We start from the raw sequence: 72,089 nt of genomic DNA, 5'->3' as shown, positions 1-72,089 counted from the left end.
TTCGAGGGAAAAGTATTACGAAGGATATAAATGCGGTTTGAAACAGCAAAAACGGCTACCAACTTTTCTGAATTATGCTCAAACGAGCAGTACTTTTGATTTACGTGTTGCCCTCATACGAACACACGACGATGGAAGTACATCCCCATAAATATAAAGATCTCTTCACCAGAACATGTGCAAGCTGATTGAAGCGTCATCATTCTTCGTTGTGTTGTAGCTCCTCTGACACCAGATCTTTCAAAACTGCAAACACAGTGAATCTCAGTATTTGGGCTACACTCACTGGTGGTCGTGTTGGTTTAGAGATTCGCAAACGGTGCTTGCATTACTGCACCCATAGAAATTTGGACGTGCTCGAGTCTGACAGCCAGCGCGCGTTTCATGATCGCATTTAAGATGACCTAGATTTTTCATATAACGCCAACCTACCTATCACATCCCTTCCCCCCTACCCAACATGCGTCATTCGAAGAGCGGTAACGTGTTTCCTGTCCATTCGCCAGTCGGTCGGAACCATGTCTGAGCTCGTCCGTTCCAACCATGCTTTTATCCTGATACCACCCCGTGGATAAAGATTCGATGCAATTCAGTGGGAGACTTGTACATAGTCAGAATGGGAGCGCACCACTACTGCCAGTCTGCCACACACCAAAGAATCACCACATGAAGCTTCGACGGTGGATTGAGCTTCAGCCAACGTTCCGTGCCGATTGTCAGAACCCGTCTCGTCTGCAGCAGACCGAAATGTAATGTAGGTACCTACGAGTGAAGTTGTCAACTTCTTTATGTTACGCGAGACGACTTTCCATCATTTGTTTCCAATGGTGTTGAAGGTCTCCAGCTTGCACAGTCTGCAGAGATGTGAATTACTCCAATTGGACGGCAGCTTATTGTAGAATAATGATGCATTAATTACACCAAATTAGCGACGGATCTCGCAAGAAAAAACTCATCTCAGTTCAGATAATATCATGCCCATTTTCAGTTGAGCTAATCAAAAATCTATGAAGAGTAGCCTCAGTCTGGAACGAACAATATAATTTAGCATTTTGTAGATAAAAAAAATATCGTTAAACTAAATTTGTAGCTGATAAGAAAAAATTCATACAATTTAAAAATATTCGTAGGTTTACTTTGTACCGCAAAATGTTATTATTACGATTTACGAATGGTTCGTATTTGGTACGAAAACACATTCGTAGCACACTTTGCATCAGAACGCAGTTAAGGTATTGCCTGGCTTCGTCTTCGTCGAGATCAGGCAGCGAATATTAAAAAAAAACATACCTAATGGATCATTGAAAATATGAAGTGTACATTTAATCGTCCATATAGGGGAAGTTAACCTATAGTAGACGCTTTACCTCTAATGGACCCTGGGTACAATTTCGGCGTTTATTAGCTTTTAGTTCTTATTTCTGATGATGTATGACATAAAGCAGGAAGTACTAGACATAACATACATTTAAGATTATGAAAATTTAGCTACCTTTGATTAATAATGCCTTAAAGTCCACATTTTCAACAAGTAAGGGTCCATCCAAATTGCGCCACTTGTGGGTTCTCTCCATGCAAAATACACTGGAATTACTATAATGGACCTGATCGTTGCCCTATTGTGAACCACAAGGGTCCATAAAAGGAAAACGGACATTCCAATCTGTTTTGAACATGTCAAATATAGAGATTTGCAACATAAATTGATATTTTTTAAGCTTAAACGAAAGTTACTAAGTGCCATCGGTTGGGTATTTAGCTTTACAACTTTACTTAGCAGTTCATAGAAGAATTCATAGAAGAACACAACGCAAGCACTAAATCGTATAGTTATGGTGGTTTCATGGTTTACGGCATTGTCGGCTATTTTTACAGAAATATAATAAACAAGCGCAATTTCGTTTCCCGATCATGACTTCGCTATTTTCCAATAGGCGTCGGTATTATACTATTGCTATCGTGCGCTTTTTTGTACATTCGTATAACGCACGTACACTGAGAATATAATTTCGTATTATTTTTGAAAAAACATTCGTAAAACTATATTCGTAGCTGGTACAAATAATTTCATACCATTTAAAAACTTTCGTAGGCTTATTGTCTACCGCAAATGTTGTTATTACGAATGGTTCGAATTTTTTACGAGAGCACATTCGTAGCTGTCTTGCATCAAAACCCATTTGATGCACGGTTGTTGTCTGGCATCATTATCGACGAAAACGGGATGCGAAGATTGTACGAAGAGAAAATAGACTTGTGCAATTATGACCTTCTTGGTATGCAGTAGCTGTGGTTCTGTGGTTTGCGGCGTCATCGGTTGTTCGTTAAGAAGTATGACAAACGAGTTCAGTTCGATTCCCGATAAAATCAGCTTTTTTTCAGAGACAATAAAGATTTCGCTAATTTTCGATAGGCGTCGGTAATGTAGCATACTGACACCTATCGGAAAATAGTGAAATCTAGTATTATTTTTATCGACAGCCTTTTCGTGCATTCGTAAAATCTACGAACCATTTTGTAAAATGCAATAATTCGTACGAATATAGCTTTGTTACTATGTACAAAACATTCGATTGATTTTACGAATCTACTTCGTGGTAGAAAATAACGAAAGAATTCGTAAAGCAAACGCTCGTTTTCGTACTATAAACCAAGTTTTATTATCAGTGTAGCATTTTTTTAAATGCAAGATTCGAACGGATGTACCTTTGTTTACATTTATTTATTTATTTATTTATTTTTTTATTTATTTATTATACATATGGGTCATTCCATCTCAATCGTACACTTCTTCTTCTTCTTCTTCTTTTTCTTCTTCTTCTTCTTCTTTTTCTTCTTCTTCTTCAGCAGCATAAAGCCGGGGTGGCTCGTGGTGTTTCAAGCACTCGGCTCCATTCAACTCGGTCTTGGGCCACTCGTCGCCAATTTCCTAGTCGTCTCAGAAGTCGCAAATCGCTTTCGACCTGGTCGAGCCATCGAGCACGTCGGGCGCCGCTGTTCCTGGTGCCGGTGGGGTTGTTGAAGAGGACTATTTTCGTCGCACTCGTCGAATTTCGTCGCATTTTCGTCGGCCGGCTGATGCTGGATCTGGCGGTGTCGAATCGGGCGGTGGTGGCGTCTGGTGGTTCTGCAATCTGCTTGAGGTTGGGGAGGGAGGAACAAAACGGAACTATAATTTTCTGCCTTTAATTTTCCTTCACTTAAGCCAGTAATACCTGATTCTCTTAACTTTTACTCGTCCTTAACTTTTATCTTCGGTTTTTCCTTTAACTTTCTTCACTCGTATCTCTTCTTTGCCTTCGATACGCTATCTTTCCTTTTTCAATAACTACTTATAGAATTTTTCCTCTCTGTAGTCTTTGATGGTTTAGCAACGAATGGTATTACTTTTTAGGCTTCTATCGTTTCTAACCTAACTGCCCCTTCCTCCCTTTTCCAACCTCCTTTTGCACCCCTGACATCCCTCCTTCCAGTGCTCATTCCATCCAGGTGTTTCCGCTTTCCCAGATCCAGCAATATTTTGTGTTTAGTGTGTTAACAATTTTATTCCTTATTCTAATCCTAGCCTTAGATCGTAGATTATTAATTTTAGTGCCTAATTTAACCCTATCTCCTAATATACAAATATCATTTATTACAAATCATTCAAAAAACTACCAATGACGGGACCTTAGACTAATTATAGCAACATTAAATAGACGCAAATCATGCTGAATAGCAGTATACCCGTTCTCTCGCGTTGCTATTCCTGTGTGGTATATGGGGTAAAATGTGCAAACGGTAACAATTCTTATGTAAAATTTTCTGGCGAATATTTTAAGCATATTTATTTGAAAATAAAATTGGGGGTGTTTTGAGATATTCGCATTTTTCGTTTTAAATTGCAAAAAAAAGTATGATGGTGACAAATTAGACAAAAACTGATAACATCATTCGATTGCGCGGCCAAAAACCCATAGAAAAAGTATATTGGCATGTCTTCACACCAAACTGTTTCAGATAAATATCTCTGAATCAGAAAAATGACTTTTTAGAAAATCTGTAAAAAAGGAAGTAGCGCCACTGCTAGGGGGATTGATCAATCGGCGTAAAACTTCGGGAAAATGGTTGTGAGGTCGGAATGAAAAATTATGCCAACTTTGGTTGAAATTGCTGATGGTCGAATCCAAACCTTGTGTACGTTTGAGATGGAATGACCCATAGGTGACCCGACAAACTTCGTATTGCCACAAATTTAACTGTGTTGTACATAAATCGCGAATGTCGGATGACCTTTGTTACAATCTCGAATTTTGCAAGTTTCTGAGGAGTTCAACCTATAAAAATGGATTTCTGTCTGTCTGTCTGTCCGTATGTTCCTCATAGAATCGAAAACTACTGAACCGATCGGCGTGAAAATTTGCATATAGGGGTTTTTGGGGCCAGGGAAGGTTCTTATGATGGTTAGAGACCCCTCCTCCAATAAGAGAGGGGGTTACCATACAAATGAAACATAAATTTCTGCATAACTCGAGAACTAATCAAGCAAATGGAACAAAATTTTACATGTGGGTGTTTTTGGAGACAAGATTTTTTCTATGGTGAATTGAGACCCCTCCCCACTTTAGGAGGGGGGACTCTCATACAAATGAAATACAAATTTCCTCACAACTCCAGAACTAATCAAGCAAATGGAACCAAATTTAGCATGCGTATGTTTTTGTTGGCAAATTTTTTTTCTATGGTGAATTGAGACCCCACCCCTCTTTAGGAGGGGAACTATGACCCCTCTCCTTTTTAAGAGGGGGGGCTTCCATACAAATGAAATACAAATTTCCTCATAACTCGAGAACTAATGAATCAAATGGAACCATATTTGGCATGTGTGTGTTTTTGGAGGCATGATTTTTTTCTATGATGAATTAAAACCCCTCTCCCTTTTTAGGAGGGGGGGGCTCCCATACAAATGAAATACAAATTTCCTCATAACTCGAGAACTAATCAAGCAAATGGAACCAAATTTGGCATGTGGGGGGTTTCGGAGGCAGGAATTTTTTTTAATGATGGCCCCCTGTGGTAGGGGGATAAGGACTCTCATAAAAATAAAACAGAAATTTTTGCGTAACTCAAGAACTAATCGAACTCGAGAAGTTTTAGACTCTTTCATAAAACATTAGTCAATAACAAGACCACCAAAAACTATCAATAGTATCATCAGATAATTCAGCGCGAGACGGCCACAGGCCGCGAGTGTTGTCGGTGACCTGGCGTCGGAAGCGCGGCAACGGCCAACCTTGAAACCATTCCAAATGGCGGTTTTGAGTTTCCCAGCACATTCGAACTATAATATGATGAACTACATAGTTCCTCTTCATTTGGTCCAAATATGCAAACCTGGTCTTAATGGGTTACTGGCGTAGTTTAGTTTCCTTGAAAAAGGAACATAACGTTTTAAAAAACTTAATTTTACAGACTCCGCAAGTCACTGTCATTTTATTTTCATCCACTTGCCTTGATCGGATCGTTAAAAAACAAAAATCAAAATTTATAAAAAGTTTACAAAATTGAGATCCAAAATAAAAAATATTGATGAAAAAAATCGTCGGTTATGTCTCCATAAGGTATAAAGCATCTCCTTGGAATTCAAATAAAAGAGGACGCAAGGTTGTTTTTAAACATTCAGTTTTGGATATTCAAAAAAGTCATGAAATTATTGGAGAATTTTACTTGCAGATCCTTTGGTGGTTAACAAATTTCCTCTGAAATTTACGTTGTAGAGAGCAGAAAATTAACGCTACGGGAAAAGTCGTCGTTGAATAGTTGCTCAAAACAAACTGCGTTTGATGTTGTAGGGGTACCTATCAACTTCTTTTTTATCTGTTATAATGCATCACCAAGTTAAAGCTGTTTTCTTTCCGACGGATCTCAGGTTTCCTGGTGCGTCTCGTCATCGCTCTCAGCTCGTCCAGAAAGATCAAAAAATGGCGCTGCAGCTTGCTTGGTTGCCTAGCTAGGATGCACCGTTCTGCATTTGCGACCTGTCTCTTTCAGCCAATGTCAGCGGGGTGGTAAAATGATAACGGTATATAGTCTTTTTTCCTTTATCCCAAGCTCAAACGAATTGGCATCTTCCTCCCGTTGTTGGCACAGAGTCCATCCCGGCTGCATTTGTAGCGTCTCGTAAAGTTGTTATTCTTACGTGCCCAGAAAGTTTGAGAAGTATCACAGACTGCTTGCTCTGCTGTGTTCCCCAGTATCGGTACGGATCGACGGAGCGCTGGAAATGCACCAGCTGCATGTACCGTGCACTTGATGCATTATATACATAAATCGAAAAGGGGTCAAGGGGGACGTGTGTATGTACGCCAGGCATATCGTGCTTTATTGTTCTTCTTGTTTCATTCTGATTTCATCTCTTATTTTTCGTTGGTCCTTCGCCTTCATCGGAAGAGTCTGGCAATGCGTCGCTTCTGGCCCTGCCGGCCAACCCAGGGTTGCATTCATTTACTGCAGAAATCTCTAATATTCAAAACCTTTCTAAATTTATTCCTAGTACGTTCATGTTTTGATGATTTGCATAGCATAATCCATTAGCTCAAATTCGCACGTTGGTAATACACAGCAGAAAATTTCCACAAAATGAAACATTCTTGTTTAAGAACAACAAGTAATTTTGATTAAAATAGAAGTGCCAGCCGGCAAAATCCAATTAGACATACAAAGAATAAGCAACCAGCTTTCTTCCTCATTAGCTACACTAATTTTTCAACCCTAGTGAAACTTAAAATTTTCTCCTCAGTTGTTCCTGGCTGGCAGCCGAGCGTAGAGTTGCAGGCGGAAGAAGCATTTCTTTGCGCTTTTCCCTGATGCACCGTATACCCGCTTTCTGTTTTGCTATAAATTTTCCTCACTTCATAGCTGGTGTTCAGCTGCTGCACAAACTGCAGCTTCCTTGCAGCTCCGTTGCAATGTTGGCGCATGGTAAACGGCGAAGAATTTACGTGGATTTTTAAGGGAGCTTTAGCGTTCATGTTTTCCCATCATGGTACACGGTACAGTAGCATTAAGGGAAGAGAAAACCACGGCGAAGAATAAGAAAAAATTGTTTCCAGACAGCTAACTTCGCAGTGCAATGTCGACGTGGAAAATAAAGTTGGGGTTAGAAGGAGAGCATTAAATATGAGTGAAAATAGAAAACCATGAAATAGAATTATAAATATTGAATAGAAAGACCTGCTTGAATGTATGGGACGTGACGTGGTTTCGCTGTGTGGTACGTGTAATGATGTATAGGGATGGCGAAGGAACAACATGGCCCGGAAAGGAGCTCTGCTTAGCGTGTTTGACGTCTCAAGCTGAAAATTGTTAGTGCAGGGTAGGATAGGTGGACCGTTAAAGGGATAGTTGCATGTTCCTGCGTCGTCATCGGATGGATGATGGGTAACGTTGTTCGAAGTGTTTATGTGCAGGAAAAACGCCACTCACTATCGTGTGAATGTGATATTCGGAAATGTCTGAGGATCGATAAATCAGACCAATTCGAATGAATTCGTTGTGCTCGTCTAGTCTGGATAGATTTAGCTCTTATATTGTATATTGCTAATATTTTCTAATGCTGAAAATTGTAGTAAACACGAATAGAATTTGTAGCCACATTCAACATAGGTTATAACATATCAACTTACTGGCACTACTCGCATAACAGTTCCATTTTCTATGGAGTTTCTCTTCTAAATGGGACTGTTATGCGAATAGCGGCAGCATACGGTATAGTCATTTTATATCAAGTATTCCAGCTACAAAAATCTAATGTCTCGATTTTTTATGAAACTAAGTGAATTTCATGTAATCCTCTAATTCTACTACCATGTTATTGTCTAATGATGGTTACATATATCGATCACGACGTTATATTTTCTGCTGTCTACCATTTGTTGGGCTTAAATAACTAGATGGAAGATTATGAGGCATTAAGATGTTTAGCAATCGACTGTACTGATTACTGACTGACCGCAGTAACCGCGCCTGCATTGAATACCAAAACCGCACTGTTTTCTTTCAGAAAGTTGTACCCACTAACCGCCATGGAAAGCTGGATAGCATAATCATATATTTCATACGACCATTGCCTTCAAAGTGCGGCGAAGTTTTGTATTTTTCTATTTTTTGTTTCATGACTCACTTCTATGGATCAAACACACCTTCCCCCTTTATGTGAATGATGCAGCGAAACGTAGTTTTTGGCCATTTTTCAAAATCTTTTATATAAAAATGCATTTCTGTCTGTCTGTCTGTCTGTCTGTCTGTCTGTCTGTCTGTCTGTCTGTCTGTCTGTCTGTCTGTCTGTCTGTCTGTCTGTCTGTCTGTCTGTCTGTCTGTCTGTCTGTCTGTCTGTCTGTCTGTCTGTCTGTCTGTCTGTCTGTCTGTCTGTCTGTCTGTCTGTCTGTCTGTCTGTCTGTCTGTCTGTCTGTCTGTCTGTCTGTCTGTCTGTCTGTCTGTCTGTCTGTCTGTCTGTCTGTCTGTCTGTCTGTCTGTCTGTCTGTCTGTCTGTCTGTCTGTCTGTCTGTCTGTCTGTCTGTCTGTCTGTCTGTCTGTCTGTCTGTCTGTCTGTCTGTCTGTCTGTCTGTCTGTCTGTCTGTCTGTCTGTCTGTCTGTCTGTCTGTCTGTCTGTCTGTCTGTCTGTCTGTCTGTCTGTCTGTCTGTCTGTCTGTCTGTCTGTCTGTCTGTCTGTCTGTCTGTCTGTCTGTCTGTCTGTCTGTCTGTCTGTCTGTCTGTCTGTCTGTCTGTCTGTCTGTCTGTCTGTCTGTCTGTCTGTCTGTCTGTCTGTCTGTCTGTCTGTCTGTCTGTCTGTCTGTCTGTCTGTCTGTCTGTCTGTCTGTCTGTCTGTCTGTCTGTCTGTCTGTCTGTCTGTCTGTCTGTCTGTCTGTCTGTCTGTCTGTCTGTCTGTCTGTCTGTCTGTCTGTCTGTCTGTCTGTCTGTCTGTCTGTCTGTCTGTCTGTCTGTCTGTCTGTCTGTCTGTCTGTCTGTCTGTCTGTCTGTCTGTCTGTCTGTCTGTCTGTCTGTCTGTCTGTCTGTCTGTCTGTCTGTCTGTCTGTCTGTCTGTCTGTCTGTCTGTCTGTCTGTCTGTCTGTCTGTCTGTCTGTCTGTCTGTCTGTCTGTCTGTCTGTCTGTCTGTCTGTCTGTCTGTCTGTCTGTCTGTCTGTCTGTCTGTCTGTCTGTCTGTCTGTCTGTCTGTCTGTCTGTCTGTCTGTCTGTCTGTCTGTCTGTCTGTCTGTCTGTCTGTCTGTCTGTCTGTCTGTCTGTCTGTCTGTCTGTCTGTCTGTCTGTCTGTCTGTCTGTCTGTCTGTCTGTCTGTCTGTCTGTCTGTCTGTCTGTCTGTCTGTCTGTCTGTCTGTCTGTCTGTCTGTCTGTCTGTCTGTCTGTCTGTCTGTCTGTCTGTCTGTCTGTCTGTCTGTCTGTCTGTCTGTCTGTCTGTCTGTCTGTCTGTCTGTCTGTCTGTCTGTCTGTCTGTCTGTCTGTCTGTCTGTCTGTCTGTCTGTCTGTCTGTCTGTCTGTCTGTCTGTCTGTCTGTCTGTCTGTCTGTCTGTCTGTCTGTCTGTCTGTCTGTCTGTCTGTCTGTCTGTCTGTCTGTCTGTCTGTCTGTCTGTCTGTCTGTCTGTCTGTCTGTCTGTCTGTCTGTCTGTCTGTCTGTCTGTCTGTCTGTCTGTCTGTCTGTCTGTCTGTCTGTCTGTCTGTCTGTCTGTCTGTCTGTCTGTCTGTCTGTCTGTCTGTCTGTCTGTCTGTCTGTCTGTCTGTCTGTCTGTCTGTCTGTCTGTCTGTCTGTCTGTCTGTCTGTCTGTCTGTCTGTCTGTCTGTCTGTCTGTCTGTCTGTCTGTCTGTCTGTCTGTCTGTCTGTCTGTCTGTCTGTCTGTCTGTCTGTCTGTCTGTCTGTCTGTCTGTCTGTCTGTCTGTCTGTCTGTCTGTCTGTCTGTCTGTCTGTCTGTCTGTCTGTCTGTCTGTCTGTCTGTCTGTCTGTCTGTCTGTCTGTCTGTCTGTCTGTCTGTCTGTCTGTCTGTCTGTCTGTCTGTCTGTCTGTCTGTCTGTCTGTCTGTCTGTCTGTCTGTCTGTCTGTCTGTCTGTCTGTCTGTCTGTCTGTCTGTCTGTCTGTCTGTCTGTCTGTCTGTCTGTCTGTCTGTCTGTCTGTCTGTCTGTCTGTCTGTCTGTCTGTCTGTCTGTCTGTCTGTCTGTCTGTCTGTCTGTCTGTCTGTCTGTCTGTCTGTCTGTCTGTCTGTCTGTCTGTCTGTCTGTCTGTCTGTCTGTCTGTCTGTCTGTCTGTCTGTCTGTCTGTCTGTCTGTCTGTCTGTCTGTCTGTCTGTCTGTCTGTCTGTCTGTCTGTCTGTCTGTCTGTCTGTCTGTCTGTCTGTCTGTCTGTCTGTCTGTCTGTCTGTCTGTCTGTCTGTCTGTCTGTCTGTCTGTCTGTCTGTCTGTCTGTCTGTCTGTCTGTCTGTCTGTCTGTCTGTCTGTCTGTCTGTCTGTCTGTCTGTCTGTCTGTCTGTCTGTCTGTCTGTCTGTCTGTCTGTCTGTCTGTCTGTCTGTCTGTCTGTCTGTCTGTCTGTCTGTCTGTCTGTCTGTCTGTCTGTCTGTCTGTCTGTCTGTCTGTCTGTCTGTCTGTCTGTCTGTCTGTCTGTCTGTCTGTCTGTCTGTCTGTCTGTCTGTCTGTCTGTCTGTCTGTCTGTCTGTCTGTCTGTCTGTCTGTCTGTCTGTCTGTCTGTCTGTCTGTCTGTCTGTCTGTCTGTCTGTCTGTCTGTCTGTCTGTCTGTCTGTCTGTCTGTCTGTCTGTCTGTCTGTCTGTCTGTCTGTCTGTCTGTCTGTCTGTCTGTCTGTCTGTCTGTCTGTCTGTCTGTCTGTCTGTCTGTCTGTCTGTCTGTCTGTCTGTCTGTCTGTCTGTCTGTCTGTCTGTCTGTCTGTCTGTCTGTCTGTCTGTCTGTCTGTCTGTCTGTCTGTCTGTCTGTCTGTCTGTCTGTCTGTCTGTCTGTCTGTCTGTCTGTCTGTCTGTCTGTCTGTCTGTCTGTCTGTCTGTCTGTCTGTCTGTCTGTCTGTCTGTCTGTCTGTCTGTCTGTCTGTCTGTCTGTCTGTCTGTCTGTCTGTCTGTCTGTCTGTCTGTCTGTCTGTCTGTCTGTCTGTCTGTCTGTCTGTCTGTCTGTCTGTCTGTCTGTCTGTCTGTCTGTCTGTCTGTCTGTCTGTCTGTCTGTCTGTCTGTCTGTCTGTCTGTCTGTCTGTCTGTCTGTCTGTCTGTCTGTCTGTCTGTCTGTCTGTCTGTCTGTCTGTCTGTCTGTCTGTCTGTCTGTCTGTCTGTCTGTCTGTCTGTCTGTCTGTCTGTCTGTCTGTCTGTCTGTCTGTCTGTCTGTCTGTCTGTCTGTCTGTCTGTCTGTCTGTCTGTCTGTCTGTCTGTCTGTCTGTCTGTCTGTCTGTCTGTCTGTCTGTCTGTCTGTCTGTCTGTCTGTCTGTCTGTCTGTCTGTCTGTCTGTCTGTCTGTCTGTCTGTCTGTCTGTCTGTCTGTCTGTCTACGACGGGAATTAGAATTAAACCCTATGAATGTTTGAATAAAATAAATATTTAGAAAAACCGAGTTTTCGACCGTAACTCTGGGTGTTTCTCAAGGCAGCAACATTGGACCTCTCCTGTTTGTGTGGTTTTTCAACGACATTGCGGTAATACGTTCTATAGATGACTGTGTACGGCTGCAGAGGCTCTTGGGCTGGTTTGTCGATTGGTGCAGCAAAAACTGCCTTGTGATCAGCATCCCGAAATGTCAAGTAATGACTTGCCCCCCCCCCCATCACGAGTCCTGTCGTCTACAACTATGAAATAAATGAGCATGCACTCACTAGAGTCGATGAAGTTAACGACCTTAGGGTACTGCTGGATGCCAAACTCACCTTCAATTTGCATCGCACCACGGCAATATCACAAGCTTCTCGACAACAAGGTTTCACCGCTACCGTTGTTCGTGATTTTAATTATCTTCACTATTTGAAGAGGCTGAATTGTTCCTTAGTACGTCCACTAATTGAATATGCCTGCTTGGTACGGTGGTTTCTCCAGCTGGCATGGAATCTGTGCATTGAACGAGTTCTAAAACGTTTTGTGAGGCTCGCTGTAAGAGATTTGCCTTGGAACGATCGAGCAAATCTACCGCCGCACTCCGGTAGATGTCGTCTCCTGAGTTTCCAAACACTCGAGCGCCGTAGGAAGGTTCTGCAAGCATTGTGTGTGGCGAAGATATTAAATGACGAGATCGATTTACCGACAATACTGTCTGTCTTAAACTTTCGTGTGTCGTAACGCTCACTCCGATCATCCGGACTATTGCAGCCGAGATTCCACCAAACAACCTTTGGATCCCACGAACCAATAACTGCGCCTGCATTCGAACTTTATCCGCCGTTGAAATCCTGTTGGAGTTTAAAGAAACCGTCGTACAAGTTTGCACATAAATTAAACAGTGTAAGATTCGTTCAGTTGCGCAGCATCGGGCGGACGAAATCTTTATGAAGTATTTGATATGGCCTAATTATCTTTCAGGGATTATCAAGGAACACGCGTAACACTTTTTTTAATAAGAATAATTTTTCTTTCAGTGGTCATCAAATCGTTTTGTCAGAAAAGTTGATATTTTTTGAAACGATGGTTCTACGATTGATGAAGGGGCGGTAAGGGAAAGTAATGAAGAAGAGGAGTTTTTTGGGAATGGAGGGGAAAGAGTGAAAAGGGAGGGGGAGTAATAGGTAGCTACGCTTAACAAGTTTTCTTTGTGACTCCTACCTTTTGTCCAATGCAAGTATGATACGTTAAACAAAACACCATGCGTCTCCATTGCATTATTTCTTTAAAAGTTTTTGATATACTACACAGAAAATTTTCAACTTTCCGAAAAAAAATTGGAAAATAAGAATCTCTTTGGTCATCAAACGATCAGGCTTCATTTTGGGTTTTTTGCTCAGTGGATGCTCATTTGTCTACTGCGCCTCAACGATACAGAATTCGAACCAGTAGTGTAAAGGACAATTGTAGAGTCAATTATTATCTACAATATTGCTGAAGAAAGTATGGTTTTATCTTTTGTATTTGCGGCGCTATAGGGCTGCTACCCCGTTGGTAGAAAAAAGAGCACTCATTTGGCTACCAACGGGATAGCAGCCCCATAGCGCCGTAGAAACAAAAGATAAAACCATACTTACTTCAGCAATATTATAGATATTAATTGACTCTACAATTGTCCTTTACACTACTTGTTCGAATTCTGTATTGTTGAGGTGCAGTAGTCAAATGAGCATCTACTGAGCAAAAAACCCTAAATGAAACCTGCAAACGATGAAAATACGAGGCGGCGATAATTGATTAAAATTTGCGCAATTATTTGTCAGACATATACCCGCATTTAGTCGTCTGGATGGTAGCAATAGTGCCGAACATCTTGCGCCACAAAACCACCGCATAACAAAATCCTCACGAAGCCAGTTTTACTCGATACATACATCTTCCGCTGGCAGAAAGCAAATGAATCACAAACATTGTGTCGTGGTTGCGAATTTGCAATCGTCTTACAACTGCATGTCCTTGGCATATATCCTGGTTTGATCAAAGTTGGTTTGCCAGCGAGCGATACCGTCACCCAGCGCACCGGAAAGAGCACATTGGTTGTCGAAGAACGCACAGCACAGTCCTGTAAACGACACCATGCCATCGATAGTGAGGAATTGAATTATTCAGTCTGTAAGAAATCAAACAATTCTTCAAAGGAGCATTTCATGTGTGTCCCAGGTGTGCCGGATGGGGACTTAAATCGTCGGGACGACGATATCATACATAAGGATGTGTGCACGCCTGTGTTCGTGTACCCACCCGTATCCATATCGATGCCAGACATCACCATCAGCAGGAGCAGCAGAATGCAATTCGACGAGAAAGCTTTAGCTTAGGGATTCCTGTCGATCCATGCAACCTGCTGCGGTGCAGCTGATGGTGTGTGGCAAACTGAATTTAAATGTATTAATATTACAGCAGACTGGAGTATGTTTGCTTATGCATATGTGCTCCAGGCAGCAGCAGCAGCATCGGTGCAGTAGTGTGAAACACGCGGCGGCAGCGGAGTTGGCGGTGGAAAGCAGCACGAAGGATTTCACCTGGGGCTAGGTCTTCTGGAGTCATGGTTTCATCAGTAATTGCATGCATGTGCAATGGTTTCGGTCTGGTCTGGTGTGCAAACTGGCTCTCTCGCCGTGAATATTTTCGGGGTTGAAATTCCTGATTTACCTGAAATAAGACGTCTGATTGATGCTATAAAAGGATTGCGATTCGCGAGGATCAGCGATGCAAATTCGAGTGTTCACTATCTAGCTGGTTTAAAACTGGTCAAATTTTGCCTGTCCGTCCGACAGATGTGACATTCAATGCGTGGTTTCACGTAATATTCCAGTGTGCTTCATCCAATTGAAAAACTTGCAAACAGCGTTAATCTCATTTTAATAATAAGTCACAAATATAAATTTTTAACCTTCAGTTAGATACGATACCGGTCTAAAGAGCCAATCGTCGCCGTCTTGTGCGCTAAAAATCACTGTTGAGAATCAGCAGTCTAATAGAACCGGTCTTTCAATTGTGCTGTGCAGTTTGCTGAAAAATCTATCTGATGAAAAACAAGGTCATGTTCCCAAACCGGAACGCAATAATATCACAAGTACCGAGTTTCTCCAATTCATTTAAAAACTGCCAATTATTTCAGCTATGATAAATTTCTTCATCAGTCCCCCGGACAAACTACCGACTTTCACCAAAATTATTTGAAATGAACGAAGGGAAAATATAATATAACTCAATGGCTCTCGAATATCTCGTCGATATCAAGCGACCATCATCATCTGGGATAGGTTTCGGATCGGCAAATTTATATTCCACACTTCAATAATCCGGTTAAAAAGCGCCGATGCTTTCTGCTCGTGAGCAGCTTTACACGTTTTGGTTGCACCAGTGCAGTGGCAATGGCAGTGGCAGTGTCTGTCGGGGCGAAAACAGTATCCTTCAGCTACAGTGGCAGCGTTTCGGGTCAGAACCGATACGGAAAAGATTCTTTCTTAATAGCAACAGCAGCAGCAGTAGCCCCGGTGGAAAAGAACGTGCTGGGTAAAAGCATTAGGTACCAATATTATTCTCACGCTCTGTGTGCTGCATTTACTGCGCTTCCGTGAGCCAGACTGGGGCAGACATATAGAACCGACCGGTGCATTATACGTCAAGACTGGACAAAATACCTATTGAAATACTTATTGAATTGATAATGCTCAACGCAGAGTATTGCCAGATGCCATCAAATTGTTTTAAATTTGGCAGAACCGTTAGAGATTTTATCGCCTAATTTAGAAATGAAAATGTCCAAGCTAACTTATAAACTCCCCACTGTGCAGCGGACGCTGATACTCGGTCAAGAAAAACTGGAGGGAAAAGTGCTCCGAGAAAACTGACGGAAAAGGATTAGGTGCTTTTTTCCTTTGTCCAAGTGATGCAATCTGGTTCACCATCTTTGCTCAATCGCTATTAGTTCGTTAGCGATCGAATCATTTCTAACGAGCGAGCGTTGGACCCTATTGCCGGCTGCGCGAGATACGAATTAAATACCCCTCAAGGACACATTTTTAGAATTGAAAGCGTGGCTGGAAACCTTGATGACGAATGGGGATAGCGTTCCGTTATTTAGGAGTGATTTTATTTTCAATAGTCTCTGCTCCGAAAACCGCCCTCTCTTCCAGGAAACGGCAATTGACAGATTGAGATTCAGGGTTTTGTTTATCTTACAGAGAAAGTAAAATTTAACGTGTGTTCAAATATAAGAAAATTAAAGCCGTGCTTTAATATGACAGCTATGTAGGAGAGTACGTAGTATTTAGACTGTTAACTTTTTGAACCTGAACTTTCGGGAATACACCTCGAGGTATCCTAATGGAGGGTATGAAATGGGGAAGGCAAATGAGGAGCGTCCAATATAGCTCTAGCCATCCCAAGCCGCTACCTAGCGCCTCCACGTGGCCATACCTGGTAATGCTCTGTTGAGCGATGCTGGGTGGTTCCCGGCTGCTAGGTCTCAAAACCGCGGTTTTGGGCAAACGACGGAGCCACACGGCCTAGCTAATAGGTAAGCCTAATAAGTTATTTAAATTATTTTTTTCGTTTTAGCTTATCAAGTGTCTCCTGCTATATAGTAAAAACTTTGGCCAAAACGAGAACACACTAAGAAGATGTTGCGTTTCAATATCCAGCCGTTGAAGGAAGATGGTGTAGCCACAGAATACGCCAGAAAGCTTGATTATTGAATCGCAGAAACGCAGGAAGATATAAGTGCGAGAGCGGTCGTGTCGAAGACAGCGTAACAGCTGGTTTGATGAATGCGAAGAACCAGGCCAGAAATCGCATGCTCACTGCGGCTACACGCCAGACCAGAGAAAGGTATAGAAAGATTAGAGCTGCGGAAACAAGAACCCACTGTCTGAAAAACTGGAGTACGAGGAGCACGTGATCGCCGGCGCAAAGGAGCGATTCACCAACAACGACACACAGAGTTTCTGCCAAAAAGTGGCATGCAGGAAACGGCGGTAACAGCCAACAGCTAATTGGAACAAGCACTTTCAAGCGCTGTTGGGGCTAGTACCGAGTGGCCGAAACACAATTGGCCGAATAACAAATAGCCGAAATTCAAATGGCTGAATTTCAACAACTATCACAGAAGGCCGAGTTATATTTTGCTGAATCACGAAAGGCCGAACCCCTATTTGGCCGAATAACGAAAGGCCAAACCCTTAACTCCCTCGAAAGGCTCAACATAAGAAAACTAATTTTCTCGGAATGTCTAAATAATTATTCAATAAATAAAATCAGAATTTGGAAAGCAGTTAGCAAATAACTTTAAACGAATATAAAACAAAATAAGCAATGTAACTATTTACTTCAAACCAAAAAACTTGCTTCAAGGACGACTTTCTTTGACGCTTAATAAAAGCGCAACTGCGTAAACCAAATTTTTGTTGCTTCTTTTGTGAGCATTTTGATATTTTAAATAGATTTCTAATCTAGTGAATTTAAAGCAGCATACGACCAGCTATGACAGATAATGCACGAATACGGTTTTCTGGATAAGCTGACGCGACTGATTAGAGCTACATTGAATCGAGTGATGTGTTTCGTGCGCATCTCGGGAGCACTCGAGTCCCTTCGAGGCGTGGCGAGCACCTCCTCGACATCGCTATCTTGGTCTACAGAGTTTGACAGTACCCCCATTAAGTTGGACCCCTCACTATTGTACCCCAAACAACAATGGCCGTCGCATTTGATTTTCTATGAAGTGATTTCCCGCCCAGTGTTTTCAACGTTTCAGTTTCAGTCACAGAAAAATGGCGACGTGCCGGGGGGTCGGTGGCGAGGGTTGAGACAAGGTGACGGCTTATCCTGCATGCTGCTCAACATCGCTCGATCCGGAGAGCGGGCATCGAAGCGAGAGGCACGATTTCCACCATTTCTTCTATTTCCATTTCTTTGTTATCAGAGCCTGGAACTTTGCGACGACGGAGACAGTTTACGCCAGACTGAAAGCAGAGTCGAGGAGGATTGGGCTAAAAATAAATGCGTCAAAGAACAAATACAAGAAAGGGAAAGGCTTAAAGGAAACAAACACGTGCCTAGCACAGACGATAACCGTTGACGATGACGAACTAGAAGTGTTAACACTCTAACGGGCAACACGTAAAAACGATGCGATCGAGCAAATGATTACTTTATCATGAAAGTCAAACTCAAAAGAAGCTCGAGTGTTGATTTTCTTGGGAAAATAGTTATCTTGAGGACCGCTAGGTATGAAATAGTTCAATTTCTCTTTTTAGTTTTTCATGCCTAACGCTCTACCCAAATATTGTTTCAGTTCAAATATATCACAAAATTGAAGAAAAGCATGCAAACTACTCGTAAGAAAAATTTGAGATCGAACATTTTGTTGTAGATGTCCTTTTTCTTCAAACGTAAAAGAGGGAATATTCGCACAATAATTTTTTTCGGAATTTTTTGGAATTCTTGTTTTTGAAAGATGATAACTTTTGAATGCATGGTCGGAATGTTGTGATAATAGTATCAACATATCAGGAAATTTGTTCTGAACATATTTCTCATATTGTCAATTCAAGACAAATTCCATATGTGGCTCTGGAGCTCCAAAAGCGAAGGCCGTCTACAGACGGTCTTACCCTTTAGAGGGTTAAATGAGTTCGTGTATTTGGGATCGCAAGTGGCCGCGGACAACAACACTAATAAGGATATTCAGCGGTGCATTCAAGCGGGAAATCGGGTCTTCTTTGCCCTTCGCAAAATGCTATACGATCAAGAAGCATACACCGCCGTACGAAGCTGACAATGTACAAAACCCTTATTAGACCGCTAGTCCTTTATGGGATGCCGTGACGCTGCTCACGGAGAACATACGTACCCTTGCCGTGGCCGAGCGGAAGGTGCTGTAGACGATATTTAGCGGAGTACAAACTGAAAGCGGAGAATGGCGAAGGTGTATGAATTGTACATGAATTGTACATTGTACATCTGGCAAAAGTCGGTAGACTACGGTGGGCTGGACACATCGTAAGGATGCCGGACGACAATGGGACGAAAATAGTTCCCTTCAACAACCCCATCGGTACCAGGACCAGCCGGGCTCAACGTGCAGCTCAAAAGTAGAGGCGACTTCTTAGCGACAAGTGGCCCAAGATCGTGTTAAAAGGAGACGACTGTTTGAAACACCACGAGCCACCCCGGATCTATGCTTCTGACAATAACGACAACGATGGCGCTTATATAAATTTTTTGTATGAGAGTTTTCCGCTGGAACATTTTCATTTCTCTTGACATCGACGCGACGACTCGGCAATATAAAATTAATAATTTCCTAGCTACGCCAATGATTGGGTAGGCCAATTAGATTGAAATGCAGTTTGATTGTCGTTCACAGACGTTCGTCGAGTATGTTTGACAGAACATGTCTATTGTGAAGCCATCTGTGAGATTTTTCAGCTTTTTGGATGACCATTGTATTTCAGTGTCAGTAGCAAATAGTTCCTAGATGATTCGGTGTGAGACGACCACAAAGTTGACCACTGTTGCCAATTTTGCGATTCCTAACAAAATTCCAGAAACACAAAGCGTCCTGTTTAATGGATGACTGAATCCTCTGCAAATAGTTGCCCAAGTAACAATTTAAGCCTGGTCAAACGTTTTTAAAGCTGATTTTATTCAACTTGTGGCTGAACTATGGTTTAGGTTTAGAAGTAAAAACCTTTTTCAGCTCTTAAACATCTAAATCTGGTGATTTTATCAAGCTTCGAGTTTGTTAATAGCTGCTTTGAAAGCTGCAATGAAGCTTAATAGAGGATTTTGCGCATTTTTAAGCAGCCAGTTTGCACAATGCTGTCAATTCAATATGCTTTTCCAGTCGCTTAAGCAACGTCTCATCAATCTTTATGCAGCCAAAACAAATCTATTTTTAAAATTAAAAAAATGTAACGCGATATCTTTTATTTTGCCGTAAACATTGTCGAACGTGATATTTTTAATTTCGGATAACTTTAATTCGTATAAGTAAGCTAAAAATGCATGTATTTTTTCGGGAATTGAACCCGCGACCTTCTGGTCCATAAGCACTCACCGTATGATCCGCCCCATCTGCATCTGCAGAACAGACAGTGGGAATATCTTTACACCTGAAAGCAGTCGATAATATCGATAACTGACAAACTTTTGCTGTCAGCTAAATTGCGAAACTCTATGATCCAACAGTATGTGTGCTGTGAGGCGAATGAAAACTTGGTAGTAGTTTGTAAAGCCACTTTAACACCTTTAAGCAGCCTTAAAGTAGTTTAAAAGCTGTTAGCCTAATGAAAGCCTCTGCTCTACACTTTAACACCTTTAAGCAGCCTTTAAACGGTTTGATGTTTATGGCTGTTTAGAAGCGGATTGTTTATCAGAAAAATCCGCTATTAAGCCTTTTTATCAGCCTTTGAGAAAGAGCTGGTTTGAAGCACTAAAAGTAGTTTAAACATCGCTTGTTCAACCACCATTTAAGTGCTTAAGTGAAACTAGTTACGCTGATTTGTGCATCGCTGGATGGGTCAAAATCATGCGTCAGAATAGCGGGTGAGACCTCAGCCGTTTTCGTGACGGATGGACGAAAGCGGTTGGACGCGCTATCTAACTTGCTATTCAACATCAGTGTTGCAAAGCCCACTCTCGCAAAGCCCACTTACACACGCGTACTCGTTCTAACGAGCACGCCGGCATAAACGTCCCTTTCGGACTCACGCTCTCATTTATTCATGCACTGCGACGAGTTTTAGCGAATGTGTATTTAGCTAACCGGAACAGCTACGGTCGTCAACCAGAGCAACTAATACCGGTCACACGGGAGGGCTCGTACTTCCGCCCGTGAGTAGAATCAAGGGTCAAGATGAAGAAGAAAGGAAAAAGTAATGCAAAATCTGAATCCCAGTGCCTCCAACTCTCACCAGGGCTGCTGGTTGATCACGAGTTGTTTGACTCGCGAGAGGGCTATGCAGAAAGACGATATGAGTCTGTGAGTTAGCGAGTGTGTAGGGGGATTAGGGGCATACTCGGCACACGGGGCAAAACGGGCATCCCTCTTTTCTCCGAAAGTACGCATTTTGTAATGCGCATGCGAAAACACTGCTATAGGTACTATAATATCTATTTATCAAAAAATGAGTGTCTCTCCTTTTAATACACAGAGTTATACAGTGGACCCCCGTTCGTTTGAACGATCCCTCATGCAAACTAACGGGGTTCGTTTTTAATTTGAACAGCTAGCAACCCTAAATATGCTGAAACTTGTATGAACTGGCCGCCCTGCTCTTTGTTATTGCTTTGGTGGTTCGTTTAGTTGGTAGTTGCAAGCAGCGAATATGTTATTCTCCGATCGGATTTCTATCGTAATCGTTGGGAAACGAAATGTGAAACTGATTAAACTAGGATTAAACACGCTAGATCAGTAGAAAAAAATCGTGTTTATGTGCATTGTTTGCGAAGGCAAATGATGCCATGTTGAGAATGACATTTGAACCATTTTTAATTTGCACTTCGTGCAAACCAGCGGGGTTCAAATTAAAAAGTGTTCAGATTAAAAACGGTCAAACGAACGGGGGTCCACGGTATTAAAAAATTCAACTTGGTTCGAAACACTGAAAAAATTATTATTTTGGAGCACTACCAAATAAGTTTGGTCAACCAGAGCAACTAATACCGGTCACACGGGAGGGCTCGTACTTCCGCCCGTGAGTAGAATCAAGGGTCAAGATGAAGAAGAAAGGAAAAAGTAATGCAAAATCTGAATCCCAGTGCCTCCAACTCTCACCAGGGCTGCTGGTTGATCACGAGTTGTTTGACTCGCGAGAGGGCTATGCAGAAAGACGATATGAGTCTGTGAGTTAGCGAGTGTGTAGGGGGATTAGGGGCATACTCGGCACACGGGGCAAAACGGGCATCCCTCTTTTCTCCGAAAGTACGCATTTTGTAATGCGCATGCGAAAACACTGCTATAGGTACTATAATATCTATTTATCAAAAAATGAGTGTCTCTCCTTTTAATACACAGAGTTATACAGTGGACCCCCGTTCGTTTGAACGATCCCTCATGCAAACTAACGGGGTTCGTTTTTAATTTGAACAGCTAGCAACCCTAAATATGCTGAAACTTGTATGAACTGGCCGCCCTGCTCTTTGTTATTGCTTTGGTGGTTCGTTTAGTTGGTAGTTGCAAGCAGCGAATATGTTATTCTCCGATCGGATTTCTATCGTAATCGTTGGGAAACGAAATGTGAAACTGATTAAACTAGGATTAAACACGCTAGATCAGTAGAAAAAAATCGTGTTTATGTGCATTGTTTGCGAAGGCAAATGATGCCATGTTGAGAATGACATTTGAACCATTTTTAATTTGCACTTCGTGCAAACCAGCGGGGTTCAAATTAAAAAGTGTTCAGATTAAAAACGGTCAAACGAACGGGGGTCCACGGTATTAAAAAATTCAACTTGGTTCGAAACACTGAAAAAATTATTATTTTGGAGCACTACCAAATAAGTTTTTACGATCATTTAAATACCTTAAACTATCGAGTGCACACTGCAACATGATGTATACATCGTATCTCAAATTTCACCGTCATTGAAGTTTTGATTTTATATTAGTGGAAAACCCCATTTTTACTTTGACTGGGTGGTTTTCGCTCCCACTACAGAACAAGGGTTGGTGGACCATATTTTGGATTAGGTTCGATGCTACTGTATTACTACCTGCGAATTCAGAATCCTCGTATATCAGCTGGCAGAGGGAAACGGAAAAGCATATGTCTTCAACACTAAAACACTGCTAGTTTAAGCGTCATCCGACACTTTCTTTGTGTGCTCCAGAGACAACCTCCGCGGCTCAATAGGCTATAAGCGGCTAGCCGTAAATAATTTTTTCGACGTTTTGAGACGTTTTATGTGTATGTATGGGTGTATATTTGTATGTATGTGTGTATGTTTGTGTGAAGGTGTGTGTATATGTATGTGTGGGAGTGTGTGCGTATGTGCACCAAGGTGGTGGCAAAATGGCAAATGAAGTGTGGCGCATACCCATGAACCACGAGCTGTATACAAATATGCTGATGTAGTGATGGTAATAAAATGTGGTAGGGTGGGTTGGGTAAGTGGTCAGAATACCCGAGGGAAGAGTAGCCAAAACTATTTTCAGCAGAGCCAAAGACCGAAGAATTCGGGGCAAGCAGTGCGCTGTCTAGGATGATGCACGGTCAGTTGGTGTTCGAGAGGATTGGAGACCGGCTTTCCAGTATACAAAATTAATAAGCGTTTTTTCGATTACCCTCCTTAATATCTAAGTTTTCGTTCTCTCCTCCCTCTCGCCTTGTACCACTCTGTTTGGATGATACTAGAAACACCCTTGTTTTGTTACATTCTTCTACCATTCCCTCCGTTGATTGTAAAAACTGCCGTTATAAAAAATTAAGATGAACTCGTCTGATTATGTTGAAATTCTGAAACGCTAGTATTCACTCCAGTTCGTTTATAAAATCTTTGAAGGACATCCGGAAAATTCATATATTTTACAGCATCTAGGGAATCGTTTTGCGACGATTGTATGCCAACTAGCAGCAGTATTATTCTATCAGAAAGAAAATTATTTCATGGCTTCATTTCTAATACATCTAAAATCAAGTATGTCACAGCAATTTTCACAATCTCATACCTGGCTCACGAGGTAATCCTAAATTGTGTGTGCGGCTGTAAAAAATAGTCATGATGTAAAAATACATAACTTGTGCCTTAAATAAAATGCCTTAAATAATTGTTGGAAAACGAGAATGCAACGTATAAACAACATAAACTTAGTTGTTCTGTTTTTCAATAATATAACTGACAAAGTTTTTGCAATTTAAACAAGACCTTCGTGTAACCAAATTCTAGTACCAGTATCAATTTTTTTTGTGTTAAAAAAGGTTGTAACTGCTGCTTGGGATGTACTACAAACCATTGCCCTGCAAGTACTCTTGCAATCCTGTGCACTGAAATCTGTGTTATTCAAATTTTAGTCAACAACGATTGAAGTTTGCTGCTCTCCGTCATTAACTACGCAAGCAAAATCATTGAAACGTATCCAGCGGACATCTAATTTATTAAATGGTGCTTCGATTACATGCACATCCCCCTGCTGTAAAGAACGGTGGGTTCACTATATTGAGCAGAAACTTTTTCTTTCCGCTCGTTTTATTACTGTTGATCAATAAACATTTCACGGAAAACAAACTTCCGTGCTACAGGCGAGCCAAAGTTTGATCCTTCGGTCGCTTGTTATTTTCGCTGCCTGTAGTGACTGAATCTAAAAGAGGATAAAAAAAATTTCTAGTATGCTGCATCTAGCTAGCATATCATTCGACGATTGCGCTTCCAATTTCGATATTATGATGGAGCAAACTGCATGCACCGCATCGGGCACAAATTTACCGAAAATATTTCCGCACCGGCTGCAATGCGGTCGGGTAGAATCCCAGGGTAGAATTATAAACAAAACTGTAAAACTTGAATGTTTATATCCGGCATGTTTTATGTTTACTCGCAATCGAACGATAAAACTAAAACTCATCTTTTACTTTGAAATTTACATTTCACAAGGAATCGACCATTTGCTGCTGTAGAAAGTTTGAGGAAATATTTTGCATGGGAAAGTACATTCGGCAAATGACCCGAGATGGCAATCAATCTTTTTTTTGCTTCGACTCTATTGCAGCAGAATATAAGATGAGAACAGTACGCTGAGTAAAAAACCAAACCATGATTCGTTAAAAACGATTAAAGATCTAGGTGTTATAGGAGACAACTAGTGGTACAAATCCGTATTCATATGCCAACATGCAGATTTCGTTTTTCAACATTTGAAATTTTAGGGACATGTTATTTGGGTAAAATCATAGTGTTAGATGTTAATTTTAATGTATAACATCTGGTTTTGGAAAAAATGGTTTTTATTTACCCATTGGCGGAACTAGCCCTCATTTCTAGGGGGGGGGGGCTATAGCCCTCGGCATTTTTTCGACCATTTTATTTCCTTGGCATATTAAAATTAAATGTACATTGATGCATAGGAACTTTAAGTTGCGATGCATATAAAAATTACTCTCAAGTTTTTATTATGTAAAGTTATCTAACTATAGTTTTTTCTTAAATTTAAAAATCCAGCTTAATTTTTCTAGGGGGGGTTAAATGTCTTCTAGGGGAGGGGGGGGGGCTAAGCCCCCCCCCCTAGTTACGCCAATGTATTTATCTGAAAAAATAAATAAATTAGCGCATAAAAAAATCCACTCAAATTCATATTCGTACAGGATTCGAACTAACAGTTTTGATTTCGCAAATGTGGCTTATTTTCAAAGACTAGTATTTAGTACGGTATCCCTTGGCCATTGCAACTGCCTTTTAGTCGTTTTGGAATGCTGTCTACGAGTTTTTTCGTGTAAGCGGTGGGAATTTGGTCCCATTCGTCCATCAAGTGCTTTCTAAGATCGTTTTTGTTAGAAATCTGGTGGTTTCTAACTTTTTTGTCGAAATATTCCAAATGGTTTTCAATGAGATTGATGTCTGGAGATATTGTGGTGGAGGATCAATAAGTTTTGAGCAGTTGTAAAAGTACCATGTGCGTTTATTAAGTGCTTTGTGCTTTGGGTCATCGTTTCGGTAAAACTTGAACCTCTAACTAAAGCCCATTTCGTTGGCACTTGGCTTACAATTTTGCTTTAAAATATCGAAAAAGACATTTTGATCCATTATGCCATTATGTGCAGCAACAGGTACGAAATGTTAAATTCCGTCCCTACGTTTGCGCACGAGACATCAATTTTATTAAGCTTTTAATCGATCCAAGCTATCGAACATAGGGGATCATTGCATATTCAACGAACGCATTTTACGTGCATGACATCAAATTCAAAGAAAAGAATAGGGGAGTGTAGTCGTGGTTGGGCCACGTTTTGGAATTCGCCCATAACTTTCGTTTCAAAAGGAATTTTGGAAATCTAAATACATCGTTTCAAAGGTCTAAGAATAAGGTATATTTCCGGAAAGCTCTGAGCTGATTGCTTGAAAAATAAAAAAGTTATAGGCATTTATGTGAAGACAAAAAATGTTGCCATAGCCGGCCATGTTGTACAGGTTGGACCACCGCAGAAAAACTAAGACATACGTATTGAAATTCTATATAGAGACATGAAAAGAATGAATTCCTTGAACAACGGCTTATATAGGTACAAATACCCTATTTTTAATTGCATTTTTGCGAAATTTTGGCGATCTTGTAAAATCAATATTGCTACAATCGCCTTTTCCGAAGTGTACAACTACAAAGAAAAAAACAACAGAAATCTAGGTTTTTATCGCATTAATTCGGCTTTATTTCATCACATTTTACGTGACTGACATTCCCTAGCAATTATTGCGCTTCTACGCTTAAAATTATGATGGCCCAACCATGACTACTCAAGTGGTCCGATCTTAGCGCTTTTCTAGTATTTCACCTTAGCCTTCCCAAACACCCTACTGGAGGCGATTTTTCTATAGTCGTCGTGTGCAGCACAACTCACTTCATACATTTTCAAAATTTATCTCGATAATTGTATTTCATGAATCATTTCTTGAAGAAAAGTTCATTCCCAGTAAACCATTTGGTTTGTATATCTCGATTGCAACTGAGGTATACGAAATCATATCTGAACGAAAAAGTTATATTTCACGCCATATAAGAACATATATGTACCAAAGTGGAGGCGATATACGTGCGAAAATTTTGACAACTATTTGTAATTCTATTTTGCGCAGTTTTTATAACACGCAACTAAATACTCCTGAATATATGATTAAGATATAATCAAATATTGCAATTGTCTATCCTGCTTTATAATTCACAGTCATGAATTGTATATGAAGACACGCACGACTGCAAAACAACTTATTGTTCACTTCGATTTGACATACTCTAATCATTATACAATTCCAATGTGAAATTGACATGAAAACGATTTAATGTGAACTTTCTATTACGATTTTGTGTTATCTGGGTTGCGCCTGGAAAACTTTTTTTGTAAGATTTAGTCACTGAATTCAGTACGGGTGTTTTGAATACACGATTGAAACTCACAATATAGTGAAAAGTTAGGTATCACAGTAAGAAGTTTTACAATGGTTGTATCATAGATATTATGAGATATTAAAACTGTAAAGTCGTGATGGCCCGACCATAACAGTGGCCCGACGATAACGACAATACCCTATACCGTGGACCCCCGTTTGTTTGACCGTTTTTAATCTGAACACTTTTTAATTTGCACCCCGTTGGTTTGCACGACGTGCAAATTAAAAATGGTTCAAATGTCATTCTCAACATGACATCATTTGCTTATGCAGACAATGCGCATAAACGCGATTTGTTTGTACTGATCTAGCGTGTTTAATCTGTTTCACATTGTGTTTTCCCAACGATTATGATAGAAATCCGATCGGAAAATGAAATATTCGCTGCTTCCAACTTCCAACTGAATCAAACCACCAAAACAATAACAAAGAGTAGGGTGACCAGTTCACACAAGTTCCAGCATATTTAGGGTTGCCAGTTGTTCAAATTAAAAACCAACCCCGTTAGTTTGCATGAGGAATCGTTCAAACGAACGGAAGACCACTGTAGTTCGTGACTTGTTGTTGGAACAGGAAGGCCCGGTCACTATTTTCCAGAAATATAAACGAATGAAATAGTAGATATACATAGTTGTCGTCCCAGACTTGGGAAGCAAAAATGTGCTCGCACATGATTGGTTGATTGATCAATTCTCGCACGACACGTGCGGAAGGCCTGTGTGCAAAATGCGTATATTCCAATGCAATTTTTCTTCCCCAATAGTGTCGGAGCCGTGGTAGACTCCTCGGAATGGAACGAAATGACTTCCTAGCCTTGTTGCGGCATAAGCAAACATGTTTTAACAGGAACGGTGAAGGAAGCACTAGTTTCAAACTAAAACTTCTCCATTTATTTGCTTTTCAAGCTTAAACTAACACGTGGTAAAACACTGGAACAATTTGACAGTTTTTCCATGGGTTTTGGGTCAAATTTCCGCCACCTAGTAAAATCCGTATGCATTGTGTCTGGGTGTTAACTCCAAAACGCTTTGACCGATCGCCATCAAACTTGCACGCATATTCCTTGATAAAAGGGGATCAGCACTGGGAGGGTTGATAAGAAGGAGGGAGGCCATAACTCCGAAATTCCTGGACGGTTCTTCACCAAACTTGGCATACATGTTTTGACACAAGGGAATCAGCACTGAAGGGTTGACCGGAAGAAGGCAGTGGGCAGTGGGGAGGCACAACTCCGAAACACCTGTACCGTTATTTATCAAACTTGGCACACATGTTCATTAGGATAAGGGAATTAGAACTCAGGGTGTTGACAAAAGGGGGAGGGGGTTTCATAACAGGGGGGAAACCATAACTTCGAAATGCCTGGACAATTCTTCATCAAACTTGGCACACATAATTAGTGCATGCATAATTAGCTTTCCTTGACATTAGGGAATTAGCACTGGGAAGTTGACAAAAGGGGGGAATCCCTAACAAGGGGAGGAGATATCTAAATAAGTAAAAGGGGTTGCGTTTCTCTTGCACTTAAACCGATTGCAGTCATGCAACTGACTGAGAAAAGAGGGGGGTTTCTCCGAGGAGGAATATATGGTAAATAAACCTTTCACCCTTATTCTGCGAGTCACGTGACTCAATACGACAATTGTCACTCGCCGTGACTCGCCACCTGTGTCACCTAGGTAACAAACCCCTGACACCTAAGTGACAAACCGTGTCAAAATGTAAGCGTTAAGCGTTAAGCGAACAAAATGTTTTTATAGCCAGATGGCGGAAATATATACGTGGTGAAAACATATTCGTTACCCTATGCAGCCAATGCACCGACGAACCGACATGACATTCCAAACATTTTCCTTAAAAAACTTGCGTCCGAAAATTTGAATCAAAATACATTAAACAGTAACCCCATCTGCACAACGGATCGCTATTTATCTTGGAAAAGTAGAGAACAGGTTTGGCAGAATATCATTCACTAACTATGTGTGACCGACACGAAAAAATAAAACTCACTGGGAGCACAAGTGAATGCATAAAGTCCTTTGAAAAAATTATTTTATCCTTTCTTTTTGCAATACACAAAGAATTACCGGGTTATTTCCGATATTCATACAGATTTCCGGTGAAACAAACTGAATTTTGCATAAATTTGTCTCCCGTACCTCGCTTGTAAGCAAGTGGTCGTTTGCTTGCAAGATCTTGTGAGTCAAAAATGAAACGCCCGTGTACCGTCAGTTCGTCAGCGGCCAATCCCAATGTGCGATATTCAAATTCGTTAAAATCGAGTGCGGTCCCTTGTGTAAAGCGACGCTTTGAACGGATCCACCTTTGCTGCGACGCTTCACACGCGGTACCACACAAAAGTGGCAAACAGTGTTGCCGAGAGGTGTGTACATTTATTATAAATTATTTTATAAATAAATATTTAGGATTCTGATCTACTAATTCACCTTAAATCCACAACACAATGCAATCAGAAATTTCGTCAATTTATCGATTTTTATTGCGCTTGTTTTAATATTTCTGTTAGTCTCAGTTTTTAATCCTATTGGCACATTTTAACTGTTCGTTTCAAATTTACCATCGGTTTTAAACATTTGGCAACCGCTACGTTTAGCCAAAACAGAAACTTTGCACGCACACTATCGCAGCTTGACTGCCTGTCTTCAGGATGTTCGCCACTCGTCCGCCCAAAGTAGTGTCCGTTCAAACGCGCCGAGAAGTGTATGTAGGTAGAGTTGCCTCGCATACAGTAATATCGAACTGCGAAAAAAGAGGCAACCATTTTTCTCCGTCGATATCGGGTACGCGAGATTGTGCAGATTTTCCGTTTTTCATCGTTACCGTCGTAGGTTTTGTCGCCGCGAAAACGTTCTATTCGTTCGGGAAAAGTGACTGAGTGTGAATATTGCTGAGGTGGAAGAAATCGAAGACGTGAATTGGGACTGGACAGTGGAAATATTCACCAATTTACTGGTGGACCGGACGCGAAGGGTGCGCGTTTCTCTTGACCAATAGCAGAAAGCACCACTGGGAATAAAAAGTGAATAGTGATGTTTTTTTTTCTTTTCGTCTTCCGAATGTGACTGTTTTCGGATGATTGAATTACTGCCTCTTGATAAGTTTTGAATGTGGAACTAAGCATCGGCGGCTCGTTCAGACGGAACAGAACGACACGGTTCCGAACGGTAAACCATCAGTTTAACGCCAGCCATACTGGAGGAATCCGGATTGAAAGGATATCGTAAGAGTTGACAGCTTTTGAATCTATTACGTTTCATTTTAAGAGCCATGGAACAGTAGTCCGGAAGTGGAGGAATTTTCATTGCTGCTGGCGCTCGTTTTTTTTTCTCTATTTTGACGTTTTCCTACTGTTGGTTATGGGCCTGCTGTCTACTGGATCGAATCACCGAAGAGAAATTTTTTTTCAGAGCCAAGGAAACGCAAGTTAGCTCGCTGTGTGTGTAAGTTCCTGTGAAATCCGAATCAAACACACTACAAGCAGAAAAAATTAATTCATTTTCTTCTACATATGACTTTCTGGCTAATAAACTAGCTGCGGTGTTACGAAAGGGAGAATTTGCATTTGGGTTTAAGAACCAACTCCATTGATAATTGCTGCTTAAGAAGAACAAGTGGCTCGAGTGGGCGAAGCATGTGGTTAGCGCAGAGAATCGGATATTCTACCTTAAGGTAGAATGCAGACATCGACCGATTAAAGGTGTAATTAAAAATCGAACCCAAGCGAGCTGAAGCCAGAGAGTAAGAAATAGCGTTTTACTCCCGTTCGTTGAAAGTTGACAGCAACGTGAAGACTTGAAGAGAAGCTTGCATATTCGGAGCAAAGATTGAAAAATTGGCGCTGTTTTTATCTTCTACCAGAGTCGCACAGCGTAGATAGAAAAACATACTTTATTTTGATGTTGTGTCATCAGTAGGCTGTGTCGTTTCTGCGCCAGCGTTGCCAGTTCAAACGGCCAATGTTTTGGGCTTGTTAAAAAAATTTGTATGAGCACCTAATAACTTTCAGCTAACAACTACTGCCTGAATTTAATCCTTCAACGTAGGACCACGTCTTATGGCAAGGTTTGGCTAGATAGCTTAGTGGTTTCCCGACCGATTTTCAATATTTTTGCACCAATCGATCGGAACATCTTCGCGTTGGCCCAAATGAAGAACACCATTAATTCGTAAGCGTACACTGTTGAAAAATTGAAAATAATGAAGCATTGTCCAACTAGAAATCCTCGCATCCTGATTGCTTAATGAAGACGTCATCAAACACCCTTATTCTTGTTTTCGTTCGAAAGTTAAGCCGATTCGTATTCTTGTTTTCGTTCGAATCAATTCGAACGCTCCTTTCTTTTCTTCATTCGAAAATGAGAATAGTGCTTCCCGATTCGTTCGAAACAAACTATTCGTACGAATGTAGGATACGGCCGTAAACAAGAATAATGGTGAAAGTTTGAATGTGATTTTTGCAAAAAAGTGACAGGTTGGGACTTTCCGTCCCAACAGTCGAAGATTCCTTACAAAGTTTAAATCAAACCAATTTGACTGCAGTTCAATTTAATGTCTTGAAAGTAAACCGTCATAGAAAAGTGAGCTGCCATCCTTCCCGTTTGCCAAATTGCATCCATATACTGCAAGAATTTGTTCGGAATCGTCTTGCGCGAAAACATGGCTGAAGGGGTATTCGTGCATGTGACGTAACGCAGCAATTCTCAAAGCGAGGAGAATCAGCGATTGACTTATCCGAGAATAGTTTTTGAACGTTTCCTGTGCTGTTTTGCGTTATTTAATTGCTTGCAATTCTTTACTTAGTTTCAAACGTATATCTGTCAAGTAAAGAAAGGAACTGTACCTACATTCGTAGTGTCTACATTTGCGTCCCGAGACACAGACCCCCATCTTGCGCTGAATAATCTAGAAAAACCATCATTTGGTCATAAAATGATGTTTAAGGAATTATTCCAAATCAGCTTTGCATGAATCGGTTACTGATGATACTAGTTAACTAAGTGTTAAAAAAATTCTTTTTACTACATTTAAATTATGTGGCTGTAATCATCTTTACGATAAAACTGAACCTTGACGTTTAAGAATAAGGCCAGTACGGGGATCTCTGACAATTAATAGAGGCTTAGGCCTTCTGTCGACTACCGCGAACAGCCAGGTCGTGCTCCGCTCAATTTACTTTGTTGACCTATCTTGGAACAGTGCATAAATGCCAGGGGGATAAAAATGCAATTTTTTCCATGGGTCGAGCCCTGAGTTTATGATTACTGATGGACCGAGATTTGTCTTCCTATTGGTTCATTTGTGGTTGTTTGTGTTGGAAAAGTGATGGTGAGTGCACGGCTGAGGACAACCGGTTAGGCGGGGCTGGCGGCATCATCATTATATTTAAAATATGACATTCCGGCTTTTGGCGGAAAGATCTCAGAGTCAGTTCGTGAAGTCCGCGTAGGACCTGAACGCTTTCGCCTGTGGGCATAGGCTGATCGGCTATGCTTGGGGCTCTACTTGTGTTTTTGTGGGCGACATTGTCTGTCTCGGCAGGTAGAACTGGTGTTTGATGTCTCCCTAGTACTGTGACAATAAGAACACAAATGGGCCCGGCATAGAGTTTTATACGCTACTAAGCGACCATCTGGATAACCCGAAAAAAGGACAAAAAATGATTTATGTCGCCATAATAATCGGAAGAGATGGAAACTAAAGAGAGTCTCAATGTCACTTACGTCCTTTTGTACCCATACCCGAGTATCCAAGAATTAAATTTGAACCGGACGTCATGACCAAAAACTGAACCACAATAGAACCACAATAGATCAGTGGTTCTAATCTTCTTATAAAAATCGTGAAACAGTACAAGTCGGATTTATGCGTCGCTGATTTCGAAGGGAGAAATCAACCTAGAAAAGCTAAATAATAAACTACAAAGACTTGCATGTGGTTCAATAGCAGGAGCCATGCAAACCATGCCATTCTGAAAAATTGTCTCTGAAGTGAGAAGATAAACCTCCACTGCCACTAAAACTAAACTTTCATACTAAATGTTAATCTCACAACTTCCGGAATAAATAATACCTTAAAACATACGTTTACGTGACAGTTCTATAATCAATTACTTGCTTATAGCTTACAAATTTAAAGTGTTAGAAAACCCCCATAACCGGCAACACTGCTCTGTGGTTTGTTTTGCTTATAAAGTGCCAGCCAATTCGATCCGGTTCTAAAAGGAAAATTTTGCTTCGTGCTTGCAGCTTCCTTATCTCCACGATCACCAACACCACGCACTAATAGCGAGCAACGAAACACAGGAGTTTGGATATTCTCGGTGCCACAACCACGCGGGAAGCAGACGACGATAACTCCGTTAGGATACAAAGGGCATGTTTTCCACTTTCATTGGCCTAATTGGTGAGTACAACGAACTATTTTGTTCTCCCGAAAGCGTAGCTTTTAATGTAAGCTTAATTCTAAAAATCATTTTTCAATGCTTGATAGAAATCGCTGCGGAACAGTTTTATCTGAAATCCGGAGTGATTCGCGATAAGGGCGCAACTAACAAAGTGTGAACAATGAGAAATATCACTGTGATAATTTGCCCGTACATTTTCAAATCTTAATTTAAATAAAAGTTGCAAAAATCAAGTTTAAACACATAAATTGGTGTAGAATAAATCAATCTTATAATTTCACAACAATACTGCATAAAATTTGTGCATTCAAGCTCAAAATCTAAGTTTTATAGTTGAACCCCTTGGAATGAGCCTCAAAGCATTTTGACAATGAGATTCGCCCAGCCCTGTTTCGCCTTGTTTTGATTTTTTTATTTAATTTCGCCTGTTTACAATGCGCCTGTGTTTTGAAAACAACGCAGTTTCGCTCTTTACTATCGCCTGTTTACAAAACGATTTGCAAATAAGCCTGTCACTTCATAACAATGCGAGGGGCTAAACTGCAAACTGTCTTTTGTTTTGATTAAACACTTCTATCGCCCATTACTAAAAACTTGTTTTAAATAATTCTAACGATTAAAATAGAAGAAAGGATTCTTGCCAAGGATATTATCAGTCTTTTTAAGGCTGATAGTGTGATAAAACGATTTGTTTACAATTTGTAGTTGAGCCCCAATCGCGAATCACTCCGGAAATGTGCTTTTGCCGATTAAGCATTTCGATCGTTTGTTCCTTTGTTTCGCCTTCTTCATCGCATAACTTGCTTCTTTGTGGAAAAGCATAAATGAAAATATGAAAACATTACCATGCAGAAGTTTAATAATTAATGTACGACTTTTTTTATATGATTCGTCTATTTTCTGCGTATTTTGGCCCCCGATCTTTTATACCAGAGTTGTTACAAAGTTATGGTCCTACCAATAGTGCGGTGCGATCGTTCTTTTTCACTGTTTCATTTCAGAAACTTTGATACCCGTTAAAATTGTTCGTTAGAAAAATGGTTAAAGTTATAAATTCGGATTTCTTTTTTGTTTCCTGAATTTTATAGATATTCAATCATGGTGGGAGGTGCCCTGCATTGCACACTTCTGTTCGCTGTTTAGTGGCTCCTTTCAGTTACCGGATTTCGATATAGAGGTTAGTATGTCCGTTTTTTATTTCTGTCAAACGTCTAACTGTAGTTAATGTTACATATATGTAGGTATTTACTCGTCATTAGTGTTTTTTTCTGAGTTTGGTGAACGTTTTAGAAAAATTTACATTTGTTTGTGTCGATTCTCACCGAAAATGTGTTTTGGTTCAGTCGATTTAACGTACTGATTAGCTAGGTTTCTATCGTAGGACCTCGAGGAAGCGTTGCTGACCGATGCCGACGTTGAAAGTGAGGTCGATCTTAAAGTCTACAACGCACGACTGTTGTCAGATCTTATCGTTGCACTGTTAAAGGGTTGTGACGCACTCAGCCAGATTGTAGCACACATCAGTCCGAGTAATTATCAGATGTTCTTGAGACGATTATTTCGCCAAAAATGTCAGGTAATAGGCATTGACTTGTGCAATCCACAATTACCAAAATGTTCCTTTTCCTCTTCAGGAGTACAACATTGACAATCCATTTAATACTGATACTGATTTTGAGAAATTGCCACTGCGTACCAAGATTTTGATTTTGAAATACCTGTGCGATTTCCGTTTAGACTCAGCTGACGTATACAACAGTTTTGCTAATCTCGAGGCGGACAGCTTACGAGTGGAACCGCTTGGGTATGTAATTAAAGATTTCCGTTCGAAGAAAAAAGCTTTTGAATTCCTTTGTATTCTCTAGTTACGACAGTAAAGGTTCCGCTTACTGGTATTTCTTTGGCACACGACTATATCGGGAGGACTACGAAACACCATCCGGAAAGGGCAACAAATCATCGAAACGATCAATTTGGCAGGTTATTTGCTTCACCGAGGAAGACTGGCGTAATTTAGCCGGCAAGTTTCAACGCTCCAAAAACGAAAACGAGCGTTCATTGCTGCAGCAGCTCGAAGAAAACTTTTTGCCAAACATTCCAAAGATCTTCCGCGACAAAGAGCGCGAACGAAGAAACAAGTATGGTCGCGTTTTTTGCTTTTCACTAACAATTGCTAACAGTTTTCCCGTTGCAGACTTCTGGAACGTCGTACTTCATCGCGCATAAAGCACTTCGAAGAACGTCGGCTAGCTGATATCTACCGCCAGCAAGAAATCGAACAAGCCCAGAAGGCTCTGCAAAGAGTGAATCGACCACCGCCAAGGTCCGAAACACCACCACCACCACCCAAAGCAAATCCTTCCGAAGAGAGAGCCAAACGAGCCGAACGACGGTTAGAAGCCAGAGATATTAAGCTATTCTAAGAAAGCAAAAAACAAGAAATCACGCTAAAGAGAAGAGCAAAACGACAGCTTCAAAAGAGCAAAACATCTAAACGGCAATCAATCGCATTTCAACAGCGAGCTCTCCATCAAAACGCACTTTGTGTGTATCTCTCGAACAAAAAATACGTCCAAAACAATGCGAATTTTGACTACTTAAAGCAAAACCATGCCAAATCTAGTTTGTCGGAGAGCTAACTTGTGATTGAATAGATGTTATTTTGTTTCTTCTTCTATCGTTAGTTGCTGTATGTATGCATGATGTTTAAAATCATCATTTCATTATTATTTACTACAAATTTGTGTTCTCAAACTTCTTCAATTATTTATCTCATTTTCATTTCGCTTTTTATCAATAGTTTTTGTACCATAATTGCTTAATACTGCCGGTTTACTGCCTCAAGTACTAATACTCGCTGTTTTTGTCTGTTTGTCTATTTCCCGTGGCTTTTTTCAGATCACGTTCGAACTCGGTCACAAGTATAGTATCAATCTACGCAAGCTCGCCAGAACCTCTCACCAGTGATCTTATTTTTCAGCCAAAAGAAACCGAATCCCTAATCCTAAATACTACTTCTAATAAGCATTCAAGCACAAAACTTTCGATCGAAACCGCTAATCTTCATTCCCCCGCTTCCCCATCCTCTGAGTTAGGCTCTGAGCAAACCGCGAGCGCGGACATTTTAGTGTGTTCCGAACACTCCAAACGAGACTCGCAAGAAGAAGTCTACGAAGAAGAAACAAACGCAAGTGTCATTGAACAATTGATAAACAATAATTGTACTGAGGTTATTGGCTCCGGTGCCAGTGTTGCTAGCAGTGAAAGCAGCAGTAGTGGCGTTAGCAGCCGCAATCGTGAGAAAACTCCGACATCACCGTTGAAAGACGAACCACTGTCAGCGCCTTCGACACCGCCACCACCAGTAACTAAAAAGGCCAAACCAAAGCGACCTCTCAAATCGCTCAGTGCAGAAATCGAGCGCCTGTTGCAGTACAATCCCAATATGGCACCTACGACAACTAAACTGCCCGGACGGCAGACCAACAATTCTCTTTCGTCGATAACGGGTCCGGTAATTTTGCCGTTTGCCGATACTCCGCCCAAAACCTCCAGCAGTAGCTCGGGCAGCAAAAATGGAGACCCAAATGCCGCTGCTAGCGGCGGCGCCGGCGGAGGAGGAGGAGCAAGCAGCGGTGGCCGAAAAAAGAAGAGCAAAGCCGCGCAAGTGTGAGTTGTTACCCAATTTAATTGCATCTTTTCACATATTACCTTTATTATCGAATCTTATTACTTACTAGAAGCATTAACTTGTTGATTTCCGGTATTTTTATTGTTAATTTGTTAATAAAATTGTTTGTTTCTGATTTACCATGCAATCATCGCTCCTGTACATTTATTTAGAAGTCAAAATTAGCTCACTTGGTACTAGAAAGGCTTGATCTCGTAGTATTAACCAAGGCGGCAAATTATCATTGCTGTATACTGCCGCTACTCGCATAACAGTCCCATTTATATAGGAAACTCCATAGAAAATGGGACTGTTATGCGAGTAGCGGCAGTATAAAGGGTTGTTTTTGTTCAAACCCAACGGAATATTACGTCGTTCCTGTAGCATTTAGACTGGAAAAACTTTGCATGCATCATCCGTTTTCCCCTATAGCGCCATAGAACCCATAATTTGAATCGCTTTATTTTATTGGTTGTAATGTCAAATACAATGAACCATTCATACCATTGTGCATTCAAGACAAAATTTCATAGGACAAATCAAAAATGTTGATTTTTTACAATCTTTTTTAAATAAATAAGCCGTAGAAAATGAGAAGTTACAATGCTGTGCTGTGAGTGATTGCCATAAAATTGTACATTGCAAAACGCACTGCGGAACAGTATTTAATTAACTTGTTTGATTCAGTCAGTATAATTTTGTAGTTAGATAGTTTTGCATGAAACATTTAAATAGTCAGTAATACCCACTACTCAATACAATCGAATAGCCTTCCGCAATAGAAAAAGCTTTTCATGTTTATCCATGCGGTAAAAGTTCTACCTAGTACTTATTGGTAATTTTTCTTTTCCCGCTGCCTAATCAAACACATCCTTGTACACGCGTGGTTACCATATACGACTCGATATGTATATTCCGCACGACTATTGCATATATTAACAACGACCCGCTCATCATGGATGTGTGTTCTCCTGTATATATATAAAACCTCGGACCCGTAACTCCGGATAACCAATAACCCTAACCTGCACATGCATATTGTATAAAATTCATCGCACCATCACCACTCTGCCACCGGTCTGCCTGGAATCGTGTAACTAAATCGGCACAACGATCCGGTTCAAAACCAACCATCTGGCACCATCTTTTGCGTGCATACACCCATACGCCCTCGACCCTCCAATACCCGTTGGCTTCTGTACCAACCGGGAATATATTAGTTTCACTACAACTTCCACTCTGATTTCGTCGTTTAGTTTTACCGAAACCGAAGAAGTTCTACAGATCGGCATGCATAAGGTGCTCGAGTACATCAAGAACCACGACGATGCTTGGCCATTCATGGATCCGGTGGACGAGGACATTGCCCCGCGCTACTATTCCATTATTAGGCGGTAAGTTGCATAACCAGCTCCCACATACAAGCTAGAAAATGTAGTTCAACTCTGTGAATTCTTCACAGACCAATGGATCTGCAGAAAATGGAGGAAAAGCTGGACAACGGGGAATATCTATCGTTTGGTGATTTTCGCAACGATTTCAAACTGATCGTTAACAACTGTCGATTGTACAACGGACAGGCGAATGGTAAGTAACGTATTTTTAGACTTAATCTGCCGTGAATCGCATAGCTGTCCCATTTCTATAGGGAACTCCATAGAAAATGGGACTGATATGCGATTCATGGCAGTGAATAACTCTACATTTGACGAAAGACATGGTAGTAAAGTAGAAAGTTATGAAAGAAAATGGGTATAGTATTCTCAAGATGGGACAAGTCGAGAAAGTGAAAGAGTGACAGCCTATAGATAATAGCACGTTTATTTAAAGCACGCTTATTAAGTTCGTAGTACGTTGTATTTTATCAAACTATTATATAAGACTATTATATGGACTGGCAAAATAGAAAACTCGTTAGATTAAACTTCTTGCTCGTTGGTCGAATATAATATCCGAGGTTGAGTATGTCCTAAAATAATTCAGCTAGGCCAACGACGACTGAGTCGTGCGTTTATATAGCGGTCATTCTTCTTCTTCTTTTTCTTCTAGCAGCATGAATCCGAGGTAGCTCTTGCCGTATCAAGAATTCGTCCGCCCTGTACTCAATAGCCCAAGACTAGACGCCAATTCGTTGAGCGTCCCGACAACGTTCGCAAGTCGGCTTCAACCTAGTCGAACCATCTAATACGTTGGGCCCCTCTATTGCTGATGCCGGTGGGCCTCTTGAAGAGTACGAATTTCCCTGCACAGTCGTCCGGCATCCTTGCGATGTGAGTGGCCGCCTTAATCTCTCAACTTTTGTCAAATGTACAATGGAATTCTCTCCAAGTAGTTCGTAGTTCGCCTACTCCACGCTCCGCTTTCCGTTTGTTCTCGTTTGTTCTAATTTATCAACTACTTCCAGTTCTTACTTACTTTAGTGGCAACGGTCCGTTATCGATCCTGCGCCGAACGAAGTACGGTCCTCCAGAACCGTCGGTCATGGGCTGCCGTTCTCCAATTCCCACGAACACCAGCTGAACGTGCATCGTCTTAGACAGCACACACCCACCGGGTGCGGGGTCTGCCTCGGAGTCTACGGCCTCTTCCTGGCGGTCTGCTGAAAATAGTTTTGGTTACTCTTTCGTCGGGTATTCTGGCCACGTGTCCAGCCCGCCGCAGCCTGCCACATTGCACTATCTTCACTATATCAGCATATTTGTATATTCATGCGATTCATGTGATCACATATTTATGTGATTCATATTCATGTGATTCATGCGTCTGCGCCACACTCCATTTTCCATTTTGCCACCAAGTATAGATCGCAGAATTTTAAAAAACCCTACAGAGACTATAGATTACAGAGGCGCCGAGACACTCAAAATCCGCTAAATTTTGAACGAAAGCGGAGAGTACCATCATAATAAAGGTAACTCTCCGCTTTCGTTCAAAATTTAGTAGTTTTTGAGTGTCTCGGCACCTCTGTAATCTATAGTCTCTGTACAAAAACCCCAAGCACTTGCCGATCAGCTTCCTTTAGCGTCCATGATTCGTGTCCGTAAAGGGCCACCGGGAGTATTAGTGTTCTGTAGAGCGCCAGTTTTGTGCGAATTTGCAAACTACGGGACTTCAGCTGGCTACGTAATCCGTAGAAAGCCCGGTTTGCAGCTGCAACTCGTCGTTTTACTTCGCGGCTTACATCGTTGTCACATGTCACGAGTGTACCAAGGTATATAAATTCCTTCACTACTTCATATCGTTCCCCATCTAACTCCACCTCGGCACCAACACCACTTGGGCTGTCACGTTAGCTACCAGCAACCATATACTTCGTTTTGGCGGTGTTAATGGTAAGTCCCAATCTCGCCGCTTCCCTTTTAAAGGGCCTGACGATCTCTTCCACTTCTCTACGGTTGATTCCGATGATATCGACGTCATCCGCAAAACCAAGAGGCATGTGAGATTTCGTGATGATAGTTCCATTCCTTTCCACGTTTGCTCTTCATAATGCATCTTCCAAGGCAATGTTGAACAGCAGGTTAGAGAGTGCATCCCCTTGCTTCAGTTCATCCAAGGTCACGAAAGCAGCCGAGGTCTCAACCGCTATTCTAACGCATGATTTGGAACCGTCCAGCGTCGCACGTATCAGCGTAACTAATTTCGTCGGAAAATCATATTCTAGCATTATCTACCACAGCTCATTTCGTTTAACTGAATCTACCTCTCCATTCAATTCCAGTGTCTGGAAGTGCTCCTTCCACCTGGCTGCTACCGCCGTTTTGTCGGCAAGCAGGCTGCCCATCACAGGCATGGCAAAATTCCTGCATCTCACCATTTTATAGAAACTACGTGTGTCGTAGCTGGCGTATCGCTCCTCTGCGCCGCCGAGCACGTGCTCCTCGTACTCGTGTTTCTTTAGACGATGGATTCTTTTTTCCGCAACTCTAGTCTCTCTGTACCTCTCTCTGTTTTGACGCGTTGCCGCAGTGAGCATGCGACTCCTGGCCTGGTTCTTTTCGTCTGTCACTCTCTGGTATTCGGCGTCATGCCAGCTGTTACACTGTCTTCCACGCGTCGTGCCTACCACCTCTCTCGCAGCTGTTTCGATGGCACCATGGATGTTCCTCCACAACCCATTTATATCTTCTCCTTCTACCTGCTGTTCTGCGATTCGTTGGTCAAGCTTCCTGGCGTACTCCACTGCCACGCCGTCTGCCATTAAGCGCTGGATGTTGAAACGCAGCGTTCTCTCAGTGCGAGCTTTCGCCGTGTTCGACAGCTTTGCGCGAATCTGAGAGCTAGAGTCTCCATTTGGATGCCTCCAGGTGTGTTTCCGAATATTCAAACGTGGAAAGTAGGTGCTACAGATGGCCATTCCTTTGGCCGCGGCAAAATTTATGAGCCTCAGACCGTTATCATTGGTCGACAGATGAAAGCTATGTCTTCCAATAACTGGACGGAAGAAGTCCTCCCTCCTGATCTGCGCGTTTGCATCTCCAATGATGATTTTCACGTCGTGTTTTTTGGGCACTCTCAATAGGTCGTCTCAAGCCTGTCGTAAAACTCGTCCTAAGCATCAACGGATTTATCATTTGTCGGTGCGTATAAGTTGATTAGGCTATAGTTGAAGAATTTGCCATTAATCCTCAACACGCATATACGGTCAACTACGGGCCTCCATCAGAAGCAACTCGTTGCTTTTGTTTTGCCAACACTACGAAACCGACTCCATGTTCTGCTTTTTTACCGCCACTGTAGTAGATGTGGTACTTGAAAAAAGTGCCTGCAATAGGCTCTACTGCACGGAACTCCCTTTTTCCGGAATTTGGCCACCGAACTTGCTGAATAGCAGCGATCTCCACTTCAAGTTGATGCAGCTCTCGAGCAAGCAAACCAGCCCGTGCCGGTTCATGGAGAGTTCGGACATTCCAGGTACCAAGTTTCCAATCGTTATCCCTTAATCGTTTCCGTGTCCCTTGCCGTGTCCTATACCGATTGTTCCGTCCTGAATTTCTTTCTTCGTTGTTCGTGGTGATTGAGTTTTCGGTATTCTACCTCACTGGGGTCGCGATACCTATATCCCGCTTATGGGTCTGCCATCTTAGGTATAGCTTGCGGGATACAGCATTTCATATTCAGCCGCCCGTTTTGAGATAGACGCTGTGTGAGCCGCCCCTCACCTGGAGAACAGGCGCTCTAGTTCGCACCTCCTAGCTTAGCTGCTTCAGTAAGTACATGAAGCATCTCCAGGTAAGGCCATCGACCGTCATCATTTGACTTAGATATGCGTGGAGGCGCCAGGTGGGAGCTTGAGAGAGCCAGAGCTATGTTTGACGCTCCTTCCAGGTAACTCTCTCTATTTCATACCCAAGTTCATCGCCGTCAATAGTCACTGTCCGTAGGACTCAAACGTTGTTTTCTCTGGAGGCTCTTGCTACCATATGTTTGGTTTTCGACGCTTTGATATAACCCAATCCTTCTCAGTTTTTAGATGTCAACGTCGTCTGCGAAGGCTAGGAGTTTACTACTTTCGCTGAAGATCGTTCCTCTCGTTTCGATGTCCGCTTGCCGGATCACACTTTCAATAACGATGTTGAATCGCATACAACCCTTGCCCTCATCTAAGCAACGCTTGCCACTAATTCGGTAATAAGCGTGACTCGGGAATCGATTGCATGAAACTCCTGCTTTGCTTCGGATTATAGATGACTAGCTGACCCGACAAACTTCGTATTGCCACAAATTAACCTGTGTTGTACATAAATCATGAATCTCGGATGATCATTGTCACAATCTCGAGTTTTGCAAGCCCCTCAGTGGGCGGCGCTTCCGACGGCGGGTCACCGGCAACACTCGCGACCGTCTCGTCCTGAATGATCTAGTGTTACTATAGATAGTTTTTGTGGTCTTGTATTGACTAATGTTTTATGGAAGAGTCTCGAATTTGTCGAGTTCGATTAGTTTTTGAGTTTCGCAAAAATTTCTGTTTTATTTGTATGAGAGTCCATATCCCCCTACCACAGGGGTGAGAGGTCTCTAACTATCGTGAAATAAATTCAAGACTCCAAAATCTCCCACATGCCAAATTTAGTTCCATTTGCTTGATTAGTTCTAGAGTTATGAGGAAATTTGTATTTCGTTTGTATGAGAGCCCCCCCTCTTAAAAAGGTAAAAGGTCCTAATTCATCATAGAAAAAATGGTTGCCTCCAAAAACACCCACATGCCAAATATGGTTCCACTTGCTTGATTAGTTCTCGAGTTATGAGGAAATTTGAATTTCATTTGTACAGGAGCCCCCCCTCCTAAAGTGGGTAGAGGTCCCAATTCATAATAGGAAAACAATTTGTCTCCAGAAATACCCACGTGCCAAATTTGGTTCCATTTGCTTGATTAGTTCTCGAGTTATGAGGAAATTTGTATTTCGTTTGTATAGGAGCCCCCCCTCTCAAAGTTCGGAGGGGTCCTAATTCATCATAGAAAATATTCTTGCCCTCGAAAATTTTCACATGCCAAATTTGGTTTTATTTGCTTGATTAGCTCTCGAGTTATGAGGAAATTTGTATTTCATTTGTATAGGAGCCCCCCCTCTTAAAGTGAGGAGGGGTCCCAGTTCATCATAGAAAAAAATTTTGTCTCCAAAAACACCCACGTGTCAAATTTGGTTCCATTTGCTTGATTAATTCTCGAGTTATGAGGAAATTTGCATTTCATTTGTATAGGAGCCCCCCTTTCTAAAGTGGGAAGGGGTCCCAATTCATCATAGAAAAAAATCTTGTCTCCAAAAACACCCACGTGCCAAATTTTGTTCCATTTGCTTGATTAGTTCTCGAGTTATGAGGAAATTTGTATTTCGTTTGTATAGGAGCCCCCCTCTTAAAGTGGGGAGGGGTCCTCATTTACCATAGAAAATATTCTTGCCCTCGAAAACTTTCACATGCCAAATTTTGTTCCATTTGCATGATTAGTTCTTCAGTTATGAGGAAATTTGTATTTCATGTGTATAGGATCCCCCCCCTCCTAAAACGGGGAGGGGTCCCAATTCATCATAGAAAAAACTTTTGTCTTCAAAAACACCCACATGCCAAATTTGGTTCCATTTGCTTAATTACTTCTCGAGTTATGAGGAAAATTGTGTTTCTTTGGTACAGGAGCCCCCCCTCTTAAAGTGGGGAGGGGTCTTAATTTACTATAGAAAATATTCTTGCTCTCGAAAACCTTCACATGCCAAATTTGGTTCCATTTGCTTGATTAGTTCTCGAGTTATGAGGAAATTTGTGTGGAAGCCCCCCCTTTTAAAGAGGAGAGGAGTTATAATTCCCCTTATAAAGAAGGGAGGGGTCTCAATTTACCATAGAATAAATTCTTGTCACCGAAATCACCCACATGCCAAATTTTGTTCTATTTGCTTGATTAGTTGTCGAGTTATGCAGAAATTTGTGTTTCATTTATATGGGAGCCCCCCCTCTTAGTGGGGGGAGGGGTTTCTAACCATCACTAAAACCTTTCCTGGCCCCAAAAAACCTCTACATGCATATTTTCATGCCGATTGGTTCAGTAGTTTTCGATTCTATAAGGAACATACGGACAGACAGACAGACAGACAGACAGAAATCCTTCTTTATAGGTATAGATAGATAGATTTAGGGCGAGACGGGCGCAGGCCGCGAGTGTTCGCCGACGACCCGCAGCCGGTAGCGCCGGCCACTGTGGGGGACAGCCCCCACATGTGCATGTTTACATGCGAGCCTGTACGAGTCTATGTCAAAGAAATAGTTAACTGGGCTACGGTATACAGAGAGTGTATCTCTACATCGAGCGACGGCAACTCGAATTGCATGATTACTACAATTCATACCACTAACGTTTTGGTAATGCAAGCAATCATTTTACGTGTTGGAAAATTAAGCAGTACTGGACTGCAATCGAATATTGAATGAACATAATGAACTAAAATTGTTAATTGTTTTTGCGGATTTATTTAATTTTCGAAATAGATAACTATATCTGTCTGTCATGTAATGATTTATATTTTTTGTAGAATACACCGAAATGGTCAACAACCTTCAGCTGGCATTCGAGAAAGCAACCAAAAAATACTTCGACTCTAACTCTTCTGATGAGGAGCAAACGCTAGAATATCCAGTCTTCAAAGAGAAACAACCTTTTGCAGCCAGCGGCAATAGTGGAAGTGCTGGCGGAAAGAGTAACGAGTCCACCAGTAGCAGTACCAGTGGGAATAACAACAATAATAATAACAGCAAATCTTCCAAAGAGACTAAAAGTACCAAGAGTGGGGGTAAGAAAAACAGTAATAGTGGTAAAAGTAGCAGTAGTGCAAAAAACAGTAAAAGTGCTAATGCAGAGGAAACAAGACATTCAGCATCCGAGGGTGGTAACAAAAAAGAAGAAAGTATTAAGGACATCAAGAAAGTGAAAAGTGAATCCAGTGAAAATTCTGTTGCTAGAAAACTTGCTGGAAGTAGCGGGAATAGTGCAAAGAAAACGAAACCTACTGAACAAACTGAAAAACTGAAAAACAGTGCTAGTGAAGGTAAAGGTTCAAACGCAAAGGGATTGAAGCGTAAACGAAAAGAGAAAGATAAAAGCAGCAAGGGAAAAACGAAAAAGTTCAAACCCAGTGAAAGTGACGAAGAAGAGGAATGTGATGAAAATGGTGACGAACAAGAAGAGGAAAAAGTGAGCGCAAGTGTAAACAGTAGTCGCGGTGCTGAAAGAACGAAACATCGGTCTCCAACGCCCGACCGTCAAGAAGAGAAGAAGAAATCGTCCTCTAAATCAAAACGAAAAGAACAGAAAGGGAAGGAGCACAAAGGAAGGACCCGAAAGTCCGAAAAAGAGGAAAAACCAGCTACGGACAAACGCGACTCTAATAAAAAAGAGCGCCAACGGTCACGGTCTCGATCTCGATCCGGTACTAAGTCGCGATCAGTTTCCCCAGCTCCCAAACAAACCACTGTACCATCTGGGTCTTTTCTATCTCCAAAAAAAGTCGATAAGCGTAGGGAACCATCGACACCAAAGCATAGGCATGGTAAGAAGAGTCGAACGGAAGAACACCTTTCAGACCAAGACGACAGAACACTGAAAGCGGATAAAACGGTTGACTCTTCCTTGAGCTCGATATCCCCGTCTCCAGTCAAAAACAAACGGAGAAGTAAAGGTCAAACGCCGAAACATCAAGTCCACAGTGTCAGTGAAGAGTGCTCCAACTCGCGGACTAGACAGGAACACGACGATCTGAGTAATGCATCGGCGGATGCGGAGCGGTCTTCAAACGTAAAAACCGATGACGTTTTGGAGGAAAGCGTCAAGGATACACCAGCTGCAGAGAAAGAAAGTAAAAGGGATAAGAAGAGTAAGAAAAGTAACCAAAAATCTGGAAAAAATAAAGGAAAAAGCAGGGCTGAGGAGAAATCGAAGAAAGTTAAACAAAAGGGGAAAAATGGAAGGAATAAAAAATCCAAAGGCAGAAGTTTGGATGATTCCTCCTTGGTTTCCCACAGTAATGACGATGAAATTAATGACTCGATCGAAGAAGATAAGAATAAGAACCCTGCAGTAGAGAAAGAGATTATAAGTGCCTCAAAGAAACAACCGAAGGATTTTTCCAAGTACACAACACTTCCCAGGGATAGAAGTACCTCTAGAAGTTTCTCCAGGTCTCCCAGTCCGCTGCCTTCAATCAGAGATGATTATTCTTCGTTTTCAGACCATTCTATGGAGTTTGATGAAGACGTGCCAATGGGTAGTCCATCGAAAAAGCTTCCTACCCGACCAATTACACCGGACATTATAGACAAATACGATCTCATCAAACAACGGCGCCGCAATCAGACGGTATCCGTACCGCCAACCGTTGTTCCGCCGCCGGCCAATGATAAAACAGTGAAAGCAAAAAGTCACAAAACTCAAGAAGGTAGTCGAAAGAAACAAAAATCTGATCAACCACAAACCAACAGTCCAAGTGCCTCCTCAACTTTGCCGCCTATGAAAGGAACGAAAAACAAGGTAGAAGAAGAACAACCTCTCAAAGTTAAAGAAGCTGCCACCAAAGGTAAAAAGAAACGAGATCGGTCGCCTGATGCTAGCTCTCACGACCCAGTTGAGCCGGTTTCCAAATGGAACGCAGAAGCGGAGCTTCGACCTCCATCACTGGAAAAACCACGACCGTCGTATAAGGACGAAAAGGTAGAAAAGCAGCGAGAGCCGGACAAAAAAGCAGCTCCCTGCGATGAGTATGATTTTGTGGATGATTCCCCGTTGGAAACAATTGCACCAAAACAAGCAACACCCATTGCTTCGCCAATAGAAAAGATTCCAAAACCTGTCAAAAATAAGACAGATTCCAGCAGCAGAAAACAAAACCAAAAGCCCAATAAAACTCCTCACGGTAGCTCATCGCGACCTTTCCCTATCGGAGGGGCCAATAAACAACCAAAACAATCTGGAGCTAACATGGAAGCACTGGAGCTGGAAACCGAGCAAACCTTGAAAGACATCAACAAGTGGCTGGAAAATACACCTCGATTTTCAGAATACAGCTCTGCCAGTAACTCACCATCTCGGTACATCATGGACGACCTAGATGCAGTTACAGCTAAAATTGATGCTGCTGATTTCCGTAAACCAATACCGTTATCGCAGCTTCCGGAAGAATCTGACAAGCCATCTCTGATCCCCTCACCCCAGCTGTCTATTGGCCCACCACCTTTAGTAGCGCTTTCGACGCCTTCCGTTCCCAGCGTAATGTCCCCGAAAAGGGTGACGCCTCCAATTCATGGTGCAACTTCAACGAAGGAAGCTCCCAAATCTAAACTGCCAAAGGAACAATCGTCTCAAGACGTGAATCCGCTTAAAGAATCAAGCGCAAATGTACCCATTTCTTCGGCAAAACCTCAGCAGCAGCAACAGCAGCAGGCACCCCCACCAACACAGACAGTGCCAGCACATAATCTTCCAGCTCCGCCTCCGATTGAAAGACCATTACTGGGTCCTCCACCAATTATTCCTCCCCACTCGCAAAAGAAGGAACCAAAGGAACCGAAACGGAAAAGTCTCAAAGAGAAGCTAAGCCAACTTGGTTCTCGAAAGCGGGAAACCGTACAGCATCACCGCACGACCATAGATCGTCTACAACCAGGTAAATCTAAGGGTAACCTTATTAGTTCAATTCAAAATCTCAACAAACCGGAAGAGTTGTTTCCTCTAGGTGGGGGAAGTGGTGTTATCCCTGGTGCTTCCGTTGGTCTAGCCGGTACGAAATTAAAGGAAGTTAAAAATTCTTTAATTGTCAAAACGGACGAATCAAAGCCCAAACTAAGTCTGGGAACGGTGCTTAATACGGCCGAAGGTTTCGGGCTCGGTCAACAGCATGAGTTTGCGGACGAGAAGAAGGAAAATGTCGAAACAGTGGAAACTGCTACTAGTGACATGGATAAACCTTTGGATTCGTTGAGTAGTTCCAAAATTGATTCTATCAGTAGTCAGACGGATAAGCTGCTGATTCATGATGACTTGAAGGCAGCCAAAGCTGAACTTGCTAGAACCGATCCGGCAAAGGTCATGGAATCGCCGGAAAAGGTAATAAAAGCGGTAACAAAATCCGACAAACCATCAGCAACACCAAATTTGAGCGCATGGTTCAAGGCTTTCGGTGGGGCACCAAAGAAGCAGAAAAAGACGGAGGAAAGCGATGAATCTGCGAGTAAAAGTTCACCCAACGATGGGACAAAGGGTAGTGAAAATACTTCGCCATCGGACGTTCCGCAGGTTCCCAGTTTGGAAAGTCCAAGTTATCCGTCTTTGCCAGCTCCCAGGCAAAGGAAGGCAAGTACGGGCAGTACCGTTTCGGAAAGGTCTTCCTACAGTCAGGATCCTGACAGTCCTCGCATCGGAATAGATGAAAGGATTGGAGTATACCCAGCTCCTTACCCCAGTCCTATGGGTGCATCTCCTGTTATGACTTCACCGAAGCTAGATGATACCCAAAAGAGTCCGTACCCGATGAATGGAGCAATCAAAGTAGGATTCTATCAGGATACGACAACCAAAAGCAGTCCAGAGAAAAGCTGCAGTCCAAGAGATTTGCCTTCCCCGTATCCACAATACTCACAACACTTGTATACTGCTAACTCTGGCATGGCTGCAAACAGCGTATATGGGAACTATTCGTATGGGGCCAATAGCGCTGTTGCTGTGACCGCTTCGACCAATTCCTCGGAAACGTTTAAGAGCTATGACCAGTACAAACAGCCTGCTTCCCAAGAATCAGACTATAATTCATCGATGAGCCCCAGTACAAATCCAAACTCTCCTTATCATAATCAGCAATCGTCGCCTTATCAGCAGCAACCCAATTCACCGTATCAACAGCAACAGCAAGGTCAAAGTTATAATCAACAACAACCTATACCTTCGCCGGCTTCATCTGGTCCGCTGTCTCCATATAGTAACAATTCGCTCGCGCCACAATCAGTACAACAAAGTCCAGCTCAATCAGTTAGCGGCCATTCACCTTTTAATCCGTCGCCGACGTCGCCTTATCAAACGCCTCAACACCAGTCTCAGAATCAGCAGCCACCACAGCCGCAAAAGCCTAACCAGTCGCAGCAACAACCAACGCAACATTCATCGAAACCAAATACCCCAATTCACCAGAGCCCCAACTCGCCGTTCTCTCAATCGAATCACAGCTCACCATACTCACAGCAGGACCCCAATTCACCGTACTCCCAGGGTCAACTGTCTCCATTCCAGCCGATGTCACCGAAGCCTTCACCAATTTCCACTATACCTCAGGGAACAACTAATAACAGCCTAAAACTAGCCCCGCCCATCATTACCCCTCAACAAGCAGCAGCTGCCGCTGGAGTGACACTGCCGGAGTCGCCAGTAAACAATCTGTCACAGCAGCAGACCTCACCCCAGCATCAACAACAACAGCCGCAACATCCGGCTGAAACACCTGGATCTCAGCAGACTCACCAGCAGTCGCAACTCCCCAGTCAGCTTAATACTCAACAAAACCCTTGGAATCAGCAGCAACAGACGAGCTATAATCAATACTCCGATAGCTCATCCTTAACCATGGGGACAACATTGCCGGCACCTGCACACATGCACCATCACCATCAGCACCAGCCGCAGCAGTCCCAATCGCAACCTCAACAGCAACAGAAACCACAACCGGCACATCACAATGTTCAACAAATGCCACCTTCGGCTGCGCATCTGCTTTCGTCACAACAACCGCAACCACAGCAACAACAGCATCAGCAAACACCATCCTGTGGGCAACAGCAGAATCTTAACAACCTCACACCTGCTCACACGCAACCGAGCAACGGTCAACAACAGCATAGCCATTTGAGCACTCTGCTGAGCAGCAACAACCCGTACACCTCAAACTACGGTCGACAAGCGTACGAATCTGCTGCTGCTGCTGCGCAGAGTCAACCGCAACAACATGATGCTAGTAACAGCGCTAAAAATCAACCAACCAAGGTACCTGATCTGATCAATCTGGGCTACAACAGTAGCGGCAGTAACGAAATCAGTAGTAAGGCTCAACCACAACACCAGGAAGTCCCGATGAATATGGGCGCTAAAGCAGCCGATAACACAAAGGAAAAGGAAATGGCCAAGCAGCAGCAGATGTTCGAGCTTATGGGAGCTATGGGCTACGGGAACCCGATGGATATTTCCATCAGTAAGAGCAAGGCATTCGATATGTTCAACCGAGCGGCTACGATGACTTTTCCCAGAGGTTTTCCCTCGGCTAATGGTCAAACTCAACACCAGCCGCAACAGCAGCCACAGCAGCAAGATGCTACAAAAATTACCTACGGGGGATCCAATAGTGCTGCCGGATATGATCAAATGCAGACCAACACTAATAAAGCACATGACATGAGTGGAAGTCAAGCCTACGGTATGCCTCACCAGCAGTCTCAACAATCAAAATCAAACCAAAATGACATACTTTCGGCTGGCAATCTTCGAGGTAATACTGCGAATTACGATCAACGGCCAGCAGCACCGGTTACGACTGTTCCGCCACACCAGCAACATCATCCGCAGCAGCAGCAGCAACAACAAAGTAATATGGATCTTAGTACCGGGTACAAAGCATTCAGCGGTCAATCGGCATCCAGTCTAATGGATCCTGCAATACGCAATCTGGCCTCATTATCCTCTCTGTATCAGGCCGACGAACGATTACTCGCTTCGAGTTCATCAACGGCCGGATACTATGATAAAAGTATACCTCCAGCTGCGCACATGTACGGGAAAAATCTGTCATCGGACACGTCTTCCACAATCGGTTCGACAACGGCATCTTCGGCTCTGCAGCAAATGTTCAACACATCGATGGCTACAACAATGGCATACAATGCGGCAGCACGAGACCAGCAAGCAGCCTACGGAGCAAACTATCATCATCATCAGAGAAGCGATCTTCTTGGACAAGGACAGAAGGTTCCCTTGAACATCCCTTCCGTTGCAAATACAGTAACGGCAGCACCTGAGCCGACCAAACCAAAAAGGGGTCGCAAGAAAAAAGAAAATCCGGAACAATTGCAACAACAACAGCAGCAGCATCAGCAAATGCAGCATCCACAGCAAACTCACCAGCATCCATCGCAACAGCAGCAGCCCAACGCAGCTCATCAAGGCTTCCAGACATACTCTGGCCTAAAAACAACTCAACCAAGTTCTTCCAGCAACCAAACGGCCACAACTTCAAGCGTTGCAGGCAATGTTGCATCCAACACTAATTCGGAGCCTTCAGTAATTTCGTTAAAAACGGCAAATATTGTCCCGGGCAGCGCTTTCAATTTTGGACCGGGGCCTACTGGGCTAGGTCTTCCGACAAGTCTATACGGTGAAAATTCCCCATATCTGGATGAATTCCGCGCCAATCCAAACCCGTATCCATACCTCGCCTCTAGTCATCCTCGTGGTCCGACCGGGTCTTCTTCCTCGTCTGGTGGACCAGCAGCCGACGGATCAGATAAGGTGGCGAATGCCTCAGCTGCAAGCACCTCTGCTGCCGTGGCGGTAGCGGCCGTCGCTGCGGCTGCCGTTCACCAGCCACCTCCTCCGGCGGCTTCTCCATATCACCAGTTTCTCTCTCACCCGTCGTCCCGTCCGTCGCCATATCAATTCATGAATCAACTGGATCCCCTGCACCATCCCTACATGCGCCAGGAAGAATTCCGCGCCCAAATGATGCTCAACCAAAGTCTTGGTTTGGGTGCCCCCGGCGCACATGGGCCACCACCGGGAGCGTATGGACAGCCTGCAGCTTACCATCCGGCTCTGGGCATCCATAAACCTTATGATGCCATGAACTCGATGAATCGACCACCGTGGCTATAACAGCAGCAACAAGATGTCACCAACGCTGCCCCGGTGGTGGTGACGGCCAGGACCGGCTCTACTGCTGCAGCACCCGGAGGAGACATCATGGCAACAGCGAATTTGGATCGAGATTCTGCTGCTGCTGCCAGCAGCGCGAGCGCAGTCGGTCTAACGGAAGCCCGACACGAATCAGTGGTTTGGGACGCTCGTTCGCGAAATCACACCCATAATTTCTAGGACGCGTGCGCAATATGTTATATCTCTCGTGATGTTGATTTTAAACGAAGTGATTTTAAGTTTTAAAGTTTATTTTTTAAACTGCGACACATATATGTAGGTATATAGTTTTTTTTTCGGTTTTTCGAAGAAAAGGAAAACAAACTGGTAGGTTTACAAACGTAAGAGAAACGATGTGTTTTCAAAACATTAGCGGTTGCTGGTAAGATACACAGTTTGTGACGCTGAGATTGCAGGTAAAGGTTGTAGCTGCCGAAGTTTTTATTCTAGGGTTGAAATATACTATGCACGTGTTTTTAGCGCAGTGCGTATTCTGGCACAAATTCTTAACAAACTCTCTATAAATTCGGGTTACCCAACATTTCTTGGCTATTCAAACATCACCAAATTGATACCTACGCTTTTTTCGTGTAGATGTTATTCTTTCAGGCGAAATTCCGCCCGGATTTTTTAATATATCCTATCGGCAAACGTAAACAAACCGCGTGAGAGTTTGCAGATAGAATCTGTTCAAAAATCAGGTCAGACTTGTTCTTTTCCAATAAGCATTAAAAAGCGAACAAAAAATGTTTGTCCACTAGTTTGTTGTTTATATGAGCATATATCTATGTTTTCTTGAAATAAAGGTGTTTATATTTGCTAAATTTGTGCTTTAGGCTTCGCATTCATGTAACTATCACTTGAAATAATTGAGTTCTCGCTGTAAACCCTTGTCCCACGGTTTATCTTCCAGATAGGCCCAACATTTCTACTGTTGTTAAGTTGTTGCTGTTCTTAAACAGCAGTTTCGTAATGCTTCACGGTAATAACCATGCTTTGTTGACAGCAATAATCTCTGATTTAATCTATATGCTTAATACAAACGACAAAATAAAAGCACCTGCTTTATCGCCATGTATTATTTCACGTGCCGAGTGTCCGAATAGTATAACCCGTAAACTATCAATTATCAAGTGTGCAATATCCAAATAATGGTTTCTAGTTCAAACCTCATCGCACTATCTTCTTTTGTTTTGTACCATAAACACGCTTTAAAATAGTAATCGGCTACTAAAAGGTCGCAGTGCAACCTCCAGGAATGTAAAAAATGGTATTTTTAAGAAACTATTTTGGTTTTCGGTGCCAACAGTGGCGACAAAAATTAACGTTGTTATTTTGTAATATTTTGTTGAAGCTCTTTAACCCAACAGAAATTTTAGAAGGAATTGGAGTGAACAAATTCAAGCGTCGTCATTTTGTAAATGTACCCTACAGTGGGATATTCTGAAAACCGGTTCGTTTAGCCTTAGCCTTATAAATACAATAGGGAAAAAACTAGTTTAGCTCGGTGTACGCATTATAGAAGCATCAATTACGGATCTATGTTAAATATTTGTTGTCTCAAAGTTCGTACACTTGCTTCCACAAAGTGGTTCCCGCATAAAAGAGCGATCAGTGTTTTAGTAGTAAATAACAGTGATAATTTTAATTATTAGTGCTGAGTACAAGCTATATAACAAACATAGAATAGGGGTGATAGGGGCAATATGGGCCACCTAAGCAAAACGCGTCACAAAACATGTAGCGCGTAATCAAAATTCTAATAATTAACATAAACTTACGATTTGACATGTCTTTGATAAATTAACAATGTTAGAATATTGATTGACTATGAACAGCCATCAAATTTAAATGTTTAAAAAATGATACTTTTTGCTTCGTTCAAAAACCATACGGGGCGTAATGGGCCACTATACGGGGCAATATGGGCACTTTAATTAAAGTTACCATTTTAGCCAGTTTTTACTAGAAAATAACATAAAAGATTATATGATTTAAAAAAAAAGAGAAATGGTGACTATTTGCATTTCATTTAGCGATTGTTTTATGATTGTTTCTATTTACCGATTTTTTTTCAGTTGAACAACATAGGCAACATGGCGGTTCAAGTGGCAGGTAGATGAAAGACACAACTTTTGCTCTGTAACCGCTATTTTCGGGTTGATTGTTGGGTACAATTACGCAGCATTATACTTGACTGTGTCATTTTAATGTTTATATTACTTTCAAGCGTTTATTGGTTATGTACAAATACATTACCAGGTATGCTCATTATGCCCCTTACAGCTATGCTAATCAAAAATAATTATAATAATGCGATAAAACAACAAAATATCTCAATTATACAAAGTGATTGTTCATATATGGTAATAGTAGCCATATATGGAGTGGAGAAGTCCAGAACACGCAACGAAATAGCTATAGAGCTTATTTTGTGGGTTGCAATTCTTATAGTATTTTTACAATCCTGAGTCGGCTCGAGTTTTTTCTCAATATCTCAGACATGTTAACGAATTTGGATGCAGTTTTTGTTGAGGTGCTTATTAAGAACATTATCAACAAGTTCATTAATAAAATTAGCGAAATTGATTGTCCAATATGCCCAAACGAACGGTGGCCCATTTTGCCCCGTATGCTCATTATGCCCCTATTACCCCTATGTGGTCTAATCACACAGGAACACTCACACTATCACTCAGCACATTTATTGTTTGTTACATGTTGTCTTGCGCTCTGTTTTTCTTCACACATACTTGTATATTCAAAACCTAGATTCAAGAATCAACCGTCGTGGAATAACTGTAATTTGTGTACACTGTAAATTTAAACGTTGAGTTTCGTTAGGTTTAGCATAGTAGGTTTTATTTTTTGCTTCAAAACATACTACTAGATGAGATTAATCCAAAAAAAAATGAAACAAAATTAACGGTTTCATTGCATTGTTTCTAAAGCAGTGCTTGAACTAAGGTGAATCACCGCTCCATTCTCTCTTAAATAATAACGTCAAATATTCAGTTTTCGGAAAGTCGACAAAAGTGCATACTGTCTACTGACACCAATGGTCTGATGAAACAAAACAAAACGATAAACATTTCAAAAGGAGAATATTCGTTTTAATATTGAATATAACAAAAATACTATTCGCACGTAGGGGTCTTTTCATGCCTTATTTGTAAGCCCATAAATAGAAATCGCGCGACATCCGGATGCCAAACACAATGGTTTAGATTCCAACACACCTGCATCGTATAGGTACCATAAATTATACGGAAGCGTTAGTGACCTAGACCAATTGACACCGCTATTTGAATGTTGCATCTTATGCTCCTACGTATTTAGAATGCTTCAATTGTGGAGCCGCACCAACAACTCCAATATCAGTAGAGAATCACTTTTCGTAACAATGTAAATAGGACTAATTTAAGCAATTCTACTGAACAGAATCAAAATACCGTAAGTGTGTATATAGATTACATTTTAGTTTCACACATTATTTCACCCACTTGGTCTGAGATCAGCGCCGTGTTAGGAAAGTACGTGTTTTTTACAGTTATTAATCTTCTCTTAAGGTAATGAGATATCGTACAATACCTATAAAGTAATTAATATAATTGGGAACTTTAACCAAACAAATGGAAAAAGGTGGATAAACACATACAGAAATGTTTACTACATAGTAGACGATAAGGATACAAAAGAAAAAAAAACAAAAACATTCAAACACAAAATTTTATGTTTACAAACTTTGGATAACAAAAAAAACATGTTGATTAATAATATGTTTAGAGGAGTAAATAAATTAAACCGTATATATACAATAATCGATTTAGTTTTATATATATTATAAAACGTTTACTGTAAAAGTAAATCGAACATATATTATTACTGATGGAGAATACTGTTATGATATGGAATAAAGTGTGAAAGTAGTAGAAAAATATACAAATAAATTGTGAATGAGACAAGTGTAAAATGAAGAATGCCGTAAATATATTGAAAAACTATATCACTGGAGTTTTTACACGAGGTTTTGTCCGAAACAACTCCGATTCATTTGTTCGATTATAATTACTTCGTTATTCATTTATTGATTTATTTAATTTAAAAAAACATCATTGCACTCTCAGTGGTCTTCATGAGAACTAACACAAACACTGACCCGCTCTGAGCTTCTAGACCAGTGGTGGCCTCGGTAATAGCATAATGCGGGCTAAATCAGATCTCAACAGATCCGCGGTCCGAAATGACTTCTGACATTAATAAATTCAACCTATAGTTCCCGTCCATCATTCAGTAAACCAGTCCACGGGCCGCATGGACCATATTTAAGAGCCGCAGTTTAGCTATCACTGTTCTAGACTATTAGATGCCAATGCACCTGCCCTCCATAGATGACACAGAAACGCCGATTTGCTTACGACCGTAATCTTCTATGAGCTACCAGACCGAAGACAGCATATGATGTACTACCAAAATGTAGGTGGCATGAACTGTCGTCTAATCATTTCGGATCTGAATTATGACATCGTCATAACCGAGACCTGGCTCGGTACACAGTACATTCTCCAGTCAATTATTTGGCTCCGATCATCAAATTTTCCACTGTAACGAAAACCTGAAAGATAAGCTGAAAATCAATTGGAAGGGGCGTTCTGATGGCAGTACGTCAAAGATTAAGAGCGACTGCAATAGACAATAAGGATTACGACTGTTTGGAGTAGATCTGGGTTACAATTGCGCCACATGATCGTATTTTGTTTTTTCTGCATAGTGTAGTTATATCGCACCTGAACCTTGTCAAACTTGTCAATGCGCAGATTATCATAGCATCCCACCCGTCCTATTGGAATAACATCCTTGAAGATCACGACGCCGATAAATGGATAGACATGTTCCGAAAAAAGTGTACCGTTTCGAATCACGCGCTCCCTGGCAAACGAGCGAATGATGGCGAGGACTATCATTAAAAAGTCAATGTCGCATCTCAAAGCTTTCTGGAAGTTGTCTCTAACCCTACACACTTTGGGCAGTATTGTGGTAATCGACGGGAATGAGTTCGAGGTAGTCGACGAGTTCGTATACCTTGGCTCACTGGCAACAGATGACAACAATACCAGCCGTGAGATTAAAAGACGTATTATCATCGAAAGTCGGACCTACTACGGACTCCACATACACTTGCGGTCGAACAATTTAAGCCCCCGTACAAAGTGAACACTGTTCAAAACGCTAATTAGACCGGTTGTCCTCTACGGGCACGAAACCTGGACACTGCTAGAAGAGGACCTACGAGCACTCGGAGTTTTCGAACGGCGAGTGCTAAGAACGATCTTTGGCGGAGTGCAAGAGAACGGTCTATGGAGGTGAAGAATGAACCACGAGCTCTCGCGTCTCTACGGCGAACCAAGTATTCAGAAAGTGGTTAAAGCTGGACGGATACGTTGGGCAGGACATGTTGCTAGAATGCCGGACAACTATCCTGCAAAAATGGTTTTCGCATCAAATCCAGTAGATACAAGACGAAAAGAGGGGCACAGCGAGCGAGGTGCCAAGACCAGGTGGAACGAGATCTGGCGAGCAGTGGGTGCCCGCGGAACTAGAGACCAGCTGCCATGGACCGAAATAGATGGAGAAATTATACTGCGCAGGCCTTGTCGTAAAACGTTAGGCCAATTAAGTAAGAAACCCTACGAACATATGCAGCATATTCGCGGCAAAGTCTTCTAGCGTGTTCTGCAATGAAAGTTAAATGAGAGAAACGTTCCGAGATCATGAGATGATCTCCACCGCCACTACGCAACTGAAGTTCTCCTTTAATCCCGGTCCAAATGGCATTTCTTTTAGTATTCCGAATCGAAGCAACCTGTAAATTATTTGATGGTTGTAACGAGAGCAGTCAACTTCCATAATACACAATTTTCCTCGACGTGACAGGGACTGAGTCGAGACGAGTTGCTCTACGTGACTTACAAAATAGGGCCCCTAGTTTTTAGCCAACCGCCAACCGGTTCATTCAAAAAAAAATAGGTTGTGGACCCAGAAGGATCGTAACATACTTCTCACTTCTAACAGCATAGAGCCGAGGTGGCTCTTGCCGAATCAAGAATTCCTCTCCGCTGTACTCATTCCGTGTTACTCGTTGCCAATTCGGCTTCAAACCGGGTCGAGCCATATAGCACGTTGGGCCCGTCTATTTCTGGTGCCGGTGGGGTTTTGGAAGAGAACGAATTTCAGTGCACAGCCGCCCGGCATCGTTGCGACAAGGCCGGCCCACCGCGGTCTCTTAACTTTCGTCAGGTGTACGATAGGAATCTCTCCAAGCAGTGTCTGCAACTCTTGGTTCATACGCCTGCGCCACTCTCTGCTTTCTGTCTGTACTCCTCCAAAAATAGTCAACAACATCTTTCGTTCAAATGCGGCAACTTCATGTAAGTCCTCCGCAAGCAAAGTTATTGTCTTAAGTCCGTTTTGTACATCGTAAACTTTGTGCGGCGGCATATGCTGTCTTCTGCGGAGCGAAAAGTAGGCTCAACTTCCAACTTTAATGCGTCGCTTAATCTGCTTACTTGTATTATTGTCGGACGTAGATTGCCTCCGCCGTCTCAAGGTTTCTAGTAATGATATCGAGGTCATCTGCGAAGGCTGGGAGTTGGCTACTTTTACTGAAGATCATTCCTTCGTGCTTCGTAGTATAGCAACGTATCAAGATCTTTGATCAAGTCGTAAAGATTCTGGAAGGAACCATGGACGGCAGTAAGGTGTCCATTGTGAAGCTGAACAACTCCACTTATACGGTTTGGAAGTTCAAGACGAAGATGTTGCTGACCAGGGATGACCCGTGAAGGACGAGGCTCCAGAGCCGATGACGGCAGCTTGGAAAACCGGAGTCCGATAGGAACTAGTGACTATTGCTCTGCTGTAGAAGACCAGCAGCATATGTTGATTCAAGACACGAAGAACGCCATCGAATCCTTGAACACCCTCAAGAAGCACTATGAAAAAAACATATCTTTTCTCCAAGGTTGCGTCAAAGTTGTTGACGATATGCAGAATCATCTTTCGAGCTGTAAGAGCGATTGCAAAGCTATCGTGCGCTGGTCTGGACTTGGGAAAAAAGTTGATGGTTGCCCTCGTTACTATTTATGAGCTTCATACGTTGATCGTTGACGATGGCGTTGGAGAGGCTGTCCGATGTTGACCTGAAGCTGCAGCTGGTAAAGAGTTTTTGTTTTTGCTTAGGTCGTCCAACCTACATTCGCTCTAGTTCCAATCGAACGGCTGTCAAAACGTTACACTTTTTAGATGATGGGTTCGCTCTGGGTATTTTCACAGTTTCAACCCCGCTATGAGCAATATGACAACCCGAAAACATTTGTTTTGTTGTCTCGAAAATGTTTGTTTATTCAGTGGTCCGTTTGGAACGGATCCAGGTTAAAAAACAAAAACGCTATTAGGTGTTAGATGAAGTGTTAAAGGAACGAAATCCAGGATCCTCAAGTGCGGTGATGAAAGCATTTCTGCGGGCTCTGATGGCGGGTAGAAATTCGAGTCATGTAGAACGCAAAGCTTTGGGTTTAAATGTCTTTTCTAGACTTGACCCTTCTTTATCGACAGACTATTAGAGTACAGGTACAGGACATTTACGGGGCTAGTGCAACAATCCTACTGACCATATCTAGCAGCACCGCCTAGCCGAGATTCGAACATGCGACGACTGGCTTGTTAGGCCAGGGGTCATGTAGATCGGATGGTGGATTCGGTCGCATTCGCCCACATATGCCGTGATCATGAATTCTTCGAGAAAGTCCAAGAAACCCCTGTAACAGGCGGAAAACCCGTGAAGGTGGAAGGTGCTGGCGCTGAAAAAATTTCGTGCTTCCATGGAGACGGAAAACAACCGAGGTGTCGGGTGTCGCTAAAAAACGTGTTGTTTGTTCCTAGCCTGGAGATGAACCTGTTATTAACTCCGAAATCGTGAAAAAGACAGCAGCTGTGGCATTCGATGATGAAGGATGCCGGATTCTCGTCGGCGGCCAGGTAGCGGCTGTTGCATTGAAAACTAGCAGCCTTTACAAGATGAAAACGATTAGCCCGTTAGTAGTAAACGAGCACCCAAGCAGTAAACGTTGATTGGCATCACGTTGGCATAGAAGATTTGGATATCGTGATCTTAAAGTGCTCTAAGCTCTAAGTGAGATACTGATTAAAAATCTTGTGACCAAATTGAAGGCTTAGGACTGCGACAAGCTCCCGCCTCACGCCTCCACGAGTCATATGATACCAAATGCGGCGTAGCCTGGGCAATGTTGTCAATTTGACAATAGCGAAGTGAGGAGGTGCGACGCGAATACTGGCGCGGTAACCATAGCATGGCGGTAGAGGAAATGCTTCGTCAAACACGAGCGTCTGTCCACCAAGGAGGTGCGGCTCAAACAGCGTCTGTTCTCCATGTTAGGGGCGGCTGATTATTATATTCGTCCTTATGCCAGCAGGGACTCTAAACAGTGCTGTGCACGATGGTCCTCCGGCGAGACAGGGGGTTAGGGGCAGGCCCAACAAGCCGCCCTGGAAAACTAAAAGTTACCAACAACGAAGAAGAAAATAGGGATCGGAACAATCGGCGTCGACCCACGCGACGAAATAAGGACTACGATTGGAAACTCGGGACATGGAATTGCAAATCGCTCGGCTTCCCGGGTTGCGATAGGATAATATATGATGAATTACATCCCCGAAACTTCGAAGTCGTAGCACTGCAGGAACTTTGCTGGACAGGACAGAAGGTATGGAAAAGCGGGCATCGAGCGGTTACTTTCTACCAGAGCTGTGGCACCACCAACGAGCTGGGAACCGGCTTTATAGTACTGGGAAAGATGCGCCAGCGTGTGATTGGTTGGCAACCGATCAACGCAAGGATGTGCAAGTTGAGGATTAAGGGCCGTTTCTTCAATTACAGTATCATCAATGTGCATTGCCCACACGAAGGGAGACCCGATGATGAGAAGGAGGCGTTCTATGCGCAGCTGGAGCAGGTGTATGATGGCTGTCCGCGACGGGACGTGAAAATCGTCATCGGTGACATGAACGCGCAGGTAGGACGGGAAGCTATATATAGACCGGTAATCGGGCCAAACAGCCTGCATGCCGCAACGAACGACAACGGCCAACGATGCGTAAATTTTGCAGCCTCCCGCGGAATGGTAGTCCGAAGTACCTTCTTCCCCCGCAAAGATATCCACAAGGCCACCTGGAGATCACCAGACCAACGAATAGAAAACCAAATTGACCATATTCTAATCGACGGTAAATTCTTCTCTGATGTTATAAACGTTCACACTTACCGCAGTGCGAATATAGATTCGGATCATTTCCTAGTTGCAGTTTGCATGCGCTCAAAACTCTCGACGGTGCATAACACGCGTCGAAGTCGTACGCCGCGACCCAACATCGAGCAGCTACGAGTCACCGGAGTTGCCCAGGAATACGCGCGGCAGCTGGAAGCAGCGCTACCAACGGAAGAGCAACTTGGCGCAGCAACTCTTGAAGATGGTTGGAAAGGCACTAGCCGCACTAGGTACAATGAATCCGAACCGAAGAAACGATTGGTTCGACGGCGAATGCGAGCAATTAGTGCAGGAGAAGAATGCAGCACGTGCGAGGATGCTGCAACACCGTACGAGGGCGAATGTGGATCGATATAAACAAGCACGGAACAGGCAAAACTCGGTCTTCCGGAGGAAAAAGCGCCAACAGGAAGATCGGGATCGCGAGGCGATGGAAGAACTGTACCGTGCTAACGATAAACGGAGGTTCTACGAGAAGTTAAACCGCTCGCGCAAAGGCCATGTGCCGCAGGCCGATATGTGTCGAGACTCAGACGGTAATCTTCTCACGAACGAACGTGAGGTGATCGAGAGGTGGAAGCAGTATTATGACGAGCACCTTAACAGCGATGTAGCTGAACATGGAGGTGACGATATGGCAATAGATCTTGGAGCACGTGCAGAAGACGACAGAATACCAGCCCCTGACCTCCAGGAGGTAGCAGAAGAGATCGGTCGGCTGAAGAACAATAAAGCGGCTGGGGCTGATCAGCTACCCGGCGAGCTGCTGAAATACGGTGGTGACGCACTGGCTAGAGCGCTGCACTGGGTCATTGTCAAGATTTGGGAGGATGAGCTACTACCGGAGGAGTGGACGGAAGGCATCGTGTGTCCGATCTACAAAAAGGGCGACAAGTTGGATTGTTGCAACTACCGCGCAATCACACTGTTGAACGCCGCCTACAAGGTACTCTCCCAACTTTTATGTCGTCGACTATCACCATTTGCAAAGGAGTTCGTGGGGCAATATCAAGCGGGATTCATGGGTGCCCGTGCCACCACGGACCAGATTTTCGCGCTTCGGCAAGTGTTGCAGAAATGTCGCGAATACAACGTGCCCACGCATCATTTATTCATCGACTTCAAATCGGCGTACGACACGATCGATCGAGATCAGCTATGGCAGATTATGCACTACTACGGATTTCCGGATAAACTAACGCGATTGGTCAAGGCGACGATGGATCGAGTAATGTGTGTTGTTCGAGTATCAGGGGCAGTCTCGAGTCCCTTTGGATCTCGAAGAGGGTTACGGCAAGGTGATGGGCTTTCATGTTTGCTGTTTAACATCGCTTTGGAGGGTGTGATAAGAAGAGCGAGTATAGACACGAGTGGCACGATATTCACGAAGTCCGTCCAGCTTCTTGGTTTCGCTGACGACGTTGACATCATTACACGTACCTTTGAGAGGATGGCGGAAACGTACATCGGACTGAAAGCTGAAGCCAAACGGATAGGACTTGTCATTAATGTATCGAAAACAAAATACATGAAAGGAAGAGGTTCTAAAGAAGTGAATGCTGACCTCCCTCCCCGGATTCATTTAGACGGTGATGACGGTCGTGTATCTGGGCTCACTGGTTACCGCAGACAACGACACCAGCAGAGAAATACAAAGACGCATTATGGCAGGAAATCGTGCCTACTTTGGACTCCGTAGGGCGCTGCGATCGAACAAAATTCGCCACCGCACGAAGTTAACAATCTACAAGACGCTGATTAGACCGGTAGTCCTTTACGGCCATGAGACATAGACTATGCTCGTGGAGGACCAACGCGCCTTTAGTGTTTTCGAACGGAAGGTGTTGCGCACCATCTACGGCGGAGTGCAGATGGAAGACGGAACGTGGAGGAGGCGAATGAACCATGAATTGCATCAGCTGCTTAGGGAACCACCCATCGCTGCCACCGCAAAAATCGGTCGCCTGCGATGGGCTGGACATGTCGTGAGGATGTCGGACGACTGCCCGGTTAAAAAAGTTCTCAATAACGATCCGACTGGAACGAGACGGCGGGGCGCGCAGCGAGCAAGATGGATCGATTAAGTGGAAGGCGACCTGCGGACCCTACGTAGACTACGTGGCTGGCGAATTGCGGCCATGGACCGAGTAGAATGGAGACGACTTCTTCGTACAGCAGAGGAAACCACGGCCTGGAGCTGATTAAGTAAGTAAGTAAGACTGCGGCATTAAGTAAGACTGTGAAAGCTCAGATGGCGAAGCTCAGTAGAAAGCCGTTTCCATAATCGTTTGAACGAGAATCACGTGACATCCTGGATATTGTTCACACCGACGTATGTGGACCGGTGGAAAATGCATCAGTGTCTGATTATCGTTATTTCATGACCGTCTTTGATGGCTGTAGCAGGTTCTGCACTACAGCGTTATAGCAGCTTATGAATCGGAAACGAGATAAAGCAGTTTTACAGGAAGAAATCATCAAAGCGCAGTTTACTGCAACTTACGCTCTCCGCCCCTCGGCGACCACCGAGAGGAAAAATCGATTCCTGGTCGGGATAAATCGCTGCATGTTATTCGTCGCGAAGGTTCCGGAGTTCAAATGGACTGAAGTCGTAAGTACTGTTGTCTATTTACAGAGCCGGTTGTGGCACGAAGTCGATACCACGATAACCTCTACCATCGGTACACCTGGAGATCACCCAACCAGACAGAATCACAAATCGACCACGTTCTGATAGATGGTCGGCACTTTTCAGGCATTATCGACGTCAGAACCTATCCGGGCGCTAACATTGATTCGGATCACTACCTAGTGATGGTAAGGATACGTCAAAAACTATCTGTTGTGAACAACATACGATACCGCCGCCCGCCACGGTATAATCTAGCGCGACTGAAGCAACCGGAGGTCGCCGAAAACTACGCGTTATCTCTCGAAACCGCGCTGCCGGAAGAGGACCTCTTGAGGACTGTTGGAATGCCGTGAAAACAGCCATTAACAGCGTAGCGGAGAACGTCCTAGAGCCATCCGTCAGAATGTGGAGCGATACAAACAGAAGCGGAGGCAGCAAACCCGACTCTTCAAGGAGAAGAAGCGCCACGAAGAGGAGAAGGAGTGCGAAGAACTCAAACAGCTGTACCGCTTTCACGACCCACGGAAGTTCTATCAGAGACTCAACAGATCTCGCAAAGGCTTCGTGCCGCGGGCCGAAATGTGCAGAGATAAAGATGGAGGTATCTTGACTGACGACCGTGCGGTGATCGAAAGGTGGAAGCAGCATTACGATGAACACCTGAATGGCGTGCAGGCGAAAGACCATGATAGCGGAGGAAGTGACCAAATTGGTGTAGCAAGCGACGAATATGTGCCACCCTCATCGATAAGTTAAAGAAGCCATCCAGCGGCTGAAGAACAACAAAGCAGCGAGAAAAGATGGCATTGGAGCGGAACTTATTAAAATGGGCCCGGACAAGTTGGCCGGCTGTCTGCATCAACTGATTGTCAAGATTTGGGATACGGAACGACTACCGAAGGAGTGGAAAGACGGGGTTATCTGCCCTATCTACAAGAAAGGTGATAAACTGGATTGTGAGAAATACCGAGCCATCACTATCCTGAATACCGCCTACAAAGTGCTGTCCCAAGTCCTCTTCCATCGACTATCGCCAACAGCCAATAGATTTGTGGGAAGTTACCAGGCCGGCTTCGTGGAGGGTCGGTCTACAACGGACCAAATCTTCACCCTGCGGCAAATCCTCCAGAAGTGCCGCGAATTCCGAGTCCCCACGCACCACCTGTTCATCGATTTCAAAGCCGCATATGATTGCGTAAACCGACAAGAGCTATGGAAAATTTTGGACGAAAACGGCTTCCCGAGTAAGCTTACTAGACTTATCATGGCTACGATGGATGGGATCCAGTGCTGTGTGAGAATCTCGGGTGGATTGTCGGACCCATTCGAATCTCGCAGGAGACTTCGACAAGGAGATGATCTTTCCTGCCTGCTATTCAACATTGCGCTTGAAGGTGTTATAAGGCGAGCGGCGATCGAAATGCGGGGCACGATTTTCAATAAATCCAGTCAATTTATCTTTGCTGACGACGTGGATGCTGTCGGCAGAATATTTGAGGCGCTGGAAGATCAGTACACCAGTCTGAAACGCGAAGCAGAGAAGATTGGATTGAAGATAAATACGTCTAAAACGAAGTATATGCTGGCGGGCGGGATCGAGCGCGACATGGCTCGCTTGGGCAGTACCGTGGTAATCGACGGGGATGAGTTCGAGGTAGTCGACGAGTTCGTATACCTTGGCTCGCTGGCAACAGAGGACAACAATACCAGCCGTGAGATTAAAAGACGTATTATCAGCGGAAGTCGGGCCTACTACGGACTCCACAAACACTTACGGTCGAACAATTTGAGCCCCCGTACAAAGTGCACGCTGTACAAAACGCTAATTAGACCGGTTGTCCTCTACGGGCACGAAACGTGGACACTGCTAGAAGAGGACCTACGAGCACTCGGAGTTTTCGAACGGCAGGGGCTAACAACCATCTTTGGGGGAGTGCAAGAGAACGATGTATGGAGGCGAAGAATGAACCACAAGTTCGCGCGTCTCTACGGCGAACCAAGTATTCAGAAAATGGTTAAAGCTGGACGGATACGTTTGGCAGGATATTTTGCTAGAATGCCGGACAACAATCCTGCAAAAATGGTTTTCGCATCGAATCCGGAAGGAACAAGACGAAGAGGGGCACAGCGAGCGAGGTGGCAAAACCAGGTGCAGCGAGATCTGGCGAGCACTGGGTGCCCGCGGAACTGGAGATCAGTTGCCATGGACCGAAACAGATGGAGAAATTATACTGCGCATGCCTTGTCATCAGACGTTAGGCCAATTAAGTGAGTAAGTAAGTGTGACACGAAGTTGAACGTGGTACATTTGCACGCGTTCAACAGTACGACGTACGTCCATGATTCCAAGCAGAAACGCGAGAAGCTGAACCCAACCTGGACTGATGTTTGTTGGCTTCTCTTAGGACAAAAAGCCGTATCGTTTCAAAGATCGATCGACAAGACGGGTGAGCATCAGTCGCGATTCCAATTTCGTTGAGGAAAAACTGACTATGCTAGAGGCATCCAATGTGACAGATAATGTGCCATCCGAAGAGATAATCAAACTGGACATTGCAAGCAAGCTGATCAATTCTGGCGCTGAGCCTGTTGAGGAAAAAGACGACTCCGATAATGGCGATTCACTATGGGCTTCATATGTAATTGGTTGGGTCGAGCTGACTAAGTTCCCGTACAAGGTGTACCTGATTAAGACGCTCGTTAGACCCATTCCATTGAATCGAAGAGCGGCAACCCACCGAGTTAATTGGGGAAGTTCTTTTACCGTGCTGTGTCCTAACTTCGTTACTCAAACTCAGACACCACTCTTTTCAAATCTGTATATTTGCTAGGCGTTGAAGTTCCGTACAGTAGAAGTTCATTTAAATTATATTAATGATTCTTACATAGTCGTCACGAAAAGACCTATAGCCGGATGGCATAAGAATGGACAGAAAAGATAGTTAAAAGTAGATGTCCAAGGTTGCTTTACACTTCGCATACGGTGTGAAATATACAAGTGTATCTATTTACAGAATGGTGAGGGTTTGTCAAGCCTTGCAAGGAGAATACTGTAGTCAACCCGATCAAACGGAGCATTCAACGTGATTCCTATACACTACATAAATCTCCTTCGAAATTCGTAGCGACTAGCGACTAAACGTTTAGGAAAAAAAACCCATGCTGTAATGTCGACACCTATAGCGAACATAGCATCGTTCGGGATTGTTTCCATTACTTTAGAGCAGCCACGTAGCCAGAGGTGGGCGCCAGGAGTCCTATCTTGGCTCCTGATACATTATATGCATATCTTATTGGTTATAACTATAATATATTATAATACATTTAATGTATTGTGGTTCTAAACGAAAAAATATGCACATAAAATAGTTAAAATCAAAATTGGGCCCCCGGGCCCCCCCTTCTGGCTACGTGGCTGCTTTAGAGGAGGAACATAACGATGACGTAATCGCATTGATTTTACATTCTTCCGATCAAAATCGATAGCTTTTACGATTTACGATAGCTTTTTTTTCTTGAGGGAATATAGTAACTAATTCTTTCCTTTTCGTAAGAGGCTGACAATGATAGACTGAAGCATCAAACAATTGTGACACGAAATTTTGAGAATGTGGCGGAAACTTATGTAAGACTGAAGACTGAGACCAGTAGAGCTGAACTTGTCATCAATGCGATGAAGACAAAATATATACGAGAAAGCAGCGCCAGGGAGATCAGTTTGAACTGACTGGATATAAAAGATGACTTCACTTCTCGTCATGAAAAACAGCAAATCACCAGATTCGTGAATTTTATTAGCTCCAACTACGTTTATTATTAGTATGATTGTCTTAAAATTTCGTTTTCCAAAATCATACTTTATTGCAATATACAAGCCATTTTTGGCTGCCATTGTCAATGATCTTCGTTGACAACATGTACTACACAGATGACGAATGCGCAAAATCATTGTTCAGAGTCATTTCAGATCGGAATGCAGGATATGCCTAGCTAGTAGCTAGTAGGACTGTATGTACAGGATTTCTCTATTCAGTCGTTTTCCCATCAAATTGGATAGCGGCTGAATGAAGCGTTCACTCGGAATCAGCCTTTCCTTGTTCAACCGCCCGCATACGACCCGGACGACAAGCAGAACGGCGCATTTTTTTCGCTAAAGCTCGTGATTTCGAGTGTCGAAAGAGTCGCGTTTTGCAAAAATTTTCCAACTTATGAGACGTGTACGTCGGATCACCAATACAGACAATGTTAACCAACAGTTGAGTTACGTTTCCGAACTCTCGAAAACCACGTTGTGACTTCTGTCCTCGATTAATGCCGGTCCATGTGAAAAGATTCCAAAAAGATCGTGTAAATAGGCAATCGACGATTGTATAGCAAGCGTTATCACCGTCTCCGACGCACGAGTTCGGGGTGACAATTTTGGAAAAATACTTATACTGTAACATAGCAAAATAATTCATAGATAACATCTTAAAATCAACATCGTATAACTCAGAAAAACTTACGTATTTTTCACAAAGGAATTCGTCTGCCAATTCCACGTTCCACTGTGCAAGCTGCTCTTCGGTTTCTATGGGTTTTCGTGTTTCTACCGGCATGTCTAGCTGGAGAGGGCGCTTGTAAGCCTTTACCGGCCTCCACATGGGTGCCGCAAAACGGTCCCTATCAGCCTGGAAGCATTCCTCGACTGCTGTCCGGACTGCTGTCTGAATCATGATTCTTAGGTCTTCCTTCAAATAGCTTAGTTCTTTTCTTAGCTCTGCACGAGTAAGTCCATCCGATTGTTCTGTGAAGAATTTGCTTGAGAAAATTTAAATATTCAATTACTTATAATTAATTACCTATAGATCTGTTATTAGTATCGACCTCTGGGGTGGATTCACTATCGTAGGAGAATATAGATTCATCCGCTTCAAGCTTTAGAGAAGCATGTTGGACTGCCTGAGGATCTGATGGCATGTCAATCAACATATCAATGTGACTCTCTTGATCATGGTTTTGATCCATTAAAATACTATTAGTAATGTTTCTGACGATTGGGTCTAACGACGATGCTGCATTTACCGCTTCGCCGAAGGTTTCATATTGTTCACCGACAATTGCTGGAACCATTTTTGTAGGGCCATTGTAAGGATTTCCTTGGACACGCAACCTTTCTACAAAATCGTCTAACGATTCCGGCAGCATCAGCGAGTCGCCACTAATCCAGCTCAATGGCACAGTCAGAACGTGTAATTCTTGCTTATAAATGAATTGAACAACCGTAAACATCTAAAAAATAAGTTTAACAGAGTATTTTATACAAAATAAACTATAATTTTGGTTCTTACCACTTTTGTATAAACAATTTTGCACCCGATAAATAGCAGTTTTAGTTATCAAACTTCCCAGGTAACCAATAAGCATTTCCAATGCAATTTAAAAGCAAGCCAATAAGCGTTTAAGTTGCCTTAAATGCTACTTAAATGCTATTTTGGCAAAATATGCGGCTACTTTACCGCTAACCCTCTTATAGTGCTAACAATGCTTATTTGCAGCTAGTTACCGACAAGAAGAATTTAAATAGAATTGTGGATGCCAATTTACAACAGTTACGCAGTCAAAAGGCTGATAAACAGCAACCTGCAGTATAAAACGCCAAGGATGCTAATAAGCGATTGATTAACTGCTTATATTAATGCTTATTGGTTACCTGGGTTATAGCAATCATAAATCGTATATTCACAGACATGTAAGTAGAGCACTTCGCATAGAGAAATTAGTATGCTTTCTTCTCAACAAATTGTTTTGATCACTATTCCTAAAGCCACCACAACTCCGATCGAACAGCGAGACTTAACGATATACTTGCTAAAATGCTGTATTTTATTCTGGTTTTGATAATTTATTAACAATCAAATTGTTAGGTATAAAAAATTTCATCACCTAAATACAGGCCGAAATACAATACATACAAACTTAACTCCGACACAAAAGTGTGCCCAGATTGAAGTATTTTTGTTTTCGAATGTTTAGTTTTCAGAATGTCGCATAATCAACCCTTTTGTTAGGGCTTATGCGACCTACTGAAAACTAAAGTCAGAATTGATCAAGGAATCAAAACTTTGTATCAAAAGTAATGTTTTAAAACAATAATGATGTTATGTTAATAATATCTATGATCTTTATTTGATTTTCACATGACCATCCAATTTGTTCACTACCATATTACCTGATACACCTGATATATGTAGGTACAATTGTTAATTTGATTATACCTGATTTTATGTGCCATTTTCATTAAATTGCTTATGACAGACACATCATTTCATATGCAGTTGCGGAACTCCTCTTAAGTAAATGAACATTCAACAAAATTAAATGTGTATATCAACATGGGATGTACGAGACGGGGACGTAGGACTGTCCATTATTGTTTTATCAACTATCTTATTACCAGATCTTACTCGGGGCTTCTTTGTCTCTTAGACACTTGTGCCCCTTTTATTGTAACGAGAATACTCCTAATGGGGGGCTGAGAGCCCTATTTCGACTTATGATAACTTTCCAATTGTTCCAACTTCCAAATTCCTATAAAATCATATCTTAACTAACGCATAAAGCAAAATACGCGCAAGATTAGATTGAGAAATTACCGATTGCAAAATGCAAAATAATGGGAAATGAGAAATGCAAAATACTGGTGCTGCACTATGGCAAAACCGAGCAAAAAAACGGATGCAATTAACCGTTAAATTCATTTTAAATAAAAACTTACTTATCTAAAGGCGGTGAACATAATTTACTTCGGAGATGTTTTTCACTGTATTGTTTTAAAGCAACAATGCTCATTTAAGGGTTAAGACACTGACGAACTGACATGACACGAGCGTTTCATTTTTGACTCACAAGATCTTGCAAGCAAACGACCACTTGCTTACAAGCGAGCGATCACCTTTGTCAAACAGCAGAGAGATGTACAAAGGTATACGGGAGACAGATTTATGCAAAATTCAGTTTGATTCAACGGAAATCTGTATGAATATCGGAAATAACCCGGTAATTCTTTATATATTGCAAAAACAAAGGATAAAGTAATTTTTACAAAGGGCTTTATGCATTCACTTGTGCTCCTAGACCTAGTGTTTTTATTTTTTCGTGTCGGTTACACATAGTTATAACGCTTATAATGAATTTGTTTATTCAATCCGGCCCGCTTAGGCGCGTTCAGCAGAAATCAAACAAAAATCTGGCAGCGAAAAACTTTTTTTGCCAGACATTCTGTCGGATTTTTGGCCGCCGTCACCCGTGAAAACTAGCAGAAATGCAACATCCAATTCTTTCAGAAATTTCACCTTGCGGTTTTTCTGCCGGATTTCTGTTTGATTTCTGCCAGAAATTTCCAATAAAAACCGGTTTTGTACCGATTCAGCTTTCCCTCCTTTTTTGCCTTATTTTTTGTTAACAGATAGAATGTCCCAAGCAAAAAGTACGTTTGATTAAATTTATGCTTGTTTTATTGCGCTTTAGAACATGTAATTACCTTTTGCCCGAAACTGCAAAACTGATGAACGACTTTTTTCCTGCCTCAAAGTTTTCCTAGGCGGGACGTTGGCTGGTAAACGGCTGAATAATGCGTACCGTCGGTGCCTTGTGCACGTGTAGGCATAAAATAGACCCTACAGTGTTTCATAGCCTCTTATTCAGCAACTCCTATTTCTACCGCCTCGTGGTACCAGCCGGGATACGAGCAACTTTGGTGGAGATCGGGTAACCAACCCCGGTGGAAGCCAAGGTCATATGCTGACAGGAAAGGAGGGCTCTTTCGAGCTACGTTGGCCCTCCGGCGAAACAGGGGGTTGGTGTAGCAAGTTTTGCAAGCGGTC

The 72,089-nt window shown here is 42.7% G+C and overlaps 2 protein-coding genes across 6 annotated transcripts; one reads left to right on the top strand and one right to left on the bottom strand.

The window, feature by feature from the left end:
• Positions 1-29,452: 29,452 nt before the first annotated feature.
• LOC128738521 (protein split ends) lies at positions 29,453-54,743 on the top strand. 2 transcript variants are annotated; one of them, XM_053833728.1, is made up of 12 exons: positions 29,453-29,971; positions 32,997-33,153; positions 34,243-34,331; positions 34,536-34,730; positions 34,789-34,958; positions 35,020-35,292; positions 35,349-35,546; positions 36,053-36,823; positions 38,081-38,218; positions 38,287-38,411; positions 44,846-47,968; positions 48,023-54,743. In XM_053833728.1, exons 2-12 carry the CDS (start codon positions 33,126-33,128, stop codon positions 52,207-52,209), a joined length of 9,297 nt encoding a protein of 3,098 aa, XP_053689703.1. In that variant the 5' UTR covers positions 29,453-29,971; positions 32,997-33,125; the 3' UTR covers positions 52,210-54,743. The 2 variants fall into 2 exon arrangements, with proteins under 2 accessions (XP_053689703.1, XP_053689702.1); XM_053833727.1 differs by having other exon boundaries at positions 44,846-54,743.
• A 13,261-nt stretch (positions 54,744-68,004) lies between these two features.
• On the bottom strand, positions 68,005-70,132 carry LOC128737347 (uncharacterized). Of its 4 annotated transcripts, XM_053831969.1 has the most exons (5): positions 69,917-70,132; positions 69,555-69,607; positions 69,066-69,495; positions 68,730-69,010; positions 68,005-68,660 (listed from the first exon to the last, which is right to left on the bottom strand). In XM_053831969.1, the coding sequence occupies exons 3-5, from the start codon at positions 69,493-69,495 to the stop codon at positions 68,298-68,300; spliced, it is 1,074 nt and encodes a 357-aa protein (XP_053687944.1). In that variant the 5' UTR covers positions 69,555-69,607; positions 69,917-70,132; the 3' UTR covers positions 68,005-68,297. The 4 variants fall into 4 exon arrangements, with proteins under 4 accessions (XP_053687944.1, XP_053687943.1, XP_053687942.1 ...); XM_053831968.1 differs by having other exon boundaries at positions 69,555-70,132; XM_053831967.1 differs by lacking the exon at positions 69,555-69,607 and having other exon boundaries at positions 69,066-69,465.
• Between the last annotated feature and the right edge of the window lie 1,957 nt (positions 70,133-72,089).

The sequence above is a fragment of the Sabethes cyaneus genome, chromosome 2 (genome assembly GCF_943734655.1).
Source record: "Sabethes cyaneus chromosome 2, idSabCyanKW18_F2, whole genome shotgun sequence".
Taxonomy (NCBI): Eukaryota; Metazoa; Arthropoda; class Insecta; order Diptera; family Culicidae; genus Sabethes; species Sabethes cyaneus.
Note: the sequence above shows the minus strand (reverse complement) of the source record. Positions and strands in the feature narration are given on the sequence as shown.

Excerpts from the sequence above, each read along its gene's own strand:
- LOC128738521 (XM_053833727.1), top strand. The coding sequence starts at position 33,126 with ATGTTTTCCACTTTCATTGGCCTAATTG. Across the intron at positions 34,332-34,535 it reads TACCGGATTTCGATATAGAG|GACCTCGAGGAAGCGTTGCT; the intron begins GTTAGTATGTCC and ends TTTCTATCGTAG. Across the intron at positions 38,412-44,845 it reads GTACAACGGACAGGCGAATG|AATACACCGAAATGGTCAAC; the intron begins GTAAGTAACGTA and ends TATTTTTTGTAG.
- LOC128737347 (XM_053831967.1), bottom strand. The coding sequence starts at position 69,955 with ATGTCTGTGAATATACGATTTATGATTGCTATAACCCAG. Across the intron at positions 69,466-69,916 it reads TTATGATTGCTATAACCCAG|CAAGAATTACACGTTCTGAC; the intron begins GTAACCAATAAG and ends TTCATTTATAAG. Across the intron at positions 68,661-68,729 it reads AATTCCTTTGTGAAAAATAC|TATAAGTATTTTTCCAAAAT; the intron begins GTAAGTTTTTCT and ends GCTATGTTACAG.